Source organism: Leptodactylus fuscus, chromosome 3 (assembly GCF_031893055.1).
Source record: "Leptodactylus fuscus isolate aLepFus1 chromosome 3, aLepFus1.hap2, whole genome shotgun sequence".
In the NCBI taxonomy this organism is placed as follows: Eukaryota; Metazoa; Chordata; class Amphibia; order Anura; family Leptodactylidae; genus Leptodactylus; species Leptodactylus fuscus.
In genome coordinates this window covers 209,632,529-209,704,617 of record NC_134267.1, presented here as the reverse complement: position 1 = coordinate 209,704,617, position 72,089 = coordinate 209,632,529, and the positions used below count along the sequence as shown (strand labels likewise).

General features: G+C 43.1%; 1 protein-coding gene across 2 annotated transcripts; it reads right to left on the bottom strand.

Moving 5' to 3' along the window:
• Positions 1-15,785: 15,785 nt before the first annotated feature.
• Positions 15,786-67,707, bottom strand: RNF144A (ring finger protein 144A). Of its 2 annotated transcripts, none has more exons than XM_075269122.1 (8): positions 67,589-67,707; positions 46,898-47,043; positions 30,369-30,473; positions 29,292-29,352; positions 24,760-24,967; positions 22,997-23,144; positions 20,262-20,351; positions 15,786-16,364 (listed from the first exon to the last, which is right to left on the bottom strand). In XM_075269122.1, the coding sequence occupies exons 2-8, from the start codon at positions 47,030-47,032 to the stop codon at positions 16,233-16,235; spliced, it is 879 nt and encodes a 292-aa protein (XP_075125223.1). In that variant the 5' UTR covers positions 47,033-47,043; positions 67,589-67,707; the 3' UTR covers positions 15,786-16,232. The 2 variants fall into 2 exon arrangements, with proteins under 2 accessions (XP_075125223.1, XP_075125222.1); XM_075269121.1 differs by lacking the exon at positions 67,589-67,707 and adding an exon at positions 67,091-67,341.
• Positions 67,708-72,089: the final 4,382 nt, after the last annotated feature.

Genomic DNA, 72,089 nt, shown 5'->3' with positions numbered 1-72,089 from the left:
GTGTGCGACCACCCCGGGAGAACCACGCAGGAAGCTGGACTGTCACAGTGACCTTATAGGCACCAGAACTCCCAGGAGAGGTGCACAGGGTAATAGGCAGAGTCAGATAGATGTAACGCCAGTTGGAGTATTGAGACACCCGCTGGTCCCTGGGCTGAGATGGTGATGTGGGTGCCAGTGCTCCACTCCAACAAAGAGCATTTGCCCAGGGCTTAGCTGCAAGGAAGGCAATGTCCAGGCCAGGATCAGTAGAAGTACTCACTGCTTTATTGTAACAGGCATCTGCTGGTCACTTGTCCTGTAGCCTTGAGCTGTGGCACTGTGGCTTGTAGCTGGCTGACACCTTCCCATGTATTAGCAGAGAGGACAAGTTGTCTGCAGGTCCAGCTTCTGGTTTACTGCAGGAGTTCATTTACTTTGTAGAGGTAGGTGCAGGCTGCCAGGGTTGTAGCTCTGCTTAGTCTAATGTAATCCTGCCCTCTTACTGATAATAATGGGGGCACTGTCACAGCTTCTCTGCCCTGCTGCTGCTGTGGCATTTCCTCACAGCACACAGTGTCTGAAACACAAGATAACTACCACCACACTACTACTCCTTGCTTCTTCTTCCCTGGCTCTTACAGAATACTACTTCCTCTCCCTGCTATGACTATTTCCTGTTCCAGCTACAGATCCGTCCACTATACTGTGCGTTGCTATGAGAGACCACAGCTCACCAGGATAAGTGAAACCAGAGAACAATAGCTTGAACATGAATACAAATGAACACATATGATTACAGTATGAACATAACAACATATACAAACAATCAGAACATATAAGGCACTCTTATGGCCAAATAACCATTAGTAACTCCTGTGAGGGGGTTACATCTGTAGTGAATATAAGGGCGGGTTCACATCTGCGCCCGGTCTCTGCTTTGCAGGTTTTCGTCTTCTGCCCGAGAAACTGGACAAGAGATGGAAACTCAGCAGTCAGTTTGCAAACCCATACACTTGAATGGGTTTGCAAAGTGACCGCCCGCGAGCGTCTCGTGCCTCTTCACAGCGAAACCGGCTTTTTTACCCGGACACAAAGTTAGACATGCAGGACTTTGTGTCCGGTTTTAAAAAAAACGCTATTTCGCCTTGGAGAGGCAGAAGATGCTCACGGGCGGACATTTGCAAACCCATTCAAGTGAATGGGTTTGAAAACTGACTGCCGGTTTCCGTCTCCTGTCCAGTTTCTCGGGCAGAAGACGGAAACCCGCAAAGCAGGGAACGGGCGCAGATGTGAACCTGCCCTAACTAGTGCTTAGGTAGTGTCCATGTGTGAATGGTAAAAAGTGGGATCTGAATTTTTTGGGTCTGTTCAGGGATATGAATTTATTTTATCTGGTCTGAATTAATAAAAGGGTCTGGTCCAGGATCTGAACTCATAGGGCCTGGTCTGATTTAGGGTATTAATGTAGAGCAGACCTAGACACAGAAATCCATCTTGGCACCATCTAAAAATAGACAAGATTAACCTTGTAGTGTAACACAGCTCAAAACACATCAATGGTTGTATGTACACAAGGTATAGAGGTTACACAGAGGTAAGAGGGTTAGTAAATGACAAACTAACATCATCTGCAAACCCATACACACCTGCTGAATACTGCCGAATGTGCAGCTCTAGCTCTATAATGGACGAGTTGAATATAGCGGGTGCGGGTATGTAGGTACCGTATGTCATTTATCTGTATGCAAGTGACAATGCAGATTTTACTGAGCATGTGAACAGGATTTTTACAAATCCTATACATTGGAATAAACATAATAGTATAAAAAATATATAGTTTTATCTGAGCCATCTGCAAAAAACACTGAAATGCCCCCCCAGCTGCACCCTCACAACCGGCCTATAGTATATAGTGTCTCCTTATTTCATCATGGATTGTAAGCTCTTGCGAGCAGGGCCCTCATTTCTATTTGATATGTTAATTCTTTGTCACATTGTAAAGTCAGATATTATCTGTTCATGCAAAGTGTTGCTGAATATGTAGGCACTATGTATCTAGAATTATTATTACATTTTCAACAAGGGTAAACACCCCCTACGGATAAAGGATACATATTTTTGTGGTGTAGACCCTTACGATTGATAAACTATTCTTAGAAGACCCCTGCTGATCAGCCCTTTGCTGCATCTGCAGCATGCAGGGTCTACGTAGCCCAGTGGCTGGGGAAGGTACTGCAAGCTAGTCAAGTCAGTTTGCAGTACGGGTGCCAGCAGGTATACAATATATGGAGCTGTGTGAGTACTGTTACAATGCGACTCCTGCAAACTGCTCACTGCTATTGATAATAATGCACTCATGGACAATTGTAGTTGGAGTTGGTGGAGGTGGTGAAAGGTCCTATTTAACTAACAATGCATTTGGATATGAATGGGTAAGTATACTGTGTGTGTAAGTTTATGGTGCCTGTGTAAGTAGCAACCAGGATCAAAGAAAATTCAGATCCCCAAAAATCGCCCAAGATACCCCATTCAGTAAAGAGATGAAGCTTCCATAATGCCGTATCACCAGTATTGGGGCCGCCCGGGTTAAAGGTCTTGAAGGCACAGCCCTAGGACGTATATATGCAGTAAGATATCCTGTACGCCTAGTCTGGGAGCACACACTGTTCTAGCACAGAAGCCCTAAGAAATCTACAGTATTAATGATGGAAAGACATTGGTTTTATTTGTTTTCTTCCCGTGGAAGAGACGTTGCCACGTGGTGTATCTGACCTGAGGCAAATCTCATTATTTCTATTTCATTTGTACAAGGCTGTGCAGTCAAGGTAGAAGAGATCTGGAAATTATCTCTAGCTGGGGCAATAAGAACGTGGAGAGGAATCATAAATCAGACGGCCATAAAACTAATGAATAAAACAATGAAAAGAGAATCCAAACCATTGACTGCAAGTGATAAACGCTGTTAATAATACCGCAGCTTAAAATATCATTATCTGCTTCTATAAAACCCCAGGATCCTGCCATATTTCCTTCTGTACTGTATTCTACTATAGTGTGTCTTGCATTTCAATTATTACTGATACATACATAAGAAAGCATTCACATGTACACCTCCATTACACATCTACACAAGGGAATGTTTCTTTACTGTTACTGTCCACTGCCATACCCTATTCTATATATATATATATATATATATATATATATATATACATATACACACACCGTCTGTCTTTACTATCTGAGTGTGCTGAATGCAGAATCTCCAGTGTATCAGAAAGGTGCAGTTATTGCTATTCTGACACCCTTCCCCGTTATATTAGAATTGTGGATGAGGAAATAAACATCAGACCTAATTGTCCAAGGTGGCAACTATGGTAATGGAGAGTGGGGGCATGACATAACAGTTTCTTGTTTCCTATATAATGCAGCATTGGCTATTATTAAGGTATTGTGTGGTGTTTGTGCCTTATGTATACTTGTCCTGGTGATGAATTTATCAGTTGTCTGCTTAGCTTCATTCCTTGTTCCTTTAGATATGGTTCCACTAATGCAGCCTACATTTCCCATGATGCCTCCGGCTTGCTCATCCCACTGCACTTTCTGTCTAAGGGCAGCAGTGATAGACCAGTGACAGAGAGCTTATGCCGAGTCTCAGCGTATTCCTATGATATTCAACCTGTGTCCCCTGCCTCCTGCTTTTGTTAGGCTTCTCCCTCTCAGCTTTTACAAGAAGGAGGCAGGAAGAGCAGTGTGAAGCTGCCTCTTATAGAAGTACACTGGACATTCTGCATTCAGCACACACAGCAGAGACAGGTAGAGAGAGTCAGGGTGTCTATGCGATTAACTATTGTAGATTCTCCTCCTTTTATCACTTTGATACAGTCTTTGTTCCTTATGTAGGATATCAATTACAGACAGAGGAGCAAAGAGGACCAATCTAAGTTAATATATAGCTGAGAGTTTCCAGGAGAGACTTGATAAGTGAGGGTCCAATACCATAGGAAGTCAGCTAAATAGAACAGACTAACTACTTGTCTGCACAAGAGAGCAAGCTCTAGACTAGTGGTCAGATTGGGATGATATAACACAGCTCGCCATAACTCTTCAGATTAGGAGAGTAGCTCTAGGGGGTGTTGAGGTAGCAATCACTATTGGGCCCCAATTCTAAGGAGTCACAATGGTCACTCTCTCTACAACATACACAGAGTCATTTTATCTGGTAGGGGCAAAGAACCTGAAAAAAAAAAAAAAAATATATATATATATATATATATATATATATATATATATATATATATGAAACACGACAGGACTGTTGAGCCGACGCGCTTGTTTCATTCCTATCATAGACAATGCAACTCATCTGGCCTGGGGTCACTGATCATAGACTGTGCCATAAGAAGCAGCAGACACTAAAAAGGTGAATAGGTGGCAAACAGCACCCCAAGGCAGTGAGTGGGATACAATTCAGCTTGGCATCCAGTTTATATTGTGAAATATATGACAGGTTATATTTGCTGGACTATCCGTTATATTATACACAGTACATGAAAGCTATAGCATAGGCTTCAAATGAATAACACATTTAGGAAAATACTGAATTTAGTTTATACTATGGTGCCATCTGCTGGTACAAAAGCCTCATTACAATTCACATGACAATCTAGGAATTCTAATCATTATAAATGTTTCTGTGTATAATGTATTGATGTATTCCCCTATAACTATAATAGAATAGAATATTTTATGTGACGTTAAAAACGTTAAGTAATGACATAATCCAGTATACCATGCAAATCTGATATTTGGGATATAAGGTCGCTAAAACATAGAGCTCAATATACTGTCTGGGATATGGCTATGTTCACATTTGCATTGTGGTGTCGCTGTTTGGGCCTCTGGTGCAGGGTCTGTCTGATATCATGGATGATAAACTCCTGCAAGCCGGACACTTTTCTGTGGTGATGGGAGGGAGAAATCAACACCTACCCCACGAACCCCATTATAGTCAATTCACTGTTGTCCCCCACTAAAAGGATCCATGATTATTGTTTAATCCTTTCCTCAATGGACCAGAAGAATAGATGAAACTAGGCAGATGTGAATACGTCCTAATGGACTCCCTGCATGCTCACTTCAGGGGCCACGGCTGTATCTTTATATATATCCCATAAATGAATATATACTATATAAACAGACTTATACAACTTTCTTGTTACAATACTCCATCATTTTTTAGATCTCTGCTGTCAGTGAACAAACCGGTATACAGCACTTTTCTCTCCGCATGTTTCATGTGGAAATCACATGGACCCATTATAGTCTATGGGGTCCGCGGGTTTGCTTAGGTAACCACTTTTTTATGCTTTTAGGTTTCCATTCGGAGGGTCCCCAAGCAGACTTCCCAAACACAGATTTGAATAGGGCCTAACCTGTGAATGCAAACAAGAGCAAATATTGTGATAATGGTGAGAAATTGTAACATAAAGTACTGTATTTTGCGGACTATAAGGTGCACTGGACTATAAGGCGCATTACCCATGAGCGCCTTATAGTCCTGTCTAGGTTCATATATAAGGCGCACCGGACTACAAGGCGCAGCACTGTCCGGTGCGCCTTATATGTGATTGAAAGCGGCGGCACGCAGACTTTGCCGGCGGCCGCTTAACCCCCCCCGCGTGCCAGCCGCTTCTATTCATGTCAATGGCACGCTTCCATTGAAATGAATGGAAGCGCTCGGCACGCGAGGAGTTAAGTGGCGGCCGCCGGAAAAGTCTGCGTGCCGCTTCCATACATTGCAATGGGATCGTGCTATTCAAATAGTATTCGCTCATCTCTAACTTCAATTGTAAGAAGTTACAATCCATACATACATACATACATAAGGCGCACCGGACTATAAGGCGCACTTTCGATTTCTGAGGAAATCGTAGGATTTTATGTGCGCCTTATAGTCTGGAAAATACGGTATATTAGAGCGCCGTATCACTTCTCATTAATACAGTGCATAAGCCTTGTCATGGCAGTGACAGGTCCGCTATACACTGCGCAGTGACCGGAATGTTCCCCTTGCTGCACAGTGTCATCGCAGAGGCTGCAGGAAGCAGCTGTGTGTAACATGCGGGGATGACATATTCGGAATTTTTACTCTTGATGAATATTCCATGAAATGGATAAAGATAAATAAAAAGGCAGGTGCAGCACAGCTGTGTATAGCGCCTGCCATATCACTCTTATCTCCCCGGCAATCATGGGGAAGACAGAGACAGGACGAATCCTCTCCGTGTTCAGGTACTGCCGGCAGATCCAGGGACTGGAAGGTCTCTAGGAGAGGATTTATAACATGACAGGTAAACATAAACCTATATCCATAGCCTTACAGTGAAGAGTCAGGTACTGAGGCCTACTTTTTAGATCAAGAGAATCCCCAGTTTGTTTGCCCATCTCTATTTGTAACAAATCACTTTACGGACTCTGCACATGATCGCATATTAGCCATGTAGTTGCGGCTGTGTGTCGGTGTCAGACAATGTGTCCACAGAATATGATTTGTGATTGGCATCCCTTCCTAAGTTGAGCTACATTGTGCCAATGTGTGACCCCCACTGCATATTTGTCAGGGCTCCCATAGTGTAATGTCACCTTTGACCACATTGATCTGATGCTCCTCTATAGGCCCCAATGTATATGTGCTAGGTACAAGGTGCGTAGCTATGGGAGGGGCAGAGGTCCCTGTGCATGTAAAGGAGGTGCAATATTAGCAGAACTTCATCAGGCCTCATTCACATTTGCGTTGGTATTCTGTCCGGGGTGTCTGCATGAGGACACCTCCCGAACACAGTACCGAACGCAACTGCAAGCGGTGTGCAGTGAAAGCACACGGACCCCGTAGACTATAATGGGGTCCATGTGCTTGCCGAGAGATCTCCTCAGGGATCATTCGGACAGAAAAGTAGTTCACAATCTACTTTCCTGCCCACATGATTTGTGCGGGCAGTGCGCGGGAAGCACACGGACCCCATTATAGTCTGTGGCTATGATGGCGAACCTATGGCACTCAGAGCCCTCCCTGTGTGCACCCATCTGTGGAACAGATTATACTGTGTGGGGTCAGTTTGCATCAGATTACACTGTGTGGGGCTCACTGTGGAGCAAATTGTACTGTGTATCGGCCACTGTAGAGCAGATTGTACTGTGTGGGGGCCCTTCACTGTTTTCTATCACATTGTATCTGTTTTATAGCAGACAAGTGATATTATTACAGACCGTCCATAACTGTCCACAACTGTGGATCCACAGCCACGTCTGCACATTGTGATAAATTAGTGAGTTTTGGGTTGCAGTTTGGGCACTCAGTCTCTAAAAGGTTCACCATCACTGGTCTATGGTGTCCATGTGCTTTCGCCGCTTGCAGATGCATTCGGTATTCCGTTCAGGGGGGTCCTCATGTGGAATACCAACGCAGATGTGAATGAAAGATTAGTGTTCATACATAGCTACTGTAGTGGTGTGCCATTCATGTACACGGGCACCGCAGCAGTACATACATGCAACCTTGCCACTTTGGTGCAGTACCTCAAAGTAGCAACCCCTATCATGGAAACAATGCCAAAGGAAAGTTCTTTCTTTTGGGCCTATAGTAGTGAACGCATGTTGTGCATAGTAGGAATTTTTTTTCCCCTTTGGGAGGAGTGTCCCATTATTTGGGCTAAGCGCTTCCAGTGACTACCATGAAAAATGTGGTAAATAGTGTGCTTTAGAAAAGATACTAAAGGAGCTGCACCCAAAGAAGTGGATATGCAGGTCAAAGTGCCGCAACCCAATGGAGTGAACCGGAGGATGGGAGTAGTAGTGACTGTGGTGGCGAGGGGGGCCTAGATGATACCTGATGGGGTGGGTAGTTGTTCACCCGAGGCCCTTCCAGTTGGACTGGGGTTCTCTCTGACCCTGAGTGGTGTGGTGGTGTTCATTAGGGTCCTGATCCATAGCACAGGAATGACTCAGTAGCCGCCCGGGCTTTTAATTCATGGCAGGCCGGTTGTACACAGTGGTCTGTATGTAAGTGAAATCCTCTCGTGTATCATTTCATGCGTGTATACTATGATGGTAGGTAAATGAGTACATCACACACAGATTGGTAACTCACTGATGTGTCTATTGAAGTAACATATTAAATCGTTCTATCGTTCAAGTACAAAAGGTTATTACAAGGCGCTTTTCTTACATCACAGTGGCAGTGGCATCGTGAGAAGTATATATGTACAATTAGAACATATGAACAAGACATAGAACATTGAATATGTATCCATGTACAGAATATGTCTTTCTTCTCATGTAGTTATGTCCCAGTCTGCCAGCTACATCTCTACAAAATCTAAGTAGGAGGTTCACTGATGTCACTTTTAAAGGGGGTTTTCTGAGTTAAAAATATTGATGACCTGTCCTAAGGTTTTCAATACCAGATCACAAAGGGTTTGGCACCCAACACCCCACCGATCAGCTATATAGGCAGATCTTTTCTCTATATGGTGGTGGGACAGAGTCAAATAAATGATAGCTGATCTGTAGTAACCTGGTCTGACCACTACACAGAGAATGGAGCTGTCAACCTCTCTGAGAACAACTGATCGGTGGGGGTGTTGGACCCTCACCAATCTGGTATTGATTACCTATCCTTAGGACAGGCTCTCAATATTGTTAGCCTGGAAAACCTCTTTACCTATGTTACCCAGCATTCATTGCTTTACATTAAAAAAAGAGGGTAAGAAAAATTGGTACATTAGAATAAAGGCAAATAAACATGCAGTCACCAATAGCCGACCGTGGTTGACATCGGAAAGTATCTCATCGACAAATCTGCACAAGTAGAATAAATAGATACCAGGTGTATCCAGACTTTGGGTGACCAGGTGACAGAAGCAACAGCACCATGAGATTGAATATGGCTGGAGACGGTCAGACAACTCACAAGCTGATATTTTACAAGCTGAAGCAGAAATCTGAAGCATAAAAGTCTTACAAAAGGGAGACTGCTCACAGTGACGGCACACAAAAATTCAGAATCTCGTTATTTTTTGCCTAGAGATATGCTGTAAGGGGTTTTTCCAAAATCAGAATTTTGATGGCCTGCTAGGATTGGCCAAGCAACACAACCCCTTCTGAACAGCCGATCAGTAACTCTTGAAAAACCCCCATCAATCTAAAGTTGATGACTTGTCCTAATGATTCACCTCCTCCACCAATTCCAGCTCTTAACATCGCATAATAGGTGTCGCTCCACTGATTTTGGAACAGTTGTAATTTTTCCTCTAGCCCCCACCATTCCCGAGCAATAAGTGTTGTTAGTTTCTGATACGTTATTTAGGTTTTGTACTATCAAGTGGGTGGTGACAGGCAATAGGACGCAAGAGGTGCGATTATGTAGCATATCTGGCACCAAAACGAAGTGCTCTTGTTGCTCAGGAACGGTGGAGACTAAAGAATCCAACTGCACTCGAAACAGTGGAGTGGTGCCTATTAATATATTCTAAGAACTGGAATTGATGGAGGTGGCAAAAGGTCCTCTTTAAGTGAAAAAATGTTCTATCACTATCGTTTCCTACCCTGAAACAGGCCCAAGACCAAAATCCAAGGTTGTAATAAAGCCAGCCATATATGAGAGAAAAGACACCTGAACCCAGTATCTATAGGATCACCAATTACATATCTATGAGAAGTTGATGACTGTATAGGGGGAGGAGGATTGAGCACATTGGATTTCAAGGGATCAGGCATGTTGTCAACATTGCAAGTGTCGATATTGTTTTGGAGTCATTAAATCAGTATTAAGGTGATTTCATCTATTCCTCTTTGTAAGTAGAATTCAATTCAAGTAAAGGGAGCCAAAGTACACCACCAGACAGTGTTCTGGTCAGGTATGGTGCTTTTTCTTGTAAAAAACATACATCGACTTTTCACTATTTCCAGACAATTCCTTTAAAGGGGTATTCCCATCTCAATTTGTTTGCCTTTTATGAGATTAGTCTTCCCATTGATTCCTTGGTCCCCATCCTGTATCTGAAAACAGGCCGGAGGATGAGTTGTTGTTGTGCTGTGTGCTGTTATGTACCACTCTGTGATCAAGATAATCAGGTCAGCTAATTGCACTTTGCTGATAAAGTTTCGGACAGTGTCTGTTATCTGTCTATGTAAACACAAACATAACATTGAGTTTACTGCTAGAACAGAGCATGATAAGTGTTCTGTACAAGCCTGTGTAATGCAATATACATTTACTGTACATATTATTTGATCTGTATTATTATAGATTTCTAGTAATGATAATAAATAATCTCTCATGGTAAAGACAATGTCTATATCTACTGAGGTAATTCATATTGAGTTGTCCATGAAACAAACAAAGCCGCCCACCAACTTGCTGAAGAATACAGGAAGTGAGAAGAAGAAACAGTAGGCAGAACTGCTGAGAGAAGGAGATAGGAAAACCCCTCTAAGGCTAGATTTGTACAATCGTAGTGTTTTTTTACTGTTCACAAATAATAATCCACAAAAAAAATCTAAGCGTGTCACGTATCCACAAATAGACTTGTATGATCCCCTACAACTGTCTGTGCCGCAAATGCAGACAAAAATAGAACATGCTTGATAATTTATGGCCCTTGTATACAGCAGCGACACACGGCCACAAAAAATCTGGTTGTGTGTATGAGCCTTTAGAAAAAAAATGGGTCCATACTTTGATTTGCCAAATTTACGGTCGTGAGCAGGAGGTCTAAGACAGAGATGGCTGTATCAGAGAACTTCCTATTCATTGGCCCTGTGGTCCTATATTGAGTCTTAGTCCCCAGATGGTAAGAACTTTCCTATTTTTTAAAAATTTACGGGTTATCTTTAAGGATAAGCTGTCAATGGAGCAAAGCTGCAATAATAATTCCCGCTATACAGGGTACAAAGCCATCTGCTTCCAGATCCATGCACTGTATAGTACAGAAACTACGCACACTTCCGAACTGCTGATCTGTATGGGGGCCGGCTGTCAGCCTCCCCACCAATTAGATATTTATGGCCTATACTAAAGATAGGCCATAAATAAATGAAATTAAGGACACCCCCTTTAACATACCATCTTACATACTGTACATATAAATATACAGAGCACCCCAAATTCAGTCCATAGATGTTGTTCAAGAGAAGAAGTAATACAAAAAAAAAGTCACTTTAATAATAAATGGTAAAGAAGGCCAGAAAGAGAATACATGTCAGCGCTGAACTGATAGGAATGATAATAGTACATTTTGTTTCAGCTCACGACATGGCCACCTCCACCATACTCAGGCACTGGGGCCAAGGAACATAAAGAAAAGAAGATCTAATAGAGAATACATCACATATATACAGAACCATAACCTAAAAGGGAAACATATGGAAATCCAAAGTGCTGCGGAACGTGGAACGGGGAGACAGCACAAGCAATACACAGACATAATGTATGATAACTAAGACATACAAGAATATTACAATGTGATAAAACTTATGCCTGGTCCACATCTGTGTTGGGTAATCCGTTCGGAGAGTCCGCATGGGGACCCCACTTAACGGAATACCGAACATATTGACAAGAGGTGAGCAGTGAAAGCCAACGGACCCCATAGACTATAATGGGGTCCATGTGCTTTCCGCGCGTTGCCTGCACGAGTCATGCGGACATGAAAGTAGATCACAAAGTACTTTTCAGTCCGCATGTTATGTGTGGACACCGTGCAGAAAGCACACAGACCCCATTATAGTCTATGGGGTCGGAGTGCTCTCATAAACTCTCCGCTTGCAAATGCATTCGGTATTCTGTTCAGGGGGGTTCCCATGCGGACTCCCCAAATGGATTACCAAGCACAGATGTGAACCAGACCTTAGATTTATCATGGTAGAGAAAGATTGAATTCAGAAGTGATAAAAAGAAATTTTATTGTGTTCATAGTAAAATATGTACAATTTAGAGATAAAGTTTGTGAACCCCTAAGAGTGAAATGGCTACGTGTATAAATGGCTCCTAAAATGTGATGACCCACCTGTGAAACCACCTAGGGGCTGGAAAAACCTCTTGAGACTAGGCCCCACTTCTTGTATACGCAGTGTAGCTGTGATTGTACGGCACGGACAGCACATGGAGGTTCCCCGTGTACTGCTCATGCACTGGCCACGCTTCCGCAACGCCAATTATTGGGGTAAGTGAGCACGGTTGCAAAACCCGAAAGAAATAGGACCTGTTCTGAGTTTTGTGGCATGGACTCTCGGTCTACACATGGATCTGCGGTATATGCGGTAGTATATATGGGCCCATAGAAATGAATTGGTCAGTGTGCTATCTGTTAAAAACCCTTAACTATCACACGGTCGTGTACACGGGGCCTAAGACTGTATTTTTATTTTGCAGGTAACAAACATGGCTGCTATTTATGAAACAACCCTAGTACACCAAGCCTACACAAATTCAATGAATGGCTAACTGATCACACAATGCTAAACATGCCATATGGCCCAATAATAGGGGATCCCAGAAGCCCATGAAAAAATAGTTGTTAATTCTTAGGCCTCGTTCACATCTGCATTGGTAATCTGTTCGGAGGAGTCTGCATGGGGACCTACCCAAAAGGAATACCAAACACACTGACAAGCCATAGACTATAATGGGGTCCATGTGCTTTCCACAAGGTCTCTGCACGAGTCCAGCGGACATGAAAGTAGATCATGAAGTACTTTTCTGTCTGTATGTCCCTTTAAAGTCTATGGGGTCTGTGTGCTCTCTTAAGCTCTCCGCTTGCCAATGCGTTTGGGGGTTTCGGGGGTGGTGGGGGGTCCCCATGAGGTCTCCCCAAACGGATTACCCGGGCTTATTCAAACATTTCCAGGAGGGGAACAGAGGAACAGCACATCAAGAGGAGCTAAGAAAAGGTTCATGGGAAAAAGTATTACCAATTACAGACATTGAAATTTAGCACCATATAATCTCCCTGGCACTATAGGATGAGGGTCAGAGTCAGTGCCAACATGCCAGTTAGAGATGGGCGAACCGCTTTGTTACAAGCCATGTCAGGCCCAAATATCCCAAATTGTTTGTTGATCCATCTCTTACAAAGTAAAATGGCCACTTTGACAAGCATTGCAGTACATTATTGTACTCTGGGGTCTCCTCAGAGACAGAAAGAGCATCGGACGTCCAGGACAAATCAGGAGCCCAAGCCACCGAAACACGAAAGTAATCTTAGGAGGCTCGCTCGTCTGTAGTGCCACCACACATAACCTAACTGATAAGCTCTGAGACCCTTAAACAATATGCACATATGTACAAGAAGCAGAGTAAGGGTTCATTCACACGGAGGAAAATGGTGAGGAATTTGGTGTGGAATTTCACCGCTGAAAAAAAGCCTCCCATTGACTTCAATGGGTTCCTTTTTCTGCTGCCATTCAGTCCTGCAAGCAGCGCTTTTCCTCTTCAAATTTTTTGCCACATTCGGCCGGAATCCAGGCGGGTATAACTGCTTTTATAAGCCAATTCAGTTTTTGTTCGAGGGGGGTCTCCAAGTGCTCCCTACGAACGGATACCTGAACAAGTGTGAACTTAGCGTCAGCAGTAAATAAAAACATGACAAAGGGTTGGATAGTCTTGAAGTGTGAAATTCCACCTCAAGTTCCTTTTCACTTTCCGTCATGTGAACATACCCTAAAGACAGACGATGGGCTGCCAGGCGCTGCTTATGTGCCCTAGGGGACACAGGAACAGGCAGGCAAAAGTGTTTTTTTTAGGTTTCCTCAGCAGTAATCCTTGAGTGAGGGTCTATAGGCCCACCTGGATGATCCACAGCTGTAATGGACCAATGTTCTGCAGTCACATAATACAACTGATTTTTAATTTTTTTTTACTTTGGTCAAGAAAAACCATGGCAACACAAAAAGCATCATCCCCAATGGGAGCGCTCGTAAACGCCGCTGTTACGAGCGCTCCCATTGAAGTGAATGGGAAGTGTTTGGCAGTCTGCCGTAACGCCGGCATGTACGGCTGTGATACACGCTTGGCGTTACTCCGTGTGAATGACCCCTTAGGCTGTGTATGGTAAGTGGAGTGGTGCGAATGGGTTTTGTCTGTAGCTGGGAGGAAGCTTGCTGCTGAAGAAACCGCCCCCATTACTCTCTCTGCAGTGGACACTGAGCACATGTTCTACACGTCTACAAGATTTCTTTTCAGGATCTTCTGTATTTACTCCATGCATATTTTGTGTCTGTTTGCATTTAACCATGTGCACAGTCATTGTGCTAGCCGTAAAAAAAACCATTCATTTCTATGGCCCCATACACACGTCCGTGTATTTTCACTGTCCAGTGTATGGGACCATGAGCAAAACTCAGGACAGGTCCTATTTTGCGGGTTGTGCTCACTGGCCCCAATGAAGGGAGCTGGGAAAGCAGGGCCGATGCTAGATGACATGGGTCGCGTGCATGTCGCCTTAGGCTGGGTTTTCATGTAGTGGATATAAAATATAAAGAGCTTTAAACCACATTGCCATGTTGGTGAATTTTTGGATCACATCCCGATTCCCGGCACCCACCCCAACCAGTTAGTTAGGACTGGAGCAAGAAATTATTCAAAAAGGGTTCATAAACATTTTCTCAAAATTGTACATGAACATTTTTTATTTGACATTGGTAGCATCAGATGGGACTGGATCAGAATTTCTAGAAACAATAGTCTGAGGATTGTAGCTTTCTGACAAGCACCATGAACCCCACTGATGCCAATGCACCTTCTGACAACTTCTTTGTGACATGTCAGGAGATACAAAAAATTCACAAAGTACCTTCTATGAAATAAAAATTTCAGTGAGGTCTCATATAAGTCATCTCCTACCCATCCATCACTTCTCCAAACCAACCACCTCAACAATAAAAAATAGCATAGGCCTAAGCAGGCAACCGACAACCCGTTCACCCCCAGCCAGTACTTGCTCCTCTTGGTTGTCAGGCTTTAATATCATCCTCCAGTCTCCATGTCTAGTAGACGTAACTGAAGACATTGGATGGGCCCAAGACCAGGAGCCAGGCAACCAAGGAAATGTCAAATTTGCTACTGACTGCAAACTTTTTGAATTTGTATTAAAGTCTTTGGTGGCCACTAAAAGGTCACATTGGACTAGCGGAATATTACTAAATACACCATTGCCTTAAGATCAAACAAAGGTTCTGACTGCGGATACAAATGGAGCCCCACTGTGCATGCAATAAACCAAGGGTCCTACAGTCCCATCGTTCTCCACCGCCCCTTCGCCGTCTTTACAAAGGGACAATGTCTTGTCAATTTATTCACACATTTCCAGGAGGAATAAAAGAGGAATAAGAAAAAAAAATCACAGTTTTTAGATTCTATGGAATTATTTTCTGAGAAGTGCAGGGACAGGTCCTCTTTAACGGGCAGGCAATAGGTACAAAAGCAAGTGCAACCAGCAACGCTATAGGCGAATCCAAAGGAACGGTCCAACTGGTAACCCATTAAGTATATCTGCCCCTTTAAGAATCCCACAAGGCTTATAAAAAACTGTGCAGACGGATAACAAACATTACCGAGGAAGTGTGCTCTCCTATGAAAGACGCTAATATTGCATATCTTCAAAAACAGCAAAATCTAAGGAAATTGGGTTGAAAGTTTTTACTTTTTTTGTTCCTTTTCTTCTATTTTTTTTTTAAGCAATTCTCACTTTGGTAAATCCAGACTGCAACAAACATGAGGCTCAGTGCATGGTGTACCCCAAGGAGTTAATCTACAGCAACGCATTCCCTTTAGAACAATGCACTTTAAGAAATGTACAGCATTTTACAAGAAAACATTAAAAAAAAAAAAAAAAATTAAGGTAAGAAATTCGGGAATGACACAGAAGAAATCCGCAGAGGAGGAAGCTAAGCTTAAAAAGAGTTTAAAACCGGACCGGCGGGAACAGAACCGATGTCAGACCCAACGACTGTTAAATGGGTGAAGGGTGATGTCATCTGTACATTGTGCAGACTAATCCTCCTGACTCCTCAGTCACCGCCATCCTGGAATGGAGTCGGGAGCGGCGAGGACACCAGGTCTTAGTATAATGGCACAGTCTATGTCCTGGAAAGCTGGTTGAGCCAGACAAGGCTACAACATGTCCTAAGAGAGATGGAGCCTTCAGCAGGGTGCTGGAACGCTATAGAAATCCAAAAAACTCTCCCGGACGTTAAGTTGGCAGGGGGTCATCATCTCCTTTACTGCACTTACATTTGCAGCACAAGACAAATGGTGTGGCCAGTAAAAGGAAAGGTGAGGCTACTAGAAGTAGGAGGCCGAATCCTGCAAATATGCCAACGACCTGTGAAGGAAAGAAATACACATTATTAGAATGGAGAATGGATATGGCACGATGTGTTCTATGTGAAATCATCTATCTCCTAGTCTACTTCTATACACAGATCAGTGCAGAGGCTGCTGTGAATACAGGGCAGATGTGAACTGAGACTTAGGATACAAATAACATTTGCCACTATAACTATACACAGTCCAGTCATATTAATGTGACCACCGCCTACTTTTGACGTCAACGTTAAATAATCAGTGGCAGAAGGCACGTGTCATCATCCATCTGGGTGCACTCATCATTGTGGAAGGCACGATGGATCAACACAAGTATGCATCTATCCTTGTGGACCACGTTCACCCCTACATGCAAATTGTTTTTCCTCTGGATGATGGCATCTACCAGCAGGACAATGTGACGTGTCATAAAGCTTGCAGTGTACATGTGTGATTCGAAGAGCACCAGGATGAGTTTACCGTACTCCCTTGGCCAGCAAATTCCCCGGACTTGCACCCAATCTGTGGGACAACCTCGATCGGGTTGTTCGCGCCATAGATACTCAACCGCGTAACCTAGCGCAGCTGGCCACGGCACTGGAGTCAGCATGGCTCAACATCCCAGTGACATCATCACAGCATCCCCTCTCTTCCTGCACGTCTCGCAGCGGTCCGCTCTGCCAAAGGGGGTTATTCTGGATTTTGACAGGTGGTCACATTAATGTAACTGGACTGTGTATTATATAATAAACTATTATTTGCTTATTTTGCAGCTTCCGGTTTTGGAACATTCCAGTCTATTGTGATGTTCTCTATTAGAAACAAGCTGTGGATTATTAGAATTTCTGCATCATAAAATATGAAATTAAATGAATTTTACTCTACTATGTTTACTATATGTATATAGCAAGTTTCCTGAAATTTTATTATTTTCTTCTGCTCAAAGGAAAAATTTCAGTATAAATTTTTGCAGTGTAAGAAACATTAAAGACTTAGAAATCGTTTTGCAAAAGTCATACAAGTTTTACACATATACAGTATAATATTAAATTTATATACGGTATATATATATATATATATATATATATATATATATATATATATATATTTTAATATGGAATATAATAATAATAATAATAATAATAATAATAATAATAATATACGCTATGTCTATACATCATCAATTGCAGTATCATCAAGCTTACTAACCATATTTACTGCTGTTTTACCACCAGGGGGCAGCAGTTACACACAAAGTGACAGCTATGCACTCAGATACAGTATGGAATCAGGCAAAGCTGCATAGTAAAGAATAAGACGTTTAAAGGGGTTGTTCAAGACTTTATATTAATGGCCTATCCTAAGGGTCACCCTTAATGGGAGCTGAGCTACAGCATGGCCGCTACACAATTACAAAAACATCTGCTTCCAGCTCTGTACAATATGTAAGTATCCGCTGATCAGTGTGGGTGCCGGGTGTCAGGACCCATTTGATCTGAAATTGATGACTTATGTTAAGGATAGGTTATCAATATAAAGTCTTGGAGAACCCCTTTAATACGTCTTATATTAAAAAAAGGGCAGTATACTGTATAATAATAAGCATGAAACAAGCGCACATACATGACTGTATCTGTAGCATTAATGTGGTTGTCTGTTATGGACACCTATCCCCGAGCCACAGGATATGATACGTGTCTGATCATAGGGGACCCAATTGCCAGATCCTCCAATGCTCAGGAGGACGGGGGACCACAAGCACACAAATGCTCTATTCACAAGCAGGTCTTAGGGGCACTTTCGGCCCTCTGTCATCCTGATCACTGGTGGACCCAGCAATCGGACACTTATTCCTTGGGTAAGTGTCCATAATGTGACAATTAAGTGTTGGGTATTTTGCGTTCTTCCATGGAAGATTTACTGTAATAGGGCTGAATGCAGTGAAGATATCTGCCTGTCCAGGAGAGGGCAGTATAGCAAACAGTTGGGCCTTGTGCTTGTGTACATTACCATAGAATGGCTTTGTGCTGTTCTTCTGGAGTACTATGGCATAAATGGAAGAAGTTCTGAATTTGATGGGACAATCCAATCCCATAAACCAGATGACATAGGGACAGCTTAGGCAGACTTGCCCCAAAAGCGAGACACTGCTCAAGGTGGAGCTTACATGTCCCAATTTTGGATATTTATATGTTGTTAAAAATGCCGTGGCCTTTATGTGAGTTAATGCGTGCACTGTTTTTTTTCACATGGATTTATACAGAATCTGAAAAAAAGCCTGTTCCACTTCATGGTATATAACAAAGTATTCTAGAGCAGGCTACAATGCCACGTGTCTCTGCCATGTGTATGAGGCTCTACCGCCATGTGTACAGGGCACAATGCATTATATAAGTACAGATGGAACAGGCTCAGACTTCAGTATGATAACATGCTGCAGAGTGATATCCCACAACAAAAGCCATAGAAAACCAGGGACAAAAGCCAAGTTAACCCCTTCCCACAACACACTGAATTCTCATTTTCTGTCCTCCATCACTTTTACATTTCTCCTTCCACATGGCTGTATGAAGGTTCGTCTTCTGCAGGACAAACTGATATTGGGAATACTGAAGGGTGTGGAATTGGAAAAAAAGGAGCGCAATTTTAGTGTTTTTCCTACATATTTAATAAGGGAAGAACCGTAGACAAAAGCACAGCAAAAACGCAAGGTAAAACACTGGATTTTGCTGCATTTTTAGCTGCAGTTTGCTACGTGGGGGCTAGGCTGGTGATGTGTCCCAATATGGCAGCGCGGGCTTAGGGCTTGTTCACATCTGCACCCGGGGTCTCTGCTTTCAGGTTTCTGTTTCCTGCCCGAAACTGGGAAGGAGATGGAAACCTGCCCACATTTTTCAAACCCATTCAAATGAATGGGTTCAAAAGTGTCCGGCCGTAAGTGCCGGTGAGCATTTTGTGCTCTCTGCGACTAAACTGTTTTCTTAACCGGACACAGAGTCAGACATGCAGGACTTTGTGTCCGGTTTAAAAAAAAAAAACGGTTTCGCCACGGAGAGCTCGAAACACTCACCGGCGCTCACAGCCGGACACGGTCAGACAAGTTTCCGTCTTCTGCCTGCAGAACGGAGACCGGACACTGGTGTGAACCCAGTCTAAGATGTTGTAATTGCAAACGGCCATGGCATCTACGCAGTTGACAGCCATGATCAGTGCTGTCACTATTCATGCTGCATAATACAGCCAGTACTCACAGAAGTACATGTACATGAAATGTCAGGAAGAGGTTAAAGCTTGCTGCATATGTTTAAAGGACTTGTCCAGTTTCATCAAATAAATGTGAATAGAATTTCCCAATATACTTTCTGTACCAATTCCTTGCAGTTTTCTAGATTTCTGCTTGCTGTCATTCATTCTGCTTACTTCCAGTGGATATACATCGGTCCATGGTCATGTGATGTAGTTAATGGTCATGTGATATACAGTCCATGTTCATGTGATGTACAGTCCATAGTCATATGATGGTCATGTAGTCCATGGTCATATGAAGTACAGTCCATGGTCATGTGATCTACCGTCCATGGTTATGTGATACACAATCCATGGTCATGTAATGTACAGGTCCTGGACATGACCATGGACTGATTTTTATCCACTGCAAGTAAACAAAGAGTTACAGAAAGTAAAGAGTTAGAAACTTGTGAGAAATTGATACAGAAAGTAATTTGGAAAATTGTAGAACTTTTCATTTTACACACAATAACATTTTTGCACAAACTGGAAAACCCCTTTACATTAACAGTCATGTTAAACTTTCCTACATCTGCAGTTGCCTGCTGACACCGCACTTCTGCTTCTAAGTTTCCAATGACTTGACTAAACATCTTTTTAATAAATCAGCTGTAAGATTCCCACCTACCTGTGTCCTGTGCCATATAACGGATGCCCTGGAATGACCTAACTTGTTCCGACACGGCCCCTTATCGTAATGTATAAGCAGGAAATCGTCCTGGTAAAGCAGAAATGCAGAGAGAGAGCAGATATCAAGGTCAATGATAAATTATTAACACAGGGATTCAGCACTTTTCAGGTCTCATTCACACAGCAGTATTTAGCATCAGTATTTGTAAAGCAGAATGACAGGTGGACTACATGGAGAAAGTGTGATGGGAAGATTGGCAGCTCCCTCTTCGGTGTTTCGGACTCTCTCCTAAATTTGGCTTACAAATACAAATGCTAAACACCATAGGTTTTATCCACAAGTGCACCATTCATTTCTATGGTCCCATACACATGTGCACAGTTTTTATGGCCGGGTGTTTGGGCCGTAAAAAAAGGGCTGCAAATTATGAAGTGTAGGGGGTCATACAAGTCTGTTTGCAGATCAGTGATGATATACGGACTCTATTCGTCTGCAGGAGGCCTAAAACTGTATTTGTTATCTCAAGGATACCTGGAAAAAGGAAGCAAAGTCTCATTTAGGAACAGAAAACGCTCCAAAAAATGCAGCAAGGTCCAAAAACCGATTCCCATTTTTTTTTTTCCAGACCAAAATAAACAAGGCGGTTTTCACATGTGAACTAGCCCAAAGAAAGCTAAAAATAACACAAATAAAATCCGTCCCCAATATTGTCAGTCTGCTGAATTTTCTGCATGGTCCTGACGCCAGTAGTCTTACCGAAATCCAGCAGAGGACAAGGGTATTAATCTCTTCCTGGTCTACTCCATCTTCATCTGGAGAGAGTCTTGAGGGAGGGGCTTATCCATGAGGTAGGGCTTAATGGGAGACCTCCCTCAAGTTTATTAGACTGCTACCACCGTGTTACAAAGTAAATTAGTTATAAATATCATATCTTTGTTATGTATGTTTGGGAAGGTCTGTCCTAATGCAATAGGGCACGGCAAGGACAAGTCTGTTGCAGCCTGTTACAAGACTGAGGAATTGAGGGATACATGGCTGATCTCATGAGACACACAGAAGAAAAAGTTCTCTACATATTTCTCACTTTTAAATATATTATGACATATTAGTCAAGCTCTGAGTGTTGTCTCAGTGTCCAATCCAGAGCTGAGGCAGGGTATTAACTCCTAGCACTGAGACTTATCACCAGTCTGTGATTACTTTAGCTTTCTGGCTCTGTGTTCTTAGAACTTATCCTGTTTTCTACTGATTCCTCAATTACTGATTTTGCCTTACTTTCAGTTATCCTATTTCTTGCTGATTTGGCTTTATCCATAACCTCCTGGAATCGACCCTGGTCTGAAATCTGCTGTTTGTTATTTCATACTCTCCTACTTTTGACTCGGCATGTGTTTTACTCTTTTTGCTCACTATAGGGTTTCTGCTTTGGTCCTTGGTCTGCACCTATTACCTTGCACTTTATCCTGGGATTGCAAACTAGGTGCTGAAATCGCCAGGTCCTTCCTGCCTTATGGTGGGCTCTGATGAAAACCTCAGGGTTTCTCGGAGCAAGTGTTAGATTTTAGATTACTTTATATGACCACATAAATGCCTTTTATGTGTATAGTCATAGATAGTTGCAAAAAGGTGGTCTAATTATCTTTGAGGTATCTTGTGAGTTGCTCCACTTTAACCAGTGATATCTCTAAATCCATGGGGGCTACAGACATAATCTTGGTCTTAAAGCCAATATCACGGCTGTAGCCCCTACAGCTCCAGAGTTAGTGCCATATAAAGTTTTTGTGCCAATGAACAAGCTCTACTTGGGGTGAACTGTAATACACTTAGCTCGAGCCCCGAGTCCTGTTTGTCCAGAACTATAGCTGGATTAGGCTGTGTTCACACAGAATAATGCGCCGCTCATTCTGACACGTAAACACGTGTCAGAGTGAGTGCAGTGAAACTGAATCCCATTGACTTCAATGGGTTTGGTCTTACACGTGCTACCCATTGATCTCAATGGGAGGCTTTTTTAACTATTGCTTTCAATGTAATACGCGCATTACTCCGTGTGAACGCAGCCTTAAAGGGGATATCCAGTGAGTAATAAAGCTTGTCAGTACATTCCCTGCACCAGTTAAGTTTTATTACTAGTATACACTCCTATCGCCCCCGAGCCCTAAAGTTACCTGCTGACACTCCAACTCTCGATCAGATAACCAACTCCACTCTGCACAAAAGGCCTGTGTCCCGATCAGAGGGGAGACGATGAGGTCATGAAGGGTCAGAGCCACTGCAGAGGGTCAAGAGTTCCGGCCTCCCCAGCTGCCATCTGGGGTTCTGGCGTGTATATTAGTAATAAAGCTTAACAAGTGCAGGGAATGCACCGCTACACTCCTTTAACGTTTCCAAATAACTCCTTTAAAGTGGACTTGTCTCCTCTCCTGACATCTCTGTTTTATTAAATATATGTATACCTTTGATAACAATTCTGGTGCATCTTCACTTAGAATTCTACATTGTGCTGTTCCTCTGTTATTCTTCCAATAAAATCAAAGCATAAATTGACAGCTGTGTGTTACAATCCTCCCTGACACCCCCACTCATCAGCTGGTCACCTGACCTAAGACAGTGAACTACAGTTGGAAACATAGCGCCATTCCCTGTATAGTGGTCAAGATGGGTTACTGCAGCTTAATTCCTATTTGCACACACCACATTATTATTCACATGGGTGTTCATTGTATACTCACATCGAGTGACTCTAGGCAGTACCAGCAGAATGCGTGCTTGCAGTTCTTACACATCATTTGGGCACATCCTTCATCTCTTTCTATGTAGACTTTACATTTAGGGCACCGTTTGATTGGAACGTCGTCTTCTACCATTTTTAATGCAGAACTGAAGAGACAAAAATAATGTCAGGGTCAAGGGCCCGGTAGTGACTGCAATTGCTGCAACCCCTATGGCTACATCACTGTATACCGTACATTATCCAAATATTGCGACATCACTGTGTACATTATCTCAATATTGCGACATCACTGTGTCCATCAGGCATGTCAAACATGCGGCCCTTTACAGGCATATCTGCGGCCCGCAGAAAAGTCTCAAACTTTGTCCCTAAACTTTAGAGACAGAGTTTGAGACTTTTGTGCGGGCCGCAGATATACAAGGAAAGTGAGCGTTGGATTGGGGCGGCCCTGCTGGACGCAGCACTGCTCCAGCGGCCGCCCCTCACCCTTCGCAGAGAGCAGGTCTCCCTGCCTGCTCTCTGCCTGCTCCGCTCCACCCCCTCCTCCCTCCGCTCCGCCCCCTCCTCCCCACACGCCAGGTGACGTGGCCACGAAATCAGGCCCGCACCCGACGTGTGCCTGCGTCCTACGCAGTCTCACAAGACCGCTGCGCAGGCTGAAGAGCAGAAGCAGGTAAGCTTCTGCAGAAGAAATTGTGATTTTTCAAGTATTTAACCCCTACGGATAGGGGATAAATACTAGATTTATGATGGGGGGGGCTGGAGTGCTGGGGAAGGGTCGGGGTGCTGGGGGAGGGGGGCTTTTTGATGTCTGTCTGGCCCTTCCTTGGGCTTTAGGACTGTTTTTTTTCTCACCCACCTTGTAATTCTTTCACTTGGGGGTTAATTGGAGCATTACAATCTGTAGTGCTCCTATTAACCCCAAAGTGCAAGAATTGGGTGGGAAAAAATAGTCCTCAGGCCCAAGGAAGGGCCAGACATCCAGAAGCCCCCCCCCCAGCACTCCAACCCTTCCCCAGCACTCCAACACAATAATGGTGTCTTTAACTGAGGTGCCATTTTACCGGCAATCGCAGGCACCGGAGCAAGATTAGGGGCCTGCGTGCATTTTTATGGCAGCCGGGAGCCTTGAGAGGCTCCAGCCTGTCATTCTATACTTTCTATTGTAGGCTACTCTATGTAGCCTGCAATAGAAATGCCGGATTTTTGCGATGCATGGTATTAGTGATCAGTCCCTAGGCCCTAGCCATTAGCTGCTGTGTGCGGCCCTCGCAGCAACCTCTTGTTAGTCATGTGGCCCTCGGGGTACCCTGAGTTTGACATGCCTGGTGTACATTATCTCATAATTGTGACATCACTATGTGCATGTTCCTACTATTGTGATATCCCTGTATATATTATCCTACTACTGTGACATCACTGTGTACATTGTCCTACTATTATGACATCACTGTGTGTATTATCTCACTATTATGACATCACTGTGTGTATTATCCCACTACTATGACATCACTGTGTGCATTATTCCACTACTGTGACATCACTATATAACTGTGATGTCTCTTAATAATTTTGATGCATCTTGAGTGTAAGTGACGCATCTTACGTAAGTAATCACAAACGTATTGGCCCATGCCATGCCCATCTGTTCAGAAAGTGAAACTTACAAAGGTGCAATTTTGGGGGCAAATCTATAGTCCACCAAATACCGCAACTTTTTTTTTCTTTGTAGCTTCCCTTTTAATGAGTGTGCCCCGATACCTTGATTCTCCTGGGAGGAAAGTGATTGGCATATTTTCTTGGCAGCCTTGTCCTGGGTGCCAGTTAGCCTTGCAGGATGAGCAGAACTCTATATCACACGATGTGCATTGTACCAGCTGTGGATTCTGGGGCCCTTTCTCTTGTAATTTGCAAACTGCTTGGCACGATGATGATGGACACCAAGTCCTACATGGATCCAGGAGGACTTCTAAAAGAAAGAAAAAAAAAGCTAAGTTATTTACTGCAATATATATAAATCTGCATATTTCTTAAAGCTTAGTAGTATATAGGATGTACCTGAGGCTGGGTTCAAATCTGCCCTGGACTCTCCATCAATCGGGTCTGCGGTGGGATCCAAACAACTGAGAGCCGGAACGCTAAAACAGTTACCGGCGGTCCCTATTATCTATAATAGGGTCCACTGTTTTCATACTGAAGCTAGTGGAGAGAAAAGTCCTCCGTGCAGGACTTTTCTCTCCGCCAATTTCTGGCGGTTTCTGCTTGCGGAGCTCCAGCGGACCCTGGTACAACACTATTGTTTGGGGTGGTCACTTCCCCCTACGTACTTGTATACACAGTCCGTGATCATCATTTATGGTAAGTAGAGGAGTCCTCACATAAATGAATTAACCTTTAAAATGCTGATGGAGACGATATAACTCCCTGAAAGGTTTGTTACTAAATCAATGACATGAGGATGAAAGGACAGGCTGCACAATCTGGGCCCGGCTGGTAATTAAGGAGATAGCTTTAGATGCTTTTGATTTTCTAATCTTTGATCTGAACCAAGCTGGAAGGACAATAATAGAAACCCTTCTGCGAGGGAGCATTGCTTCAATTATTCATGGCGTCTAAGCTTAAGTACAATACATATTATGCAGCATGGCGAGGAGTTTTCACATGATAGGACACCTATTAAAGGTAGAGGCACACTACCGGTCCAAGCATGCCTTACAGATCTCATCAAAGAGGCCAAAACCACTGCTCATTGCCCCTTAACATTGTCTTACTGCCATTAGCATAAACCCAAAGGTTTAGGATATCGCTCTTATTGGTGCAGTTTGCTTCATTATACATTAATTAGGTACTAAACTGTCTGGTGGTTAGTCTTTGCCTGTAGCAAACAGCCTAATTAGCATATTGGATACTGAAACTAAGAGTACTGATTTATCAACAATGGTGGAGACTAGAAAAAAATTCCAACTATACCAGAATCAGTGGAGTGGAGCTTATTAAAAAATACAAAAAGTTGGAATTGGGGTGAAAGGTTCTTTCTTAAAGGAGTTGTCCATAATTATTTATTTACTAGCTGGTACCCGCGACTTCGTCTGCGGTGATTGTAGAAGTGGGTAAATACAGGCGCGGGTAAGGTTTTAGTAATGTGTAAAAGGTCTGAGATATGAAATGTAACTTTGTATCTTGTTTTTGCTGTAATCCAGAGAACACATGAGACTTTTGTGTTGAATGTAATTTGTATTTCAGCTGCTATACGGTGTTGGTATAAACTGTACATAGTGTGTTTGGGACAGAGGTATTTCAAGTCAATATACTTTGATATACGACATTGTATGATTTGTTATTTTCCGCCAGTACATGTAAGTTTTGGGCACAGGATACTCTTGAGCAAGCAACATAAAGTTGTCCATGTGAGAAGCCTGGTGTGGCCAAATGTATTCCTGCTACTTTCAGTGTTTGTCCTTGGGATTTATTAATGGTCATTGCAAAAGCCAACTTAAGGGGGAATTGTAGTCGTTTGAATTGTAATGGGAAATTATTTGGTACAAGAAGTTCTTCTGCTTCTCTCTTCTACTCAATTCATTCCTGACTTTGGCTCATAAAACCGCAGCAAAATTTGCAACCAAAACGCTGTGTTAACGCAACGTGGCGCTTCAGCCTTAGGCCTCCTGCACACAAATGGCACGGATATGGTTTTCACTGACCTATAGATTAAAAATAAATTGACAGGGCTGCAAATACGGACAGGTGTAGGAAAGGTATAGGACATACACTCACCGGCCACTTTATTAGGTACACCATGCTAGTAACGGGTTGGACCCCCTTTTGCCTTGAGAACTGCCTCAATTCTTCGTGGCATAGATTCAACAAGGTGCTGGAAGCATTCCTCAGAGATTTTGGTCCATATTGACATGATGGCATCACACAGTTGCCGCAGATTTGTCGGCTGCACATCCATGATGCGAATCTCCCGTTCCACCACATCCCAAAGATGCTCTATTGGATTGAGATCTGGTGACTGTGGAGGCCATTGGAGTACAGTGAACTCATTGTCATGTTCAAGAAACCAGTCTGAGATGATTCCAGCTTTATGACATGGCGCATTATCCTGCTGAAAGTAGCCATCAGATGTTGGGTACATTGTGGTCATAAAGGGATGGACATGGTCAGCAACAATACTCAGGTAGGCTTTGGCGTTGCAACGATGCTCAATTGGTACCAAGAGGACCAAAGAGTGCCAAGAAAATATTCCCCACACCATGACACCACCACCACCAGCCTGAACCGTTGATACAAGGCAGGATGGATCCATGCTTTCATGTTGTTGACGCCAAATTCTGACCCTACCATCCTAATGTCGCAGCAGAAATCGAGACTCATCAGACCAGGCAACGTTTTTCCAATCTTCAATTGTCCAATTTCGATGAGCTTGTGCAAATTGTAGCCTCAGTTTCCTGTTCTTAGCTGAAAGGAGTGGCACCCGGTGTGGTCTTCTGCTGCTGTAGCCCATCTGCCTCAAAGTTCGACGTACTGTGCGTTCAGAGATGCTCTTCTGGCTACCTTGGTTGTAACGGGTGGCTATTTGAGTCACTGTTGCCTTTCTATCAGCTCGAACCAGTCTGGCCATTCTCCTCTGACCTCTGGCATCAACAACGCATTTCCGCCCACAGAACTGCCGCTCACTGGATGTTTTTTCTTTTTCGGACCATTCTCTGTAAACCCTAGAGATGGTTGTGCGTGAAAATCTCAGTAGATCAGCAGTTTCTGAAATACTCAGACCAGCCCTTCTGGCACCAACAACCATGCCACGTTCAAAGGCACTCAAATCACCTTTCTTCCCCATACTGATGCTCGGTTTGAACTGCAGGAGATAGTCTTGACCATGTCTACATGCCTAAATGCACTGAGTTGCCACCATGTGATTGGCTGATTAGAAATTAAGTGTTAACGAGCAGTTGGACAGGTGTACCTAATAAAGTGGCCGGTGAGTGTATATAGGACCTGCTCTATATTTTACAGCTCAATTTGTCCCGGACACACAGCCGCAAAAACAGGATCTATGTGTATGGGCCCATTGACATGTACAGGACCATAGTTTTATCCACAATTGTAGATAAAAGTCTGGCCCTGTGTATCACAGTTTAGTAACTCCATGCGCCTCTTATTAATAGCAATTAACCCCATCATGTCCCTCACATTAACCCTTGTGTAAGAGTTACTGATATGTGAGAGACTTGGAGGTAATAATTAAGTATCTTCATTATTGAGGTCTTTTATTAGTACCTCCATATGTCTCACATATTAGTAACCTTTATATGGGGCACACAGGGGTTAATATGAGGGACATGATGGGGTTTATTCCTATTAATGTGAGGCACATGGAGTTACTAACACTAAACTAATAACCCCAAATGCCTGACATTAATGAGAATAGGAACTAAAGGAAGGGACCTGTGTGCTTGTTACTTTCACTTTGCTAGCAGCTTCCTCTCCTCCTCGGGGAACCTTTGCAGGATGCAGACGGCAGGGGCTATCACTATAGCAGGCAGAGACCTGAGCGATTAAGTTCCACCCCCTGGGTTTCCTGCATCCCTCTCATTGGAGGGCAGTGAGAGAAGGGGAGTGTCCTTATGCCTCAGCTCTAGCAGAGCACTGAAGAGACGCTCCGACTTCATGTAACTTGCAGGTCCTGTGCTGCTGGCGTGCCAGTGAAATATGGCAGGAGTGCCACTCTTGGCACGTGTGCCAGGGGTGCTGACCTCTGCTGTAGAGGGTAATATGAATTTTGTGGCTTGCTATGGTCCAAAGTGTGTGAGATTGAAGAGATAGTGATGTGAGTTTGGGTTTTGTGGGGGTCCTGGGAAAAACGTATGCGCACTATTGCGACGAAAAGTAGCCTATTGCGCAATCCAGTGTAGTAACTATGTTTGTGGAAAATTTCAGCCAAATCGGTGGAGCGGGTTTTGCGTGATTGCGGAACAAACATCCAAACAATCCAAACACACAAACCCACAAACATCCAAACTCACAATCTTTCACCTTTATAATATTAATAGGATAGCTTATTCTTATGACGGATTTATTATGGGAGGCCAACAGCCTGCCCCTATACAGATCAGATGGAGGTGCCTTCTTTTGTTCTGTGGGAAGAATTGCCCCCACTATGGCATCTGCCAGCAGCCTACTCCCCTCTCCCCATGTAAAGCACATGCATGCTCGGCCAAGTGTGAGTATGTGAGGGAGAGTGGGGACTGGCAGCTATCTCGGGCGTACAGCTAGAAACACATAGCACTTACCTCTTTCAAACTGCAATTTCTTGTATCTTTGCATTATTTCAGCGGCAACCATGCATTCAATCTAGTGAAAATCAGAAATAAGGTATTATATAAGGGGAATAAGCTACAATCCTGTCTCTGGTAAGAAAAGTAATATTTTGATAAAACATATCTACAGAAATAGATGCCCGGCGTTACCAACTGACATAGACATGTTGTAAAAGTACACTTTGTGGCATAACACTGCACCATACACAGCCACCATATAGCTGCACTATTGTACCAATAGGAACCACCGTGCTGCCATACATACATATACATGTGTACAGATATTTCCTCTATGTGCATGGGACCAGAGGCATATAGCTATTGCTTATGGTTAGTCTAAACACTGCTTATGTTAGGTGCATGAGGCCTACAGGCAGTGGCATCTCGATAGCTGGATCCTTACTTGTTAAAGTCTATCATCAGAATCCAGTATATCACCCCGGCCCTGCAGATTGGTGGGGGTTGGGATCCCCTGAATCACATGACGTTTTATTCTTGTGAATCCGTGTCTCGTTGTTAAGACATCGCCATCTTTGTCAATAAGCAAATGAGCTCTTTGGAGCAATGAAGACATTGCCTTTGTTCCACACAGTTAAGCAGCGACACCCTTATCGCCCCAAAAGAGCTCATTTGCGTATTGACGAAAGGAGCAATATCTCGGCAATGGAGGTAGAGATTCATAAGGATAAAACATCTGATTTGGTGACCCTAACTTATCTGTAGTGTTGGGTTATTACGCTGTGGTCTGGTGTCACCCCCAGTAATGTCTCACTTCTCATCATCAAAATAGATTATCTCAGCGGTCATTTGGGCCTCTCTGGCTCCAGCCCAGCAAGTCCTAGTACGGGGATGGAAATGGGACCAGGCTCTACAATGGAATAAGCATGAATTTTTTAATTTTTCACAGCCACCCCAGCTGCCCCTGAGTTTTCTATAATTCCTGGACAACCCCTTTAACTTCTATTTAAGATACATAGTGGCTAGTGAGTAATCCATTACATGTCCTGGGAAGTACAAGATGCAAAAAGTTGCCGTGCCAGGGTGACTTGCCTCATTCTCCTGTAGATGGCCTCTCTTCGGACATCCAGCATCGGGGCAGCTGATCGCCGTTTCTAAACCTTCCTTGATAAGAAGTTCAACGTATTGTTTCAGACACTGACATATAGAAAAAGAGAAAAGGAAAAACCTTGTTACATACATTACATAGTATTTACAAGGAACAAAACCCAAGTCAAGACAATGACTTGGACCAGTTGTTACTATAAACTGATTTTAAAAAAGTCTAGTCATTAAAGGGTTAAGACTGGACGCGTTGTCTCTCCTATATGTGACAGCCAGAATTTATTTGCATTCTATTTGCATTGAGATTTTCATATTTAATAACCTGGTGAACATTTCAGACAAGACGACTTGAAATGCCTTGCTATGTTCCAAGGCTGGACATTGACTCACAGGTAGCACTAACTACCTATAGGTGGCAGTAGTGAGACTTCTTCTCTCAGGAGGAAAGCTCATTTCCATATATTTTCCCAGGGTGCACTAACTGTATAAGACTTCCTATAGCATCCTTAAGGAGTGGCAGTACCCTGTAATAACCGGGTGCCAGAACTGAAACGATATTTCGGGAGAACCTCTGAGGTCCAAAACAGAAACGACTTTTTGCATTAGAAAGTTGATTGGATTCTGTTTCTTATGGATTCTAGTACCTTCCTTGCAAAGTTGCTTTTTCTGTTTCAATTGAATCTTGCCAAACATTATAGGTAGGAAATCGGACAATTTGGAAGAAAGTCACGCAAGCATAAGAAGAACATGCAATCCATGCAGATGTTGTCATTGGTTGGAACCCAGGACCCTAGCCATACAAGATAACAGCGCTAACCACTGAGACAATATTTTAAGGCTCAGACCCCACATTGTGGGAAAAATGCTGTTTTTGTTGCAGATTTTGCTGCTTTTTTAAAAAAAAAACAAAAAAAAAACCAATAGTTACTACAAAAGGAATGAGAAATATATAGGAATTAATTCTACTTCTCCCCCCTGCCCAATCCACTCCTGGCTTTGGCACAAAAAAAACGCCGCAAAATTACATAAAATAACATAAAACACCTTTAATATAATAGACATGAATGAATGACTGACTATGAGATTTTTCATACACACATAACCTGGATCCGATGAGCTGTGTATGAGATTAGGAGATTAAATAACAATCTGCCCTAATACAGAGTAAAGCCAGTCACACAAGGCCAGATATTATTACTGCTGGGCAGGAACAAGAAATATATAGGAGGGTCTATGGGGTCATCAAATGATGTGCCAAGACGGCTCCCATAGTCTTCATTGTGGGCGCCGTGCTACTCACTCACCGCACAAACTGAATGTAGACTTCAATGGGGCAGCGCCGCAGTACCCAAACCTGCCACTACAGTCTATAGAGCCAGTGAGCAGTATGGCTCCTCACAAGTAAGCCACGTTACAGCTGATCTACAGGGGTCTCAGTAGTTTGAACCCTCCAGATCTAATATTGATGACCTATCCTAAAATAGCAGTTACCCATGGATTCTGTGGACTGCAACATGTGAAGGCTTAAAACAGCCCCGGCTGCCTTTGTTAGGCCCAGGGCAGTCTATATACCAAACACAGGATTTTAAAACATGGCTGCTTTCTTTCAAAAACAGCGCCACCCGTGTTCACAGGCTGTGCATGGTATTACAGTTAAGCTACACAAACTTCAATGAATCTGAGCCGCAATCCCAGACACAATCCATGAAGCGTTGTGCTGCTTTTGGAAAAAAGACATGTTTTTCTAAACCCGCACATCTACTCTGACAGTCAGCCTCAGCAATCATTGTCAATGCCAGTCTCCTATCCCCGTAACTGATCTCATGGGCACAAATGTTATCAATGTACAATTCTAGACCTTACAACTACCAGCAAATATCTGTAGTACTGGACATATTTCAGATTAGTAAGGGCGGGGATGTGACAAGTAACCTGCAGGGCCCATAGCAAAACTTGTAAAGCAAGTGAAAAACATTATTTTGATCACATTTACACAAAAGGGTAATGCACACAGTGATGTCACAGTACAGGGATAATACACACAGTGATGTCATAGTACAGGGATAATACACACAGTGATGTCACAGTACAGGGATAATACACACAGTGATGTCACAGTACAGGGATAATACACACAGTGATGTCACAGTACAGGGATAATACACACAGTGATGTCACAGTACAGAGATAATACACACAGTGATGTCACAGTACAGGGATAATACACACAGCGATGTCACAGTACAGGGATAATACACACAGTGATGTCACAGTACAGAGATAATACACACAGTGATGTCACAGTACAGGGATAATACACACAGTGATGTCACAGTACAGAGATAATACACACAGTGATGTCACAGTACAGGGATAATACACACAGTGATGTCACAGTACAGGGATAATACACACAGTGATGTCACAGTACAGGGATAATATACACAGTGATGTCACAGTACAGAGATAATACACATAGTGATGTCACAGTACAGGGATAATACACACAGTGATGTCACAGTACAGGGATAATATACACAGTGATGTCACAGTACAGGATAATACACACAGTGATGTCACAGTACAGGATAATACACACAGTGATGTCACAGTACAGAGATAATACACACAGTGATGTCACAGTACAGGGATAATACACACAGTGATGGCACAGTACAGGGATAATACACACAGTGATGTCACAGTACAGGGATAATACACACAGTGATGTCACAGTACAGAGATAATACACACAGTGATGTCACAGTACAGGGATAATACACACAGTGATGTCACAGTACAGGGATAATACACACAGTGATGTCACAGTACAGGATAATACACACAGTGATGTCACAGTACAGAGATAATACACACAGTGATGTCACAGTACAGGGATAATGCACACAGTGATGTCACAGTACAGGGATAATGCACACAGTGATGTCACAGTACAGAGATAATACACACAGTGATGTCACAGTACAGGATAATACACACAGTGATGTCACAGTACAGGGATAATACACACAGTGATGTCACAGTACAGGGATAATTTATAGAGTGATGTCACAGTACAGGGATAATATATAGAGTGATGTCACAGTACAGGGATAATATATAGAGTGATGTCACAGTACAGGGATAATATATAGAGTGATGTCACAGTACAGGGATAATATATAGAGTGATGTCACAGTACAGGGATAATATATAGAGTGATGTCACAGTACAGAGATAAAAAATACAGTGATGTCATAGTACAGGTATAATAAATGCAGTGATGTCACAGTACAGAGATAATACACACTTTGACATCATAGCACAGGGATAACGCACATATAAAAGGATCACTTTGTACACTGTGACGTCACAGCATATGAAGAAAGAAATTCTAATGATGTCACAGCAGGCATTATGGTGTCACAGTAAAATCATAGAAGTGCACTCAGTTTTGCACATCCCCTTCCATCATCCATAGTTATCACTAATAGCACCTCTAGGTCTCAGTGGAAATGCGGCCCTTTTAGATGTTGGGCCCTATAGCAGCTGTTACGTCTTTGGCCCATATAAGAGTCCATATGCCGCAACACCTACTGATCACTAGAATGGGGACACCTATCCTCTATTCCTGCGTGGAGTGATGACTAATATACACTTACCTAATATACATTTTAAGGTGTCTCAAAAGATGAAGTTTCAATTTCACATTGTTTATGTACCTATAGTATCTACACTAACCGATGGGTAGTATACATCTATGATGCTATATGCTTTAGCTCCCATATGTTATCTTATGCCATATTATATATGACATACATGTAGTACGTAGAACTACTTCAATAACAGTCTTTGTCCATGAATGTCCCAGCAAGTCCACAATATATGAATGCAAGAAAGTGCTTTGTGATTGTTTTATACGCCAAGAAAAACTTGGACGGGTAGCATGAGGCTTATCTTGGCACGCTGAAGTGGCAGATTCCTGAAGATTAGTACGGCAACTCATTTACATAGGGTATGTGCTCCTTGTAAGCCGGTGTCATGCTTCAGGCCTCCTGCTAGAGGCTTTTATGGCAACAGAAATATTGATTTAGGCAATTTCCATATGGCTTAGGCCGGGTCAACAGACATAGATTGGAGCCCCCGTCAGAAGCATGTCTGGATGAATTACTATCTGGGCCTCGGTCTGCGCATTGCATTAACATGAAGCTGATAGTATACAGAAATGGTTACAGAATAAACGCTTAGACTCTTGCAATGGAGTCCTGGATCAGGCCACAAATAATATCTCACATGGATCTCTTTGGGGTCTCCAGGTTCATTTCACTCTCCAAAGACATACTAATGGGTTAAGTGGCCTCCAGGATATAGGTCGCCAGGGTAGGGGTATTATATAGGTCTCTCACCTCTGGGACCCCACACATATCAGGAAGACAGAGATCAGATAGATTCCTCCACCAAGTTTTTTGCCCAACAATCTTAACCCCTCATACACCACTTACACTGTCTGGCCAAAAAAAAGTCGCCTTGTGCAACAAGGTACCGTTCCACCCCTGATATAATTATGAACTGTTCATGACAGATGGACCATGGGACATGGACAAAATGGTCTGGATCATACCACATTCATTTGTTATCTAGACATGCTCTTTGACCTCTACAGGGAAGGGGCGTAGATAAGTTGTCACATTCCCTATTGTGATATACATGACAGCCGTGCCAACACTGTGCTCATAAGTGAGAGGGTAAAGAAATCTTCTACAGACAACTGGAAGTCTCAGCATATTATTTGGCTTAGTGGCCAGAGTCAGAACTGCAGAATTTTTAGGATTTTTGAAAAATATAGGTAATAACATGGAAAAAATGTTAAAAATTCACAAAAGAATCTTAAAAAATACGTTGCTTAAAAATCCAGGTCATTCACTGGTGACAAATTCCTTTTGAGGCATTAAACACTAGCTGAATCCCATAGATCTTGTATTCGTTTTTGCTCCAAAAGCCACGTTTTGTTATAAGATTGCACCTCTCCATAGTGTGGCAATAAAAACATAAAGGAGCACGTCTATCTCACACATTCCTTTGATATCGGCAGCACATCCGATGGTGGGGGTTCCATTTCCGAGACAGTGGTGGTCTCCTGATCCCCCATTCGGGAAAGTAACAGAAACAAATGAGCATTTTAGAACTTGTGGGCAGATAACTTGAAGCTTGTGAGCCCTGATGTGCAATAAATAATGGGGTCCCCACTTACTATGTGTTGGTTTATGTTGTAGAGAGGCATTCAGCCAATCAACGCTGGTCCTGCTGGAGGCTCATCTGTGATGAGGCGGAGTCTAAAATCGGACCACAATGGAGACTTCTGTGGTCTGATCTTAGATTCCGCCTCCTCACAGACAAGCCTCCAGCAGAACCAGCGTTGATTGGCCGAATGCTGTACACTGGCCAATCAACGCTGGTCAATTCATTCCTATGAGAAAAAGTAAGTTCCCTCGTAACAGCAAGCTGCCTGCTCTCCTGACTAGCAAGGACGAGCCTGCTGAAGAACCAGCGTTGAGTTTGCCGAATGTTATATACTGTATAGCATTCGGCCAATCAAAGCTGGCTCTGAATCGAATATCTACTGCGAATAGCTAGTAGTATTTGATCGAGTACAAATATTTTGAATACCGTAATATTGGATCGAATAACTACTCGGTCGAATAAGACTTGCTCATCTCTAGTAATAACCCATCCCTGCCTTCTCTCCTGGAGATCTGGCTGTAATAACATCCTACAGCCCACTCCTGTCACAGCTACTTAATCTTGCAAGGAGGTATATATATACACAGTTGTAGGGTTAAGCATGGACTGGACATATACGTATAGTCAATGCGCAAGCAAGGAGTGGTTATAGGGCTTTTCTAAGATTGTAATATTGATAATCAATCCTCAGGATAGGTCATCAATATCTGACTGGTGGGGGTCTGACACCTGGGACCCCCACAGCGCAGCATTCAGGTGAGCACTGCAAGCTTTTCACTGATACAAAGCACAGCACTATACAGTGCTATAAGGGCTATGCTTGATATTACAACTCAGCCCCATTCACTTTAATGGGACTAAGCGGCAAACAGGGCACGTGATGAATGAACATGATGTCACTGGCCTATAAAGTGGAGGAGATGCTCACGTGAGTGCCACTACCACATTGAAGAGCTGATCTGTGAGTTCTCATGTGTCCAGCTTCCACCAATCACATATTGATGACCAAACCCCAGATCAATATTTAACCCCTTTCACCTCCCTGTGACAGGAACATGACCACAGCCGAGACAATTCCAATCCAGGCAGCAGACCCTTCATAGGGTAACCTAGGGGATTATCGGCCATTTTCAGTTGGATCACGGGGTAAATGGATGTAATAAGTATAAATGTGTCCTTACAAATACAACAATGTACAATGGCTGCTACTGTTCTCATTTATGACTTTCCTCTATGGAGCCCATGATTTTCTTTTTTACAATAGATGTAACTATCCTAGCAGGTCTGACACCGGCCAAGCAACACGTCCTCAATAATCATGACCTGAGAAGGAGACAAGCTTTGTGCTTGAGACAATGGTCCCTGGGAATCGGCCTGTTTACCCTGGTTATCAGCCCGGCTGGCACGCCGGGCAGCGTGTGAGATTTTTGCCAGTGAGAAGTGTTGACATGGTGTAGAGGGTTGCCAGGGAGGTAGAGATTACTTCTTAATATGCAGTCAGCGTCCGCTCCAGAGTCTGTTCCTCTCTGGTGTGATCCAGCTGAATAAGCAGGAAATTTTCTTCCTTGCACAGACCCTATAGAGAACTATTCATACTGGCTACACGTCCTCTGTCAGTGACTGTAATTAACTATCATTAAGTCAGGAAACCACTCAGTTCTGTTACCATACATAGACATACATCTCTGGGGGTCCTGCATTACATACCGTCAATTTGGGATGTATAGCAGAGGATATGGGCCCTGGAGCCTTAGGGGGCCCAAAGCCTTTCTACAACATAAACCAACACCAACACATAGTAAGTGGGGACCCCATTATTTATCGCACATCAGGGCTCACAAGCTTCAAGTTATCTCTCTGCCCACAAGTTATAAAATTCTCATTTGTTTCTGTTACTTTCCCGAATGGGGGATCAGGAGACCACCACTGTCTCGGAAATGGAACCTGCACCATCGGATGTGCTGCCGATATCAAAGGAATGTGTGAGATAGACATGCCCCTTTAAGTTTTTATTGCCACCCTATGGAGAGGTACAATCTTATAACAAAACGTGGCTTTTGGAGCAAAAACGAATACAAGATCTATGGGATTCAGCTAGTGTTTAATGCCTCAAAAGGAATTTGTCACCAGTGAATGACCTGGATTTTTAAGCAACGTATTTTTTTAAGATTCTTTTGTGAATTTTTAACATTTTTTCCATGTTATTACCTATATTTTTCAAAAATCCTAAAAATCCTGCAGTTCTGACTCTGGCCACTAAGCCAAATAATATGCTGAGACTTCCAGTTGTCTGTAGAAGATTTCTTTACCCTCTCACTTATGAGCACAGTGTTGGCACGGCTGTCATGTATATCACAATAGGGAATGTGACAACTTATCTACGCCCCAACTCTGTAGAGGTCATAGAGCATGTCCAGATAACAAATGATTGTGTTATGTTCCAGACCATTTTGTCTATGTCCCATGGTCCAGCTGTAGCAGGTACGAAGTGACAGTCCATTTTAGGTTTAGTGACAAGAATTGAAACTGCAGAATTTTAAAATATTTTTAAAATAAAGATTATAACATGGAAAATTGCAAGGACAAGAACATGGCTGAATTTTGCATTAAGGACACAGCCCTAGTTTTTAATCGACGTGTCATTGTATACAGTAACAACATTGGAGCCCTGTAACATACCAAAGTGACTTTGAGAGAGTGTTTATCGTGACACATTGTAGTTCATGTTAGTTTGGTGTGAACACACCCTAAAACGTAACAGTTTTTATGTTGTTATCACTGAAATGTGCTCGGTGACATGGTGGTGACAAGTGAATATGCTTAGGGGAGGTGACAGAATTCCTTTAAATACTAAATCTCATTGGGATATTTTCCATTGAACTAGCCAGAGGAAGCTGCAACCATTTAGACGTTTCCCATGTAGCCGGCACCTCGGGGAAATGTAATTTTATATGGCAGCCATGCAAATGAAGAGCCATCTTTAAATACACCACAATGCTCTTAGTTTAGGTCTCCATCTCTGCTTTCAGTTCTTTTATATGATTACAGCATTGCCACATGATGGACAGTAATGGCGCCCTATAGTGCTGATTGACTATAACGGGGTCCTGTTTCCTGTATGCTGCCCTATTATTTCTGGTGGAATCTGGGACACACATATGAACTTAGACTTAAAGGCGTTTTCCAGGATTTTGGTGCAATATCTTTAGGGTAGATCATAGATCAATCTGTGATCAGTGGAGGTATAACACGTGGGACCCACACAGATCAGCCATAGGATGAGACTGTATTATTTAGGTGAGTGCTGCAGCCTCTTCTCAGAATACTAAGGACAATGTCCTTAAAGAGGACCTTTCATCAGATTGGGCACAGGCAGTTGCATATACTGCTGGAAAGCTGACAGTGCGCTGAATTCAGTACACTGTCGGCTTTCCCGATCTGTGCCCCGGGTAAAGCGCTATCGGTCCCGGTACTGTAGCGCTGTACAGTCAGAAGGGTGTTTCTGACAGTCAGTCAGGAACGTCCTTCTCCACAGCAATGCCAATCGTGCTGTCCAGTGTGAGCGGGGAGGAACGCCCCCTCCCCTCCTGATAATACTCGTCTATGAACGAGCACTGTTAGCAGAGGGAGGGGGCGTTCCTCACTGGTTACACTGTACAGCGCGATAGGCGCTGCTGTGGAGAAGGATGTACCTGACAGACTGTCAGAAACGCCTTTCTGACTGTGAAGCACTACGGTAACAGGACCGATAGCTCTTTACCCGAGGCACAGATCGGGAAAGCCGATAGTGCGCTGAATTCAGCGCACTGTCAGCTTTCCAGCAGTATATAGAACTGCCTGTGCCCAATCTGATGAAAGGTACTCTTTAAGTAAGTATCGGTACATTGCATTTGGGCTGTGCTTGGTATTGCAGCTCAACCCCATTCACTAAGACTGGGACTGAATTGCTGCTGTACCAATATGACCATGTGATGTCATCAGCACAAGGAAGAGGCTGTGAAGCGTATGAGTATTGCAGCATCTTCAAATAGCTGATGGTGGGGGTCCTGGATGTTGGACCCCATTGAGCACACAATATATAAATCTCGAGAAAAAAAAAAACCTTTAAAGGGGCTCTATCATTGGGAAAAGTAATTTTTAGCTAAGCACATCCTTGCACAGCCTTTAGAAAGGCTATTCCACACCTACCTTTTGTATGTAAATTGACTCAGTAGTTTTTGAATAAATCCATTTTGATTCATATGCTAATAGCCTTCTCCATGCACCCCGGAAGTGTCTCTGTGCACCCTTTCTGCTATTCTCTATGACTCATCTCCCTGCTCTCACACAATGAGAATAGTAGACGGTGCACAGAGACACTTCTGAAGTGCACGGAGAAAGCTAATTAGCATATGAATAAAAACATATATATTCAAAAACTCCTGAGGTGATTTACATACAAAAGGTAAGTGTGGAATAGACTTTTCTAAAGGCTATGCAAGTATGTATTTGGCTAAAAATTACTTTTCCCAATGATAGGATCCCTTTAAGGCTAGGCTCACATCTGCGTTGGAGTCTCCGTAAGACACTCAGCCTAGAATTGGCAGAGAGAAAAGTCCTGGAAGGAGGACCTTTCTTTCTGCTGGTTTCAGCATAAAACCGGTGGATACCCAGAGAACTCTATAATAGTTTATGGGGTCCAGACACCCAGCGAACCCTATTATAGTCTATGAGGTTTGTGGGTAACCATGTTTTTTAACAGATAGGCTCTCTGTCTTATGGATCCCCATGCGGATCGAACGACGGAGAGTCAAACACTTGTGTGAACTTAGTGTAAGGAGAGGCTCTCTATACTGGTTCAATCTGGGGGTCTCACATGAGAAAACCTCCTCTATGATGTCCATATGCCCTAACAGGATATACGGATAGGGACGGCCTTCTCTTTAAGGATGGCCGCACTATCAGATATAAGCGGCCAGTGTTTCTATTATAAATATGTGCAGCTGTCCTGCAACAAAAAGAATACAACATCAGGGATTTCCTGTAAGAAGAAAAGAAGAACAACTGGCTCGTATACAGCAAGAGATTATTTCTGGCTATAATTGCCACAATAAGTGAGCTGACATCTGCCAGATGATACCCAATGATTAAGTGGCGCTGCCAGATTCTAGTCGCTTTATGCGATGTGAATTTCTAAAAAGATCGAAGGAACATTGCGCTCTACCTTGTCAGTCATATAACAATACTCAGGCTTGTTTGTCAACCACTTGATAGCAATATCTGTAGCGACAGAGGCTGCACCTGCACCCGGGCCGTAGAGCCTGAGGGGACCCAAAAACTTTACTGCTATTGTACATGAGAAGACAGCGGGTTCACTTATGAGAAGAGAAAGCCTGGATACATTTCAAGGACTTATGGTTCGGATCAGCCCTTACCATATAACTTCAAATTCCTTGAAATTGTGTAGATCGTAGGAAAAGACATGACCAGGACCTCAAGTAGTCAACTGGATGCTACACAAATCCTCTGCTACAAGAGACATTAAAGTATTCAAGGAACTCGTATGATAAATGGGTCATAATGCACAGACATATGGCTCAATAATATGGCACATGGATAGAGGTCGTCTGTTTTACGTCTGTTTTATAATCCTATGTCATTTTGGCATGATCAGCACAGATTATAAACCACAGGATTTAAAGGAATTGTCCCTTCAGAGACAACTCCTTTCAGAGCGCGGCCCCTGGGAGGATCAGCTTATTACGTCACAGTCCCACTCCTGACACAAAGCCTCAACTAGCCGAACATTTTATCTGCAGTAGTATTATATGACCACCATTCAACAGAATGGCCCACCGCGAAATATATAGACGTCTCCTATTTGCCAGTCGATGAGTCTAAAGGACAACTCTCTGTTAAATGATCTTTAAGCTTCTCCTCCAGGAGCTCTATAATATTCAACCAAGGACTATCGAACTCTGTTAGATCAAGTAGATCTTTTCTGTCTCCATTCTTGGCCATATTCTGTCCTGAATCTGCCTCCAAGAGATCAAAGCAGGACACTTAAAAAATAAGCCTCCTGCTCAATCTTGCCATTGATTGAGCGACTAATTCAGTCACAGAACCTGTGGTCCGAGACGCTCAATCATCTCAGCCTATTCAGTGGGTGGAAACCTAGAGGGGCAGAAATGGAAGAGGAATTTGAGGCAAAAATTCAACTCAAATTCCTCTTCCGTTCCCGCCGTGTAAATATACCCTTAGTGTAATTCCTCAGGTATGTCCATAACTCAAGTACTCCAAAAACACCAAAGAAAGAAGCCTTAAGTCTTGCAGCACCTCCTCGGACCCCTGTAAGTTCTTCTGGTCATGTCTGAAGGTAGCATCTAGTCTTCATTGACTTCAGTGCAGAGTAGGTTTTACATGTGTGGGACTATCAATGGTTATCAAGCTTCTAGACCTCCTGACTAGGGTTGAGACGATCTTGAGATTTCAGGATCGATTTTAAAATCCGATTTCTGATCATTTTCCAGTCGATCCCAACATTTGCTCGATTGCCGATCGGGATCCGATCTTTTCCAATCCCGATCGCTAAACCCTAATTGTATATTATATATATATTTGGGTTGAGCCAATCTTGAGATTTCAGGATCGATTTTAAAATCCAATTTCCGATCATTTTCCATCCGATCCCGAAATTTGCTTGATCGCCGATCAGGATCCGATCTTTTTCCGATCCCGATCACTCAACCCTAATTGTATATTATATATACATTAGGGTTGAGCCGATCTTGAGATTTCAGGATTGATTTTAAAATCCGATTTCCGATCATTTTCCAGCCGATCGCGAAATTTGCTCGATTGCTGATCATGATCTGATCTTTTCCGATCCCGATCACTCATCCCTACTCCTGACTTCTATGTTACATCTAAATATAGAAAAATAAAGAAATATGGGTGGGCACTCACCAATCAGTAGAAGGCATTTTCTTTCTTTATATAAAATAATACCTTTATTTGAATGTAGTAAAACAAGTCCTCAGGGAGGGAGAGATGACATAATTGGCAGAAAAAAACAGGCAACAGCCGTTTCGCGTTGTCAAACGCTTTTTCAAGCCTAATATGCATATTAGGCTTGAAAAAGCGTTTGACAACGCGAAACGGCTGTTGCCTGTTTTTTTCTGCCAATTATGTCATCTCTCCCTCCCTGAGGACTTGTTTTACTACATTCAAATAAAGGTATTATTTTATATAAAGAAAGAAAATGCCTTCTACTGATTGGTGAGTGCCCACCCATATTTCTTTATTTTTCTATATTTTTCAACTTTTTTCTAAGGGTTGTGAGCACCAATGCCCATCAGAAGTGTTTCCGACCCATAAGGACTTATTAGAAACAGTGTATTTTTATATCTTTGCCGATGTCATTGGAGCGAGCAGTGCCGTCTACTTTTACTCTCTGTTTCCGGGGATTACATCTAAATATGCTCAATTGGAAACCCCCTGAAGTTAATATGAGGAACTATAAGTGTGCACACCTGGACGGAATCTATAGGAGGAAGTATAAGTAAAACATACAAAACTAGGATGTTGGAGCAGACTTGACCTACGTAAGTTGTTGCTGGCCTTTCTAAAAAACATAATAAGAGGAAACAAAAAATGTACATTGTATAATAGCTGTAATATGACTAATGTTGAGGAGGAGGCAACGTGCTGAGGTGTGGAGTATCATACAAGTATATTGTCACCATTAAAGCTAGTGCTGAGAGTCCCTGTAATGAGTTCAGGAAACAAAAGAAGGACGAGAGTGTGGAGGAGACCATTGTGTTCTAGAGCTCAGATTGCATTGACAGATGTGCTCCTTAGAGTCAAGTGCAGAGAAGCCTTTGCCCCTGTTCCTCTGGTTTTCCTTCACTTCTGTTAAATGCTTTGATGCTATATGAAGTCACGTCTTGGAGAAATAGAAAACTATGAGTTATTAAGGACTTGAGACATAGTGTTTTTTTTCCTTATAGTCTTCCATTAAGTTGTCTACTCCTGTCACAATGCAAGAGCTCGGTAAAGAGCAGTAAAATAGCTATCGAGTATGTAGTAGTCCTATAGAGGCCCTACTAGGCCAGGCCATTTAATAGCCAATTGTCGGGAACCAATGCTCATTCAAGTACTTGTTCTGACAACTAGTCTATCTAATAAAGCCGACAATCACCCAATGAACGAGCAAATTTCAGCAAACAAAAACAATCAGTCGGCAGCACATTGTCCTATATAATAAGGGCTCTGCTGACAGTATAAGCCGGCGGAACAGTCACTTCCCCTACATCGGGGGCCAATGCAGAACACGCACATTTTCATCCTTTGTTCCGAAATATTTTTAGGTCTAATAGGACCATAAAGGATCCCCAGTCAAGGATCATATTCAGACTTAGTTTAAGCTAACTGCAATGTTTTACCCTTAGCTATCCTGCTCCGGTTGCCAGATACAGCTAAATCTCTCTCCTCAGTGTTTACAGCTGGTTGTCTAGGTTATAGACCTGCTCCTGGGCATAAATATTCTCTTCTCTCCATCTCTCCACATTCTGGTTTCAGTTTTTGAGCACTGATAAGGACTAATAAAGCTTCTTGAGCAGCACTTCTGTTATCTGTGTATGTAAATCCAGAGACAGCTGTGCCGTTTACAAGAAGTAGGAGATCCTTGCCCAAATGAACTTAAACCAGGAAGTGGAGAGGAGACAGGAAGATAGTTGAAATCCTGAGATGGGAAAATCCCTTTAACTTATACTTGGGAAAAGAGATAGAACGGTAAATGGAGCCTTACATAATTACTTCCTGATTTTATTTATCCTCTTACCCCTTAGATAGTATCCAGTTTACTGATATTTCAACTAAAATGACATCACATTACCAGACTAGGTGGCAGGTGCTCACTATGAAAAAAATCGGACAACAAGTCACCGCAGTCACATGACTTTTAGTGTACGTCCTGTTATAAACAATTTTCATAGTTGTATAAGTACAAGTGAAAATAAGAAACTTTGTAATATATCTAACTAGCATCTGCCCGCGACTTCGTCTGCAGGTTGGAGTTGGCGCTGAGCCTCGGATATTTAGGCATTCGCCATTGGTTATGATCCGCCGTGTGCCACCACGTTCACTCCTGTGCGCCCCTGTTCCATTTGCTCCCCGCCTGTCCCCGCGGGCTCTTTACCTACCACCTGTTCCTGGCTCCCCGCAGCGACCCTCGTCCCCCGCACGAATGCCGCTCACCGCCCCGGCCCCGTTTTCTCTCCCATGGCCCCGGCCACCCCCCCGCGGCACCCCCATCCTCTCCCCGACCCCCCACGCAGCGCCCCTGACCCCTTCTTCCTCCCGGGGGCCCCCGGGTCAACCCCCCCACCCCCATTTTTCCTGCACCCCCCCCCATTTAGCAGGCCCCCCTCCGCAAAATACCCTAACTCCTCTGCTTTCACATGCAGTGTCCCGTGGCCGAATGACGGTGTGGTAGGGTGCATGAGCGCTATATGCCCGACTGACATGCAACTCTGTAGGCCGCAGGCAGTGCGCGACAGCAGGCTTTCTAGAGAGTGGCGCAGGCAAGCCTGTCCCATGGCCGCGGCACAATAGTTTGATTCCGCAGCAAGCCCTGCACGTCTTGGTGCCCCACAGTCCAGGCGCTTACTCCGATGGCTGCGGAGTGCACAGCAACGCCATGTTGGTTTGCTTGCTGTGCGCCTGATAGCTCCGCCCACACAGAGAAGCTGCAGCCAACCAGGTGAGCTGCTGAAAGGGCTGGGATGACGTCATCCCAGGTCCTACAGCGTCCCAGGTCCTGCAGCGAATTTGAAAGTGAAAAGCACCGGTGACGGGAGAGAATTCGGCGGTGTACGGGAATTCCATGTAGCCTATCTTTCAATCCGGGCCCCAAGGTATGTATGTACGCAATTTCAGCCAAATCTGTTTGCCCGTCTAGGTGTCATTGAGGAACAAACATCCAAACATACAAACATCTGACGCTAGGTTCACACCTGCGTTTGGGGTCTCCGTTCTATGGTTTCCGTCTTCTGCATGCCAGAAGACGGAAACCATAGACCGGGTCCGGCCGTGAGCGGCGGTGAGCGTTTTAGGCTCTCCGCCGCGAAACCGGATTTTTTTATCCGGACACAGAGTACTGCATGTCCGACTCTGTGTTCGGATTAAAAAACCTGGTTTCGCGGCGGAGAGCGCAAAACGCTCACCGCCGCTCACAGCCGGACAGCTTTCTCACCCATTCAAATGAATGGGTGAGAAAGTCTCCTGCAGGTTTCCGTCTCCTGCCTGTGTTTTAGGCAGGAAACGGAAACCTAAGTACGGAGTGCCAGGCCGCAGATGTGAACGAGCCCTGAACACACAAACTTTAGTAGGATTAATCTGTTTTCTTCACCTCTCCTGTTCCTTATCTTCAATCTGACTGCTTTGTTTTTGTTATATGTAGCCCCTCACATAGACCTCTATGGAGAGGGGAAGAGGAAGTGATATTCTCCTGCTGGTTATTTGGTTTATTGCTTTATGTTGTGCTGTCATAGCCTCTTATGTACAACTTGGTGGTAAAATAGCAGAGTGTAACAGGAGCAATTATTTGATTGTGTTTTCTAAACCCCCTACCCTCTTCATAGACTAATATGGAGAAAGAAACTGCCTGAAATGTGGAGAAGAAAACATATTGGTTTAATAAGATATATTACAAAGTGTCTTATATTAACCTGTACTATTCATTTATGAAAAGTTATTTATAACTGAAGGTACATTAAAAAGAAGTTGTCCAGCCTAATTTTAAAAAAAATTAAACTGGGGATGGTGAACCCCTGGACAACCCCTTCAAGGCTTCATGGATATGATGCTAGTCATGTGTGGGCACATCATGTGTTCTTTATGGAGGCAGCTTGGTCCTACAGCCCCCACACATCCATAGAAATACATGTATGAGGCCATAGGATCTGTGCATGATCCACAATTACATATCCATAATTACAGATGGTATACAGCAATAAACTATAATCCTATACTGACATGGTGGTGGGAAACCCAGGAGTAACAGTGGGAGACATGAACAAATTTAGAATAGTAACTATATTAGAAAGTTTATTATTTCTGAATTTCAGGTTCATACAAAGTTTATTTTAAGTCCTGGAAAGCCACTTTTAAGGACTGAGTGTTATTCTACATGTCAGACTGTGCATGGCGGTATTATTTACATTAGCCATTGTTAGAATGAGAGCAGTCACATTCCCCTTCATACATAGAAATAATGTAAGGAAATCTCTTCATACCAGTGTACAGAAAATGCATTGGCATTGTGATATTGTGGTCATTTGTTCCACTGGATACTCTCCAAGGCAAAGTTTGCAGGAAACCAGTGGGTCTAAAGCCAAATCCCACGTTGGCCGATATCTTGCTGTAGTCATGGCAGGTTATTCTGAAAGCGAAAAAAAGAAGAATGAAAGTTATTTATTTTGCTTACTTCTATAGCGCCAACATATTCTGCAGCGCTGTACAGAGCATTTAATCTAGGTGAGAAACCAAACACATGATATATATAGTATATGCCAGTGTACAGTATATTAGCAGCAGTGTGTATATAGCCTTTACTGCTGCTGCCACGACATCACGTCATCTTTCATACCGGGCCCTATGTGGCCAATCCCATCCACACATTGCAGAAAAATACGTGCAGAGGAAATGCTGCAATGTCCATAAACGTTGAGGTCAAATAACGCTGGAGGTTTTCTAACTGAAAGCAGTAGACAAAAACGTCTTGAAGCACATTTCTCCCCACAATGACAAATGTCAGGGAAGACAAGTATTTGGCCCTTGGATTGCAACTTCTTGTTCCTTTTGTTTTTATAAAGATAGCCTACTCCCAGCATAGTACACACTCAATACTAGGTCTAGCCAAATGTGCACGTAAGCCAGGCACAACAGCTGTCAGTCACATCACCATCCATACGACAGCTATATACATCTTTCTCCACATTGTGGCATATAAAGAGAATGAGGGATGGTTGAGGCAATTGTTAAACGAACAAGCATTGAGCTGACAATGCTCCCACCGGACCCCACCCATACTCATGCCCACTTGGTTTGACCAAGCATTCATGTGCCCTGAATGGGGAGGTAGGCAAAGGTTGCTGCTAAACTTCTCTGGCACCAAGAACAAAAGGAGAAGACATGGTGAATTCCAACTGGCCAATTCTTATCTCTTCTATTGAGTGTAGTGGGAACACCTATGATCAAGAAAGCATCAGTGAGATTTTAGGATCTTCAGGCACCATTCTCCCAACAGGTAAGGGTCTAAGAGATGAGCTTTGCATTGATCATATGGCATAGTCCAATCTCTAAGATGGGAATTCTTCTTTAATGCAACATTCTCCAAATAATAACCTGGTCGGGAAAGCAAATTTTACACCAAAGAGTCATTTAGCTACATTATAGATTAGTTTTAGGTCTCCTAGAGATCAAGTAAAGAGAATACCAGGGGCTCAAATGAACAGAGCTTCATATTTGTGATGGAAAATTATGTAACGTATGGCAACACGGGGCCGAGCGGTAACATTATTATTATTTTCCTAGGTAACAGAGGAATGGTTACCGACACCCATCTGTGTTTTCTAATTCTCCACATTAAATCCGGCAGGTCGCATAGCAAAGATTACAGGGTAACAGGAAAAAGGATACAGAGGCGAGCTGTAAGGGAAAACACTCGCTGCAGATATAGCCGTACAACAGGCTTTATTATTCCCATGTTACATAATGTATCTGTAAACTTCCATCCAGAAATCCGAGGAGCGGCGATCACATTGTATCTTATGTAACGCAGGTAACGTGGTGCGTTTCATTAGCTGGAGAAACCATATTTTATATACTTAGCTACCCCAGTTTTATAGCTTGCATGTAGATATAATTTCTACATATAAAAAATGGAGTTACATTACATTAGTTATCTTATATAGATACTTATATTATACTCCAGAGCAGCATTCATAATTCTGCAGGATATAAAAGTGCAATTTCAAACACTTACTGCTGACTTAGAGTTTGCACAGAGCTTGTTCTGGTGATCTATGTTGTGACAAATGTAATCTTTACATCATCAGAAATTTTATTTTTGGAAAAAATGGTTTCTGGCCAAAATCTACTATGATGGACTTCCACATAAACAGTCCCTTTCAGCTCAGTGTTACAATAAGGGGCGTGAGATAATTTCTATGACAATAAACTAGTCCAGTTCTGAATGACAGCATTAGCTCAGGAGTCCAGTGGGCGGTTCTATCCAGTACCAGATAGCTATCTCTGTTTGTACATAGAGGAGAAGCTGTCAATCATTGAGCGATCCGCCCCCTGGACTCCTAAGGCCAAAAAAGCAGGGTGTTAAATCAGGGCTGTGAAGTTGGTTGGCCAAACCATCGACTCCAACTCCTATATTTTTCCCAAGCCCAACTCCAACTCTTAGTCCGACCCCAACTTCTTCACAAATGGGTTACAGCCATGGTCAATCAGAAGCAGCAACACTTCTCTAATTCATTACTAGTGATTGGATTCCTTTTTTTTCCCTTTTTTTATTATGTGCTACATAAAATTTTCTTTAAACAGTTTTGCTGTTTCTCTGTTATGGTCATTTTAATGCAAGTGTCACAGGGGCGGGGCTAGAACATATGATGTGGGAGTGGTCATGGTGTTATTTTTATTCCCCGTAAGTTTGTTGTCTTTTTATTTATTTACTTGTTTTTTAGACACTGTACCCCCCCCCCCCATAACCTTTAGATGACATTTTAACTTTTTTTTTTTTTTTTGTGCTGATTTCTTCAGTAACAAGGACTGATATATCAACCCCAGTTACAGTAGGAATACAGCCTTCTACCACCTACTGCAGAGCTGATATGAGTCCTCTAGGACCCAGCAGCTCATAGAGTTCCCGCACCGCGGCAGATCACATGATGGTGAAGCTGCATCATGGTGGCACCCACAGCTTTGTATACAGTGCTCATTGGGCTCTATATATACCGGGATAGTAATGAACCCTGGATCCTTTTCTCTGGAACGTCGCTGTGTTGCAAAAGCCAGCTCCCTGCTTCTGCAGCTGCTTAAGTCTACAGGAACGTGCAGGATGCCCGGACGTAGTAATATCAATATGTGGTCGACATCTGGATAAAAATAACAAATCAATTTATTCCTTTTATGCAGATTGTGAGCCCCATATAGGGATCACAATATACACTAAATTTCCTATCAGTATGTCTTTGTAGAATGGGAGGAAATACGCACAAACACAGGGAGAACATACAAACTCCTGGCAGATGTTGTTCCTTGTGGGATTCGAACTCAGGACTCCAGTGTTAATCACTGAGCCACTGTGGCGCCCCCTGAATCAATTTATTTTGAACCTGGATTCGTTAACTTTTTTGAAGTCCGACTACCCAAATCTGGCCCCAACTCCAACTCCACAACCTTAACATAAATGAATAAAATAAATGCAGTAGTCTCCCTTTAAGGACTGGTTCATGGAAGAAGGAAGAGGAATATGGAGGAGAAGTTTGGGTCTCCACCATGAAGCTCGCAGCGATGCCAGTTCTGTATAAATGCTCACATTCGTAATGTGCCAAATATACAAACAGACTCTACATATTCATTCACTGGATGTTCTCCATTGACGTACATTACAGATGCATCATTGTCTATAGTAGTAGTATCAGCATTCCTCAAACACAGCACAAAACATCTCTTTTGGAGTCCGTGAATTTGTCAGTGTCCTTCATAGACACCATCGCTTTCTTTGTTTAGACGCACATATCCTTGTTATTCCGAAAGGACTCAAGGAGTTTCTTTCATAAAGACCTGTCCTTGATGTCATACAATAGATATACAAGCACAATGGCCATGACTTGTGTACATGAACCTGCGCGCATTATGAATCTAGAGAACATGGTATATACGGTACCAAACACAAACTAAGCCGCTCTGTGTAGTATTAGGCACAATTCACACTCACAAACGGGTTGCAGAAATTTCTGCCAATGTCCCATTCATTGGCATTGGTCATGCAGAAATTGTGTTCTTGCTGCCATAACCCTACTTAGGTATATGGTACTGATATTCAGTTGCAGATATTTTTGTCATATGTGAATTTCCACTTATGAGGTTCATCAATAAATGTGTATGGGACTGCTGGATATGGATATATAAAGGGGCTTTCAACTTTAGGGAAACCCTTTCCATAGGATAGTGGAGTACATTTATTGTATGCTAAAATATTTCATAGCATACACCATGAATGGTCAGTTGTTGGGGTCTACCAGGACATTGGTCTCCTGCAGACTTCAGAAGCTGTAGTGGGGGATCTAATATTCAAAATGGTGGTGATGACCAGGTTCGGTCCTTTTGGGAAGGTTCTCCAAAACCTATTCTCTGCGCCTAAGATGCACTTCTTGCTGCTTTCCGCCATTTGCCTGCTCAGCCTCAAGGCACATCATACTGCCAGACTGCCCAGGATGAAGAAGACACTGCAGGAGAGACAGCCACAGTTATGAGTGCTGAGATCCCTGGATCTAGAGACTATCAGGGGAGAAAAAGGGAGAGAAAAAATTCAAGGAAGGAGATACAGACTGGAGCAGGGGTGATGTTGAGACTTTATAGAAGGAGGGACAGATTGGATCATGGCGTGGTGAAGAGACTACAGGGAGGAATAAAAGACACAGCCTGGGGAAGGGGGTGATGGAGAGACTTTATGGAGAAGAGGAGAGACAGAGCAGAGCATGGAGTGAAGGAGAGCCTGGAGGGAGGAGGAAGACAGAGTAGAGCAGAGGTTGATGGAAAGACTTCGTGGAGGAGGAGAGACAAATTGGAATATAGTAAGTTTTTTGAGATTTCATGGAGGAGGAAAAATGGACTGTAGCAGGGGGTAATGAAGAAACATCATGGAGGAGAAGTAGAGACAGACCAGAGCAGGTGGTGATGGAACGACTACAGGAAGGAGGAGAAGAGACAAACAGGACCAAGGGATAAAGTAGAGACTGCTGGGAGGGGGAAGAGAGACAAACGGGGTCAAATGATAGATTACAGTTGACTACAAGCTATACCAGGACCAGCAGTGATTCAAGAAGTTGTCTGGGACTAAAACACTAATGGTCCATCCTTGGGCTTACTGGGGTTCTGACCGCCAAGATCAAAACAAATTATTCATTCACTTACAGCGGCTTCTTCATGCACCCGTCACTTCAGTACAAGAAAACACCTTTAAGGGTTAACCATAATGTTCTTTTAGCAATGCCTTCGCCCTATGTGTTTAAGGTACAAACTAACCCATAGGGCTCCTATGTTAAATGGACCAATAGGCCTCTTCAGATCTTAAATGGACTTATAGGCCTCTTCATATGTTATATGGATCCATAGGCCTCTTTATTTGTTATATGAATCCATAGGCCTCGTTATATGGATCCATAGGCCTCTTTATATGTTATATGGACCCATAGGCCTCTTCATATGTTATGTGGATCCACAGGCATATCGTAAATGGACCCATAGAGCTCTTCATATGTTATGTGGATCCACAGGCATATCGTAAATGGACCCATAGAGCTCTTCATATGTTGAACCTACCCACAGGACCCCATTTACTGATAAATGACAAGAACCTGCCCGGGAATTTTAGCTATTTTCAATTACATGTTATAGCAGAAGAAACTGCGATGTATGACTCAGGAATTCAGAGAATGCCAAAGAGAGAACCCCTGAGTCATACACCGCCCCCTAACACCCAGCACTAAATATGTATATCATCTTCCTTTAATTATTCATTTTACCATTTACATTTCATTTTTTTGCTCACTCATAAATTCACACATCACCGCACTTTCCTATCTACTGGCAACCTATGGCTCTGTTACATAGGAGCTTTCATTACTGCGCCCCCTTAAAATAAATGTAGATCGGAATACTCTACAGTTCTTGGAAGAAGGATAGAAATATCTAAGCTGAAGTATAAGGGAGCACCAAACACCGTTATTTTTTAGATGCCTCTGCCTATGATGCTTAGAGGAGTCCCTGAGAGACGAGTCCTCCTTACTTGACATTATAGGTATTTAATATTTGGTAATAAAATTCCTTTGTCTGTACTGACTGGGAGAGCACTAGAGAAGAAGTTGGACAGGATAAATGATGATTCTGTAGAGCGTGCCCAGTATTGAAGGGGTATACACTGTGAAGTGGAGAGAGGTATAGTGTGGGAGAACCGCTATTTTTCCCCAAGACTGTTGCAGTATGCACGGGCGTTTAGCTTGTAGGTCCCGGACTGGAGTAAAGTTCGGGTTAGTCCTGCAGGGCAATCCATTTCAGTCTTGGGAACTGACCAGCAGAGCTCTGTAAGTAGCACAGGTGTGCTGGTTAGTGAGAGAGAGGAGAGAGAGACTGAAACACATACTCAACCAGTCTGGGAAAGCTCTGCCAAAAAGGACACTGTTAAAGGGCCGGGTATGTGTACCCCTTGTTTGCTTGTGAACCTTGTTTGTTAGGAGGTCAGCAGTAGGCTGACCCCCTGGTTAGTGAGGGAATAACTAGTTTAGTAAGCCGCCGGAGAGGCATAGGTCTTTATTTTCATTTGTTTGTTTTGACATGCTGAGCTGCTGAGCAGCACTACCTGTACCTTTAAGCTTGTTTGCTGCAATAAAGACTGCTTTTGGGAAAGAAACCAGAGCTTCTGAATCCCCCGTACATCACAACATGTACAGGATAGGGTAGAATTGGCAGATCGATGGTTATGTGACTGTGGGGACCCTTTCCATTTATGAGAATGGGGGTTCAACGAATGGAACAGATGGTCAGGCATCCTGTTTATAGGGGGTAACCTATAAAAAGCAGAATACCCCTTTAATAGAACCAGAACACTGCTTTAGAGTATTACAAGATAAAAGGCCATTGTAAACAGGGCTGCGGAGTTGGTTTGCCAAATCACCGACTCTGACTACTTGATTTTTTCACAGCCCTGACTACAACTACTTCATCTATGGCTGCAGTCAGAGGTAATAAAGATCCTCTAATTCATTACAAAGCTTGTGACTGAATCCCTAATTCCTATGAAGATAAATATACAACTATGAATCTAATTAATTTTAATTAATTTGTCTTAATTAATTAATTTAAATTCTTTAATTTTATCACATCAATAACTGTATAATACAATTAAAAATAATTAGCCATTTTATTTTGAAGCCGGAGTCGGAGCAACATTGGTCCCTAATTGAACCCGACCACCAAAAATTGGTTGCAACCTTGACGCCACAACTCCAACTATACAGCCCTGACTATAATGCTCCTTGCAGACGACCATCGCGTAGGTCAGTGTACTATCCGGGTGTGCAAGCGGGATCTGTCATGCTCCATTGGTGTAAGACGGAATAGGAAAACAGAATGAGCGCTGCAGATGTGAACTTAGACTAAACTGAAACATTTGATATGACAGGTTTCCTTTAAGGATTCAGCATTGTGAATTTAGGTCAGTGATCCTGAACTCCGCTACCTGCCCCAACAGTGAATTTAAAGTGAAACCCTATAGAAATAATCTTCTTTATATTCAATACGCCATGAAAGAAAATCCCATGAAAATGCAATATATATGACACAAAAGCGGTTATGGCTCCTAAGACTTGTCCTACAGATAAATGTTTCTATGGCTACGATGTATTCTCTCAAGGGAAAATCATTCCTGCTTTTAAAGAAAACTAACTGGCATATTATATATTGATGTATAAAAGGAAAAGCTATAAAAATTGTAGTGTACACAGGGGGTTATGGAGACTTACATCATATATACAGTATATAATGCATATAATATATATAGTCCCTATATGACATCGCTGTTGTTAATGTCGGTCATTTGTCAATTATCCTGGGATCCTACACATGTAAGATATAGATACTGGCTGACAACCACCACATCCATTACATTACATTAGAATTCACAAAGGGGTTGTTGCAACTCAACTTTTCACGTGCTATGAATTTTATTAGTCAGGGTAAAGGCCTTGATACTGGGGTTGAGATTTCAGGATCATTTTTAAAATCCGATTTCCAATCATTTTCCATACGAACCCGATCCTAATCCTAATGCAAGTCAATGGGTTTTTTTAATGATCGAAAATCGGATTTTAAAAAACGATCCTATTCACTAAACAGCGTGGAGTCCAAAAATTGAAGGCTTCGATTTTTGGACTCCACGCTGTGTAGTGATTAAAAAATCCGCCGGCTACTTAGTCCCCCCTGCTGTCCAGTTACCTGCACAGAACCACTGCCGCTTCCCCTCCCGATGTGTACACCGATTCCTGGAGCTCTCGGCCATTGCTCTATGTCTTCTCCTCTGTCATTCACACGCCAGCAGAGCGCCGTACGCACCCCCACCTCCCTAAGCTAGTGTTACTGATGCTGGGAGAAGGCGGGGCTTGTTGTGGCTTAGGAGAGTGTGGGCAGGTACAGGGCAGGAAGACGGTGCTCTGCTGGCATGTGAATGACAGAGGAGAAGACAGAGAACTATGGCCAGGAGCTCCGGAGAGCGGCAGCGGTTCTGTGCAGGTAAGGTTGCGTGATCGGGATTGGAATTCCGTTCCTGATCTTTTTTAGGCGGGATCGGAACACAACCGCGATCGTGAAATGTACTCGATCGCCGATCGGGATCCAATCTTTTCCGATCGCAATCGCTCAATCCTACTCGATAAACATTAGAAAAAAGCCCTCCAATTTTGGAGGGACCCATAGACTGCCTGAAGTGTATGGAAGCCTCCAGACTCTCCCCCCTGAAAAGGTGATGTTGGGGAAAAAAAGATCATCCGTGTTCAATTTCTATGTCTGATGAGTTGCTTGTGGATAGTATATAATGAAAGGTATGACTTCACTTTCAAGATTTCACTTGGTAACGTAGAAAGGTCGAAGCCGTCAGCTGAAGGATAAGAAATGGATAACATGTATTTCTAAGGTTTGCTCTTATTTGTAAGAATTGGTAATACTCTTTCTTTACGTAAAGCATATCTCTCCATAAGAAGTATCTCAAAGTATTGTTATGATAAAGGTCATCAATTCAACATATTCCATATGGAAATGTGTAATGGTAAGGCAATTTCCAAATTCTTTAATGGACCTTTTTCTTTTAGACCCAGTTGAATTTGCGGAAATGGTCTTGCAGAGCCGACTGCGCATGCGCATAAGTTTGAAGCCAGTGCCGGAAGAAGACGCAGAGAGAGGTCGTTGCAGATGTAAATAGAGGCGGTGCTGGAGAGTTCTCTCGCAGCATTGGGGATGCCCTCAGTGTTGTCTGAGAGTTGGGGACCGCCCCCAGTGCTGCGAGAGAACTCATTTTCATACCAAAGAAAACCCGGATTTCTCCTGAACAGCGGCACGGAGAAGACATCTAAAGGTAGGAGAAGAATAGCCTTTCTTAAGGCTAGTCCAACGTGTTAGTCAGAAAAAAAAAGGGTATCCATTGATAGGATCCCTTTAACACTGTCCTATTTCCTCACTTTTGTAATTGATTTTTCACCACACCCATCTTCTTCACCTTGGTTTCCCTCTGCTCCTCTAATAGTTAATCTTAGCCATACCTGTGTGATTGACAGCCTATCTTCCTATCATTTCTGGAGCGGGTTCTTTCTTCCTATTTATTGTTTGCTAGACAGTCTTAGACTAAGGCCCCCCATAGCGAGCCACAGCCAAAAGGCGGAAACGCATTGCGGTTCTTCTTGCAGTGCTTTCCACAGAAAATACCTATTATACCTATATGGAAACCATCAGCATTTCCCTAGGAATAACTGGTATCCCACTGCATATTTTTTTCTGCAATGAGTGGATGGGATTAACCAGAATCCCATCCATTTTTGCTAAATTGTGGCATTTACATCCCTTTATAGCCACAAACTAATGAAGCAATGCAGAGATCCTCCTCGGTTTATGGAGACACAAACCAGACTCAAGTACTCGGTGACGGGTCAGGTTTGTTTACAGACAGCCACAAGCACTCTCATATCTTGCTGTCTGATGTCCCATTTAGCAGTGAATGACTTCTGTCTGCGTCATGACTGTCTGTAGTCAAATCTGACAAATTGGGCCCACACCGATTTATGGTCCTATTAAAGCCACTTAAATGGCATTATTATGGACTTGGGAGGCATTTTGGACCTGACCCTTTAAAGAAAGGAAAATCTGATGTTATCACCGGTAAATACTGCTGCATCTATGGCTACAATCCAGAGGCCTGGCGTGGAACGGTTCATTAAAAATGCATTTCTCTTATTTCAGGTCAGTGGAGGGGACGTTGTCCTCTACTTAAAATACATGAAACATTACTGAGCTTTCTGAGTGAATTAATAATACAATTTACCATCAGCCCAGCACTGATCTATAGTCAGACATGACTGTTCAGCTGGTTTACCCGGGTCTCTGAAGGGTCGGACCTGGTCAAACAAGAGGCTGCAGTTTTCGGAGGCAACTCAACCTGCTGATCATCAAAAGTGCGAGAAAGCTGAGTGACATCCAATATGGCAGCCATTAAAGCACTTCGGGGATTGTCATCTCCAATACTGCACGGCAGATTAGTCTATTAAAAGGGTTATCCACTTTTTATAATTGAGGCCCTATTCTTAAAACAGGACATTGATAGTACAGTAGATCTGGATGAGTCCGACACCCAGGACCCCCACAGATCATTGGTACTGAGGCAGCATGGCTCTCGCCGCACTGATCACTCACTGTACAAATTGTAGTGGCCATGTAGGTATTACAGGGCTTTCCCAATGAAGTCTATGGAACAGCTTCTTATAGTAGAGTTGGAAGGGACCTCAAGGGCCATCGGGTCCAACCCCCTGCGAGTGCAGGTTTTCCTAAATCATCCCAGCTATATGTTTATCCAGATTCCGCTTGAAGATTTCCATTGATGGAGCGCCCACCACCTCCCGTGGCAGCCTATTCCACTCTCTCACTACCCTCACTGTCAGAAAGTTTTTCCTAATGTCTAATCTGTATCTCTTTCCCTTTAGTTTCATCCCATTGCTTCTGCACTACCTACATTTTGTATGGTGAATGAGCAGATCTAATATTGATGGCCCATGCTAAGGGTAGGCCATATATTGTAGCAAGTGACTAGGCTAAGGCCCCCTATAGCGAGCCACAGCGAAAAAGGGCTGCGGGAAAAGCCACGGCAGAAACGCATCTCAGCGCTTTTAACAGAAAGCCCACAGAGGTTTCCTCTGCAGACTTTCTGCTTCAACTATACCTATAGGGAAACCGCCGGTCTTTTTGTAGGATAGGTATAATTGACATGCTGTGATTTCCAAAAATGCAACGGTTTTGAAATCACAGCATTTCCACTGCAAGTATTTTCCTGCAATGTGCAATGCAACTTTGCAGGGACGGTAAAATTCTGAAGTTTTTGCCACAACGTTTCCACCGCAGCCAAACCACAGCGTTTATGCCATGTGAGTCCCCAGCTAGTGCTTCACAGCAGGGGTGTTACTAAAGACTCATTGGTCCTGGTGCAAAATCTATACATCCTATACATACTTAGCAACTTTTACATTTGCTACTCCTTTTCTACATGTGCCCAGACCGCCATGAAGACAGGTCTGCACACAGAAGCTTCCCATCAATCCCATCATCTGTCAGTGCCCCTACACAATCTGCCCCACAGAATTCCTTCCTAGACTATACGCTGCTGGTCAACTGCCATTGTTGCCATTGAAGGGCTAGTTTTCCCCTTTCTGACAGTGGAAGCCTGGGTGTCATAAATCCTAGACTATATGCTGCTGGCCATTTGCCATTGTTGCCAATAAAGAGTTCCTTTTCTCCTTTCTGATAGTGGAAAGCTGGGTATCATAAATCCCAGACAACTCCTTCAAGCAACAACATAAATACCTAGATTAAAATCAAGAATCACTTATAATAAAAAAAAATTAGATCTTACTTTAAGGTAAAAATTGCCCAGCCCTAGTAAAAAGTACATCTCTCCAGCTATATAAAATGTAAACCTTGAATATCTAGAAAAATACTGCAAGCAAGTGCTAACAGGAGAGCCATAAACACACCGAAGGGTGTACACAAATACAATAGCTGATGCACAAGAAAAACCAGTTGGTACGTATGATGTAAGTCAAAAGGCGAAACCGTTTTTTTTTAACCGGACAAAAAGTCCTGCTGTCCGACTCTGTGTCCAGTTAAAAAAAATAAAAAATGTTTCGCCGTGGACACACAAAACGCTCACCGGCGCTCACGGCCGGACACTTTCCAAACCCATTCAAATGAGTGGGTTTGAAAAATGACTGCAGGTTTCCATCTCCTGTCTAGTTTCGGGCAGGAAACCGAATCCTGCATAACGGAGACCGGGGCGCAGATGTGAACCCAGCCTTATTCTGTATTCTCTATTATTTGTTGTATTAGGGCTCGTTCACACAGGACAAGAAGGGGCGGATTCTGACGCCGAATCCACCTCAGAATCCGCCCCCTCACAATAGAGGTCTATGTAGACCGCTAGCTTCCTTTTTTTCTGTGAGGCTCACGGTAAAAAGAAGCGCGCTGCCCTTTCTTCAGGCGGATTCCACGGCTGAGTCAGCCGCGGTGTCCACCTCGCAACAGCACCCTCCAGACTAGGCCCATTCATTTGGGCCTACTCTGGAGCGGGAAGCCGCGACAGTCGCGACAGGTGTATTTTGGTCCTATTCTGACGCGGCTTCCCGCATCAAAATCAGGACCAAAATACGCGATCCCATACCCCGTGTGAATTAGCCCTTAGGTTGAGGCCCAACATTGCAGATACGCAGCTTTTTTGACTAGGCCGAGATCCCACATTGCGTAAATGCTGCAACTTGGCTTTTACGTAAACGGTGTGACAAAAACCGTGGTGTTTTATATCAACTGCGAAGAAGTAGGAGGGATTAGCCAGAATTGCTGAAAATAATCCGTGATGGATATGCTGCGTTTTGAAATACACTTGCATTTTTTCAAATCTCACCATGTCACATATACCTACAGAAACGCCAGGGGTTTGCGTATAGGTATAACGAAAGTAAAAAAGCTTTCCGTGAATAGCGTTGCTGGAAAAAAAAAAAAATTCTAGTTCATTCTTTACCCTCCATACTTGTAAGGCTAATCTGCAGTCGAAAACACGTTTTCCATTGTATTTTTCCTTGTTTTTCTTCCCCTATTAAATATATGGGTAAAACGCACGCGATTCTGTAACAATGTACGTTTTTTACTCAACTGCATTTTTTTCATAGCTTTTTTTCCCTTGACATGTGGACAAGATAAACCAAAATCTCATTCACTTTGCTGGTACTGTGAAACGCAACCTTTATTCCACCACCCGCAATGTGGGGCCTCAGTATAATGTCTGCTCGTGACTCCTATACTGCCCAAACAAATGTCTGTCTTCTCCTGCAGGTAAAGGATAAGCACCGTGTGGTCGATAACTACTGACATTCATATTCAACAAGCGTTCAATGTAACGCCACAAGTGCGATCAATGTATGTAATTCCTGACATGTCATCACCGGCGCATTATCAGTTCTATACATCAGAATTGTGTATCCACAACCACACAAAGTCATAAAAGGACTGGGCCATGGAGGAGGCTAAAGAATCTTTTAAACTGACCATACATAGCAGTGTGTAAAAGTTTTAGGCAGGTGGTAGTAGTTTAACAGAATGGAGTGAATGAAGAAAAGAGAAATCTAATCCCTGCTTGGTAAGTAGTAGAGACTGCAGCATTTTCCCAAGTGTAGTGGCCTTTGCAAACAGCTGATCTGTGGGGGTGCTTTGTGATTTGATATTGACGACCTATCCTAAGTATAGGTCTTCAATACCAGAGTCCTGGAAAACCCCTCTGAACAGGGCCATTCACCAACTCCAACTCCTTGAATCCTTCAGTAGCCTCTGCTGCACTGATATCAGTGCAATTGGATTTTTATCTCTACTCCCCACCATTCCTGAGCAATTATTTCTGTAAGTTTTAGCAGCTAATATGCAAATTAGGCTCTGTGCCGACAGGTGGGTGGTCTCAGACTACTTGTTCCAACCCAGGACTACCCACTTGACAGCAGAGAGCCTAATTGGCATATTGGATGATGAAACACCAACTGTGCTGGGCGGCTATTGAAGGACAGAAAGGAGTTGGAGGTGGTGACAAGTCCTCTTTAGGCTAAGGCTCCGTGTTGCAAAAACCCAGAAAGAACGGGAAATCCCTAGAAAGTTCTTAGGGCGCATTCACACAGAGTAAAGTGGCGCTGATTCTGGCACGATAGCTCTCGTAAGAATCAGCGCCGAAAAACAGACTCCTATTGACTTCAATGGGTTCCGTTTTCCATGCATTAAAATCAATGGGTGAAATAGCCTCCCATTGATTTCAATGTGTTCCACACGGAAAACGGAACCCATTGAAGTCAATAGGAGTCTGTTTTTCAGCGCTGATTCTTACGCAAGTTATCGTGCCAGAATCAGCATCACTTTACTCCGTTTGAATGCCCCCTTATACTTCTCCCTTCTGACCAATCCACTCCTGGCTTTGGTTCAAAAAGCTGCAACAAAATTTGCAATAAAAAAAGCAGCTTTTCTGAAACATGGGGACTTGGCGTTCACAAGTATTGCTAGGTTCACACTAGTGTTCAGGGACTCCGTCCCCCATTTCACTTACAGTAAGCGGAGAGTAAAGTCCTGCAAGTAGGACTTATCCCTCTGCCAATTTCAGTATAAAATTCTTGGAAACGCGGTGGAAATCTGGCGGACCCCAATATAGTCTTTGGGGTCTGCAGGTTTCTCCGGGTAACCGCTTTTTAAGCAGATAGATTTTCCCTTTTTAGAGTCCCCAAACAGATCCAAAGGACGGAAACCTAAACGCTAGTGTGAACCTAAATCTGTCACAAGATAGTAAAAAAGTCAGACCTGAACTGTGCTAGCAGAATCCCCATTGTAGTGAAGGAAGAGATGCTGCTGTCAGGTCAGCGAGGGATGAGAGGGGGATAATACTGTTACTAGTAGGGATAAGAAGGGGTCACTAATGGAACTCTTGGTGCCGCATTGTGCTCTCGTATTACAAATGATCTGCCTGATAAGTATGATGAAAACCTCTATATTAATAATAGCTGAAACATAACACACAGCTAGTCCAATACAGACTGATTCACACATCTAGCTAGGAAAACTGGAGGGGTGGGATCTGGTGGGCTTGTTATTATACAGATGTAGCTTCACATCTGCACCAAAGTCACCGTCGCAGAAACCATCAAAAATCGGCGGATAGAAAACTCCTGCACACTGGATTTAATATAAGCACGGCAGGCACCCGATGGCACCCTGTAAACCCCATTATACTCTATGGGGTCTGCGAATAACCACTGATATAGAAGTCCGGCTCTCCGAATGACGGATACTCATGTGCAGATGGGAACTTAGCCTTAACCTGAATTTCTGCAACCTTATTACAGAAGACAACAAAAAACAAAAAAGTCATTGAAAACTGTTTTTCCAATAACTTGTCATTGTTTTTCTTGTCTTCTGTGATGAGATATCCCACTGCAGCAGTTTAACCAAATGCAGAAGTTTGGGTTAACTTTGCTACATCTGTATTTTCTGCAGTGTCCACATCCATTCATCATCCCAGAACTCCCCTAATTTTATTCTCCCAGATCGACCCTGCTAGCCAGTAGTGTTAGATCCAGCACTATTCACACTACTAGCTAGCATGGTGGATCTGAGAGCAGACAGCCAATGCTACTGTGAACCTAGGGTTAGCCTAAACGCGAAACTTGCGTCAGAATCAGCGCTGAAAAATAAGCCTTCCGTTCATTTCAATGGGTTTTGCAAGGAAAACGGAACCCATTGAAGTCAATGGGAGTCTTTTTTTCAGAGCTGATTGTGATGCGGATTCCACACCAGAATCAGCGCCAATTTCCTCCGTGTGAATCTGGCCTAAGGCCGGGGCCCCACATGATGTAAACGCCGTGATTTGCCCGCAGTGGAGACGCTGCGGGAAAAATCGCGGCATTTTACAGTGCAAGCAAAGGGGATGGGATTCATGCGAATCCCATGCCCACTTTGCAGAAAAAAATGCAGTGCGTAAACGCTGCGATTTGCAAAGCCGTTGCGGCTTTGCAAATCACAGCATGTCAATTATATCTACGGAAACGCAGGCAGCTTTCCCATAGATATAATTGTAACAGAAAATGCGCGGAGGAAAACTCCGCAAACTTTCTGTTGAAAGTGCTGCGGAAAGAACTGCAGTGTGTTCACGCCGCGGTTCTTTCCGCAGCGCCTTAGCGCTGCATTTACGGCCCGTGGAGCCTTAACCTAAAGGAAGCATATTTTAGGGATGGTTCTGTTCCCTTATTAGTCAAAATGAAAAACAAAACAAAACACTGTGCTACTTACTTACATTTTTATGCTACTCTGGCTAGTAGGAGAGCTGACCTGTCCCTATGTTGCACGCCATGTTGTCCCTATTTAGAGCCTCCGATCAATTTATTTTACATGCATTTAACAGATGAGGCCATCCGTCTACATAGACATCAATGATAGAAAAAAAAAAATCAGAACCGTTTCTGCCTTTTTTTTTTTTTTGGACGGGTACAAAAGTATGATACCCTCAGGACAAAAAACTGCAACGTATTGGTGTTTTATTTTTTTAACATTGATTACTATGTAAATATATGGCAATTTGTTTTGCGCATCCGTTAAACGGATGTAAAAAACGTAGTCTGAATAGAGACTAATACATATGGGAAAACCTAAGCTACCCCCTGATGTCTGCTATTGGGGAAGCAAAGTTCGGATCTATTGCATTTCAACATGTCCAGTCCTTTGTTCATCTGGGAGATAAGTGTTGATGCGATGAGAGTCATTCATTACCTAATGTGTATGTTCAGCTTATGGCTAGTTTTCTATAAATAATCTACAGGATACGCTACATATAATGTCCAATATGTCCCGGTGTATGTATCAGAACAGTGGTCTAAAAGCAAAACTGTCTTAGTTGCCCATAACAACCAATCATAACACAGCTTTCACTTTATAATCTGCTCCTGAAAAATGAAAGCTGCATTGTGATTGGTTGCTGTAAAGATTATCTTACCATGGGAGAAATGGAAGAGAAAATTTGAAGCGCATTTCCCATTTGAAGTGAAGACCCCAACCCTCTAGACAGGAGGGGTTCCAGAGATCTCTATGCATTACATCTCTATAGTCTGAGTACCTCCTCAGCATTAAAGGGGTTGCTCAACAAATAGGCAAATTAGAGGGGGGGTCAGGGAAGGTATAATATAAAATAAAATTATACTCACCTGTCCCTGGTGCTCCAGTGTCCGCCATCACTGTGTTCAGGCGAGCACCATGCCTTCTCCAGCAGAAATCCTGCACCATATATGTCCGCTCAAGCCAATATGTGGCCTCAACAGTGACTAGAAAGGACCTGGTGATGTCCCTCACATACATGACTAGGTCCTCACCTGCGGCCGCAAAGGTCTCAATGGTCAAGTGCATCCAGGCCTTCCGATGCTTGACTATGCGGACAGCGGCGGTGGACATCAAAGAGCCAGAGACATGTGTGAGATATTTTTGTTTCTTATGTTACACCTTCCGCGGCCTCATCTGTGATTCCTGGACAACCCCTTTAACGACTGATACTTACTATTCATCTGTATCAACATAGTGATGGACTCTGAAACAGTTATACAACTATAACTCCCAGCATTTGGAATCATGGGCATGTTGGGAGTAGTAGTACAATAGCTGAACCACAATAGATGTCATCTCAAAATCCGGCCAGGTAAAGTCTATAGTGCTGGTATCTGCATTATTCTACCTTGAAGCAATGTAAATAGCAAAAACCCCAAAAAGCACATGGCCCTGTATGTGTCAAACAAGCCCAGAGCCTCCAGCTAGCCAGATGGCGGAGGGCACCGTGGGCAGGAATGTGTTAATACACACACAGAGCTAGTGCTGGAACAATGTACACTGGGCAGCTCTGTGTAAGGCCTGGCATGTCAACCCCCCAGCTCCGTAACACAAAACTACTAATTGTCTGCAGACAATAAAGCTGGAGCTATCCTATTTGTTATTAAACACACGACAAGACACGAGAGCCACATTCACACACTGCAGGCTATAATATAACAATGACACGCTAATGGCAGCAATGACCCATACAGCCTTGAATCTGGCCGGGGCGCTGGAGGTTCTGCATGTGTCTGTGTGAGGTTCCTAAAGACACTCAGTCTGCAGGTCCCACAAAGTCAAGCTAATAGTGGGGTGTCCTAGATGATATACAGTATGTAACGTAACTACAGTACACTGAAAATGACCATTGTCTGTGCTGCACCACATTAAAGACATTTCTGCAGTCTAAGAGGTTCCCAGAATGGGGAGGGGGCCTTATTTCCTGCAACAAAAGCAATCACACGTGATAATACCTTCTATTAAAGTCAATGGTTGATATGGAGACAGTCAAGGACCCCGATTTCAGGTCCTCAAGATCTAAAACCAACACAGATTCAACTAAAAGAGTGGAGGTCCTCAAGCGGTGACATCCCACTACTTACTTATATCCTCTAGCAAAAAAGGTGGCCCAATTGGGGGAAAAAAAACCTACAAAGATTGTCTATAATGTTTAAAGGAGTTTGCCCACAAATACAACTTACCGCTTATCTAGAGGATAGGGACTAAGTTGTGGGTCCACGGTCTTACTCTGATCACGAGAATGGGGGCCCCTTGCATCCCTTCTAAATGGAGCAGGAGTTACGGAGACATGTTGTCTCTCCATTCATCTCTATGTAGCCCATAGAAATAAAAATAATTGCAGTGTCTTTCACCAGAGAGCCCCATTCTCATGATCAGTAGGGGTCCCAGTGCCCAGAAACACACTGATCTTGAAACTTGTCCTCTATCCACTGGTTGGGCAAACTCAAGATAATGTTCAAAATCATTGAAAAAAATTCAGGACAAGAATATAAAAATGCACTGATACTTTCCTGTATCCTCCCCTCCATTCCTAGCCGTCACTAAAGCAGGGGTGACATCATGGCCACAGGACCATGGAGGTCTATCACTGCTGAGAATGATGCCTGTCCTGTTGATGTGACATCATACCCACTGAATAGTAGTGGTGACGACTGGCCCAATGCACGAATGCCAGTATGAATGCATTTTTATTTTCTAACCCTGCTTGAATTTAGTTCTATGATCTTGGAAAACCTCTCTAGGCTGAGGCCCCACGTTGTGTAAACGCAGAGTTGTCGGTTAGTTTTTGCTGTGGTGTGTTGAGCCAAAGTCAGTAGTGAATCTAACAGAAGGGAGAAGTATAAGAACTATCTATAGATTTCTCATTCTTTTTCAAGCCACTCCTGACTTTATCTAAAAAAGAAAAACGCTGCAAAAACATTGCGTTTCCACTATGTGGAAATTAGATTAGAGTACGAGTTTTATCCATCTATCTCAGGGGTAGGGAACCTTCGGCTTTCCAGATGCTGTGAAACTACAACTCCCAACATGCTCCATTCACTTCCATTGGAGTTCCAAGAACAGCAGAACAAGTATGCATGCTGGGAGTTGTAGTTTTGCAACAGCTGGAGAGCCGTACGTTCCCTACCCCTGATATCTGATATCTGATATCTATCTATCTATCTATCTATCTATCTATCTGATATCTATGTACTCTATCACCTATCTATGTACCTACTGTCAATTATCTATTTATCTACTCGATTATCTATCTATCTATCTATCTATTTATCTATCATCTATCTACCGGTTATCTATTTCTCTAAGTACACTGTCAATTAATAAACATGTACTCTATCAGTTATCTATTGTCCATCTATCTATCTATCTGATCAATTATCTATCTGTCTGTCTGATATCTATGTACACTATCATTTATCTATGTACCTGATCTGTCAATTATCTATTTATCTACTCGATTACCTATCTAGCTATCTATCTATCTATTATCTATCTCTCTATGTACACTGTCAATTATCTATATCTGTAAGCATGTACTCTATCAATAATCTATCATCTATCTATCTATCTATCTATCTATCTATCTATCAAATCTAACATCAGAAGTACTGATACCACTCCCATGCCAATAAGAACAGTTGAGCACTGCAATGATACATACAATGGCCATAAATAACCAACACAAAAAGAATCTGATACATTTTGTTTCCTATAAAGTAGATGATATAGAACCATGCATATCATCTCTCAGTGCCTGACTGTCAGAAAACCCACCACTAGTATATACCGTCTCATTCACAACCCCTAATATAGAAAAATATACATATACATGACACCATTATACCATAAGGCATCAGTTGATATATCCGATAGTATTTCTTTAGAGGATTGTATGTACACACCGGTCACACACATGTAATGGGTATTGTTATTATGTGTCCTTTCCATCTCTGCATGCTATATCACTACACATTGCTCCAGCTGCTTCCTACCTTGACCTTAGGCTATGGCAGCCCTTTGCCCCCTCCTGTGCCCCTTCTTGGCTCCTATGATGCCAGCAGTGTGTTAGAGAAGTCCTCCAGTATAATAGCAGCAGGCACTAAGCACTCTCCTCCCTCTTCCTCCTTATCTGGTGACCAGCCTCAGGAGGAGGGGAGAGAGTACAGTGCCTGGCAGTCTCCAAACCAGGAGGGGGGATGTATTATCTGGATAGAATCACTGTAACATTCAGCCTACAAGAGTGTCTATTTACCTGGTACCGTATATTTACAACACACAACACAAACAGTATCCACTCAACATAAACAGTATACAATATACACAACATAGACAGCATACAATACACACAACACCTAAGCAAATGATGCAGTGCAAGCAAGGCCAAGGGATTATTGCAAGCTAAACTATAGAAAACCACCCCTACATGCAACCCACAGCAATGCAAAAGGACAGCTTTTCCCTTGGATCAGTGACCACAAGGGTTCACTTACTTGCAAGCATAGAGCTACAGCCTCTGGACAGCAAGCCTGGGAGCCTGATGCAGTCTGCAAGCCACGCATGCGCAATCCAGGCTGCTGGGAGAGTGAGTCTGATGCTAAGCTGCAAGGAGTCTTGAGGCTGGAAGAGGCTGAGACAAGAGTGACTGGCAGGGGGAGTTCCTCTGAGTCACCCTGGGAGATGTGTGGATGAGCTCTTGTCCCTGGCATCCTATTGTAACTTCTTAGCTGAAAGTAGACAGGATGCCATAGAAATGAGAATAGTCCTACATGCAAAACACACAAGCACCCAGATCTCATTGCAATGCAATTGATTCAATCATATCATGTTTGTACAAGTTTTTGGAATTTTTTGACCACAGTGAAGTTTTGCCTTCGGGTTGTATAACTGTGTTATAAATATATTCCAGAATATTATAAATAGTTGTTCCCTAATATTTGCCTAGACTCCCAAAATGTCTGGAATGAAAAACAGAAAGACCTCCAGGACAGGACAGGCAAGTCTCCAAAGCAGCCCAAAGCTGTCCAGCAGGAGCGCTCAGACATGCAGGGATCGGATCCAGAAGTTTTTGGCTACTCTTGGCCTGGTCATTCCTTGGCAGGACAAGAGGACAACATGAAAGGGACCGTGTTTTTTTTAATACATTAAGATCATCTCTGTCATTGTGCAGAGCAGGGGCTGTGATTACGGAGTCATTGTGGTTGTTATAGTGGTTGTGTTCATGATACTATCTGAAAAGCATTGCTTATTTTGGTACAAGACATGGCTGAGAAATACGTGGATGACCTGATGGACGGAGAGCCGCTGCTGCTTAGGCTTATGGTTGGGTCTCAAACAGGGACTTCCTTCTATAATGTCCATATACATAGTCTCAGAGGTATAGCTACGCATTCAGAACAGGGCAGGCAAACACATCTGTGCGGGCCACTACCCAGGTCTACCAATATTATCCGTATATAGTGACCATATAGTAGTATATATCGCTCTACACAGGGCTTTACAGACCATTTAAGTGAATACAGCACAAGAAACATAGTGATACTGTCTGTTTTTTCTGAGCATGCTCAGAAAGCAGAGCAGACATAAACCAAAAAATGGACAGTATAAAAACGGATACTGATGTTAATGTGTCTGTTTTTTTTTTTTTTATAACTGATCCTCTATTAACGTCTGTTGTGATAGGCATCTGTTTTGGGTTTTTTTTGTATCCCTTTTACTTGAATGGGACTGAGCTATAATCAGATCATTTGACCACAACGTCACATGGCCTGTGAAGTGGAAGTGACACCAAGGGAGCGTAATCTCTTGGGTTCTGGGTACCAAACCTCATGGATCTTTAACTTATGACCCATCCTAGATCATCGAATAAAAAGGACCAGAAAATCCCTTTAGGCTAAGGCCCCACATAGCGGAAATGCAGATTTTTTTGTTGAAGATTTTGTTGCAGTTTTTTGAGCCAAAGCCAGGAGTGGATTGAGTAGAAGGGAGAAATAGGAGAACTTCCTATATATTTCCCATTCCTTTTGTAGCCATTCTTGCTTTGGCTCAAAAAAACGCAGGAAAATCTGCAACAAAAAAAACTGTCTTTCCGCAACGTAGGGCCTTAGGGCATTTGCCGTGGATTATGCTGTGGATTTCACCCCCGAATCTGGAGCAGATTCCTCCTGGAATCGCACAAGGATGCAGAAAAAAGAAGCATCCAGCTCCATCTTGCCGTGGATTCCATGGCTTATTCAGCTACGGTGTCCCCAGCTCGAGACTTCCTGCTGATTTGGCCCATTCATCTGAGCCTAATCAGTGGCAGGATGCCGTGACGTTGTGACTAGACTGTGCCGAAAATGCCAGTGGCAGAAAATGAAGAGGAATTCCTCTTCATTTTCTAATGTGTGAACATACCCTTAAAAAGAGACATGGTTTTTCATGCAACAAACCCTTTAAAATGAACTTGTCATCCAGATCTTCACCCCCATCCGCACCGCAGACCCATTGTGGTGTGATAGACATGGCAGAGAAGCAGGGGTATATTGTTAGCAAGCAAGGGGAAGGAGAATTGGCCCAAGATGGAAGAAGCCTGAGGTCTTGAATGTGGGGCTAAAATTAACAATTCTTACAGGTCCCTTATCCTTCTGTATATGCCACTGCAGAGATGGATAAACATTAGAGGCATAATGTCTGAACTCTTGTACAAATGGAAAAAACAAAAAAAGAAAAATATAGGATGGCACTGAGGAAAACATCAATTAAAGTCCCAATAAATAGAAGGTAAACATGAGGATCACAACTCTATGTATAGAGCGCCGTGGGGGTGCTCAACGACCAAAAAAAAGCAATATGAGCAAAGTAGAAAAATGTAGAAAAATTAGGAAGGGCACTCACCCACATCCAGGCTCATCTTCATAAAAAACTTCTTTTATTAAGGTAACAATATAGTTTAAAAACAAGTAGTGCAGGGAGGGAATAAAGCATATAGGCTTGTACAAATGGGCTTTTTTTTCTGCTTCCTACGTGCATAAATTTGCAGCAAGTACACCAGCTCTACTGTGCAGGGCCCAGAAGGAGCAGGAGGTGTGAAAGAAAGGATTAGACAAGTGGGCGTAACTTGAGGGGGTGCAGAGGGTCGCACCAGGAGCCTTATGGGGCCCATAAGCACTGGCATCAGTATTGAGATTGTAGCTTCCATCTGACCCCCAGATCCCCCTAACCACACTAAGGTGGATTAAACTTCTTACCAACCGTAACCATCACTATCAAGAATTCGCTGTAGGGATGAGGTAGGGGGCCCCAGATAAAAGATTGCATCGGGGCCCACTGACTTTAGTTATGCCACTGATTAGATATGTTGAATTTTATTTGCTCAATTCTTTGTTCTCATGTGAGATAAGCCGCCATTAGAGGAGTCTGGTAATGCTTGGCCAAACCAATTGTGCAAGTATATGGAGGACTAGGGCTCAGAATTAAGAACCAAATTCAAGTACAAATGATTGCAAACCTGTAGCTTTGTCTCCAAGCTCCGATATATTCCATTTTCTCAGTTTTTATTGAACTGAGCCTCAGTGGATCCACATGGTAAACACGACGCTCAGTGATCAATGGATGTCACGAACACTGCCGGAGTCTCTCAGCAACCAAGTTAGTGATCATTAGGATAGAGAGAAATATTCCATGCGTTCGCTTATCTTGTCTCATCTGGAAACTGCATGTATAATTTTATTGCCTCATTTTTTACATACATGACATGTAGATGGAAATGCAGAGATTGGACTTCAAACCCAATCCCATTTAAAGGGAAGGTGTCATATAAAAATGGCTTATTTGTAATCAGGTTTTTATGTTAAACATAACAAGAATCATTGATGTTTTTTTAATTACTATATCAAAACCTATATTAAAAAAAAAATTCAGTTTTCACTGTGGCCACTAAGCCTAATAATAGTCTGACGCTTCTGTTCTGTGGACTGTTACTCTCCTCATTATCAGCACAGGCAGGATTACTATGTTGGTGAATATCACAGGATCCACCATTCACAATAGGCAATATCACAGTTTATTTACCCCCCAGCGTTCCTGCACAATGACCTCTGCACAGGTTACAGATGTCTATAAAACTAGCATAGCTCCCAACCGTCCCACATCCCGTGGGACATTACGATTTTAAACTCCTGTTCTGTGGTCCCGCACAGCTTACCGCATGTCCCACTCTGCCCCTGAAGATGTAGGGTGCATGGGTGTACTATGGGGTGCTTGGGTGTACCGTGAGGGGAGAGATGTGGTGTGCAGGGTGTATCCAACGAGAAATGGGTGGAGTCAATTTAGAAGTGGGTGGAGCTAAATGTTCAGCCCGCCCACATTTTGTCCCTCTCTCTGTCCTTTAAAAGTTGGGAGGTATGGTACTAAGGTGTTGGGACATGAGACCAGTGTCGTAGTTATAGGGGGCGCAGAGATTGCCTGATCCAAAAAAAAACATATGGCTTTGTGACAGCATGTTAAAAGGGTCTACCACCACTTAAATCTCGTCTAAACCATTAACATGCTGTTGTAGGGCAGGTTAATGATATAGTGAACTTATCTTTTCATGTGTTACCCCGCATTCACATGACAGAGTTTCGGCCATGAAACTTGGTTCATGTGTTGGTGGAATTTACCGGCCTGTACCTTATGCCGGGAGAGGGGCTCCTAGCATTATAGTTATTTAGGCTATTAGGGGTCCCTGCCTCCTAGTGACATACCGCTCCATAGTGAGTATAGTCCGGGACAGTATGTCTCTGGGTGGCCGGGACTCCTAGCACTATAGATAAAATATTATACTTGGAGTCTCTCTCCCCGAATACCGTTCATGCCATTAAATCCAGCAAACACATGGACCGAGTTTCACAGCTGACTCTCACAAACCACATCCAGTTTTTAAGAAACCCATGTGTTTTTTAATGTACAAAATGTACCATGTAAACCCAGCCTTATATACAATCTAACTATTAAAATGCATACCCAACTTTC

Excerpts from the sequence above, each read along its gene's own strand:
- RNF144A (XM_075269122.1), bottom strand. The coding sequence starts at position 47,032 with ATGACTACAGCAAGATATCGGCCAACGTGGGATTTGGCTTTAGACCCA. Across the intron at positions 29,353-30,368 it reads GCCATCTACAGGAGAATGAG|ATTGAATGCATGGTTGCCGC; the intron begins GCAAGTCACCCT and ends GATTTTCACTAG. Across the intron at positions 24,968-29,291 it reads GAAATTGCAGTTTGAAAGAG|AAGTCCTCCTGGATCCATGT; the intron begins GTAAGTGCTATG and ends TCTTTCTTTTAG.